This window comes from Notamacropus eugenii, chromosome 5 (genome assembly GCF_028372415.1).
Source record: "Notamacropus eugenii isolate mMacEug1 chromosome 5, mMacEug1.pri_v2, whole genome shotgun sequence".
NCBI classification, from domain to species: domain Eukaryota; kingdom Metazoa; phylum Chordata; class Mammalia; order Diprotodontia; family Macropodidae; genus Notamacropus; species Notamacropus eugenii.
In genome coordinates this window covers 353,271,032-353,343,120 of record NC_092876.1, presented here as the reverse complement: position 1 = coordinate 353,343,120, position 72,089 = coordinate 353,271,032, and the positions used below count along the sequence as shown (strand labels likewise).

At 39.3% G+C, this 72,089-nt stretch overlaps 1 protein-coding gene across 1 annotated transcript; it reads left to right on the top strand.

Annotated features, from left to right (window-relative positions):
* Positions 1 to 29,907: 29,907 nt before the first annotated feature.
* On the top strand, positions 29,908 to 61,861 carry TIGIT (T cell immunoreceptor with Ig and ITIM domains). Its single transcript, XM_072613948.1, has 4 exons — positions 29,908 to 30,091; positions 51,741 to 52,085; positions 57,225 to 57,334; positions 61,562 to 61,861. Exons 1-4 carry the CDS (start codon positions 30,043 to 30,045, stop codon positions 61,787 to 61,789), a joined length of 732 nt encoding a protein of 243 aa, XP_072470049.1. The 5' UTR covers positions 29,908 to 30,042; the 3' UTR covers positions 61,790 to 61,861.
* Positions 61,862 to 72,089: the final 10,228 nt, after the last annotated feature.

Genomic DNA, 72,089 nt, shown 5'->3' with positions numbered 1-72,089 from the left:
GAGAGCTAAAAACAAAGGTCAACAAAAAGAAAAGATTCCTTGACTTTTGATGGCTTGAAAAAGATTGTTTGAATGATACTTTTGTGTCTCTGTCAGGTATGGTATTCTCCTTCTAACAAAAGAGATGATAATGTGTTGATTAGTCCCCAGGCATGTTGGTCCAGAAGACCAAGTTTCACTAAAAAGCAGTCACATTTCCCTGGAGGAAGAAGAAGCCCCAATAGCAGATGATAGCTCTAGCAGAGGACAGCAGCATCTTGTCAGAGAAGTTGGGATTAATAACTTCCTAGGAAGAAAGCAAGGGACAGCTAGGTGGTACAGTGCATAGAGCTCCAGGCCTAGAGTCAGGAAGACCTGAGTTCAAATCCAACCTCAGGCAACTTGCTAGCACTGTGAAAGCAAAGGGAGAGAATAGACTTTCAGTGGAAGATGGTTCTGGAGCTGGAATGAAGTGTGTGTCTTGGGGTACTTCAAGACCATGCCAATCAAACTTGGAGAGGAAGGGCTGAAAAGCATTGAGGGGCTAAGGATAGGACTGAGGGATTCTACTCACTATACAATCACTTTGGAGTGTGAGTTGTGTAGAGAATGTTCAAATAAATAGTCCTTGAAAGATCCTACCCCTTTACGTACTAGAATTGTTGCTGCTCAGTCCTTCACTTGCGTCTAAATCTTCATGACCCCATGGACCAAAGCTGTCCACGAGGTCTTCTTGGCAAAAATACTGGAGTGGTTTGCCATTTCCTTCCTTTGTCAGACAATCAGAAATGACTTGCCCAGGTTCTCACAGCTAGGAAGTGTTTGAAACTGGATTTGAACTCAGGTCTTTCTGACTCTGGACCCAGTGCTCTATTCACTGAACTACCTCATATTGGGACTGAGAATGATTCTATTGTTTGATACATTCTTTTTTGTTGTTGTTTTTTAACTTGGCAATTCTGTCCTAATTAAATGCTTTGCTATTTGATTGTGGTTCTCTCTGTCAGTAGAATGCACCAGATAAAGGTTTGAACCCCATTTACACACCTTTGATGCTCCATATCTTCTCCTCCTCTCCTCTCCTTTCTCTCCCCAAACTGAACCTGAGACCCTGAGTCATGTTTTGTATTTCTCTCTGGGCCTTTTTTCTTCTCATTTCTCCCTAAAGTTGATTCTAGGGTTTCAGTGCTGCAGAGGGCTGAACATTGCGGTGCTAGAGCCGTAACGGCAGAGCACACGCCTATGGCTTTGCCTATTAGGAGATTATTTCCTGACCTGAACACACTTATTTTTTACAATGTTAAGTCCCACATTCTTGCCAGGATACAATTTTCTAAGCCATGAGGGGAGACTGACTATAATTGATTATGTGTTATCTGGCGTTGTTCTCTAATAGGGTTGATTTCATTTGTTTTTTGTCTGTTATTCTCTTGCCTTTCAAGCAAGATTGAAAGATCCTTGAGGTCAGGAACCATGTCTTACATTTCTTGTAACTTCACCCTCTACCCTTAATCCCAACCCTCATCCCTCTCCCCCAGCATAATTTAGTGCTCAGAACAGCAATTCCATAAATCAGGAGTTCTCAACCTTTTTTGTGTCATGGACCCTCTTGACAATCTGGTGAAACCTATGAATTCCTTCTCAGAATACTATTCTAAATGACTTCTAGAAACCCCAAGTTAAGAACTTGCATCATATAAACTTGTTCATTGATTGATTTATATTTGACTTTCAGTGAAGACCAGGACTTATGGATTGATTATAGGATTGTCATGGTCATAGCTAAAAAGATATCCACAGGGCTGATTAGTATGATGCCAGGGACATAGCAGGTCATTGTATTTCCCTCTCCTGTTCTATAAATGTTTTAAAAAGTACAGGTCACTAGATTTCTAGAAAAATCCTTGTAGATAATTCACTGACTAGGAATGACTAGATTTCAAACAACCAATCAATCCAACTAACATTTTTTGTTTGTGTTAGATACTGGGGGCATAAAGATAAAATAAATCAATCTCTGCCCTGAAGGAACTCATCCGCTATCAGAGGAAACTATCATCCTCACATGAGTAGATCCAAAATATATTTGAAGTAAATACATGAAATATACAATCTTGACCTCATATTAAGCCTAAAACTATGCCATTATGTTGTCACCAAGAGTACTGGTGCCATATGCATATTTGTACTGACCGGTCCAGAAACTTAGACTTTAAAGAAATTCCTGCCTTTCTGTCTTGGGATAAAATTGAGCCATCTTGCTAATGAGGCAGCCGGACTGACTTTCAGAAAGTTGTGACTACCACCAGAGGGAAAGCTTGAAGATCCCAAGAAGAGAAGTACAAAGGGATTTAAAGAAGGGATCAGGGAAGGAGAATCAGAAAGTAAAAAATAAAATGTGATTCAACTGGGAAAAATGCAAGTTAATTAGAAAATGCTTAATTAGAAAATCAGCCCCCACAAAAGGGAAGGAAGAACCTAGGAGGCAAAGATGAGTCAAGAGACTTTGGATAGTGGGGGGCAAAAAGATGTGATTTGGCCCTGAGATTTACCAGCCCAAAAGCCTGATTGTGTCCTGGAGGGCTGGCAGTGAGGGAGTTGAGTTTTGCCAGGCAGGCGAGAAGGTTAGCAGCTTTAAAGTGGCTTGGCGGAAGGTGCTCCTGGGACACACCATTTTGAGTCCTTTCTAGGAATAGAAAGTGCAGGTGGGTCTGAGGAATACAGCTGCAATGATTCAAGGGCAGCTGGCCTTGATGGGAGAAGGTTATCAGGAAGAGCGCTTGCTAGTAAAGAATATTGTTGTAGTGACATACAGGAAAGGAATGAATCACTTTTAATGATCAAAAGTCCTAGTGCTCTGCTTCTACTCATCCACAGTTTAGGCAGAAAGGCTGTTTTCTTATTGCAATAACTATGGATTTGGGGACAGTTTTTGAACATTATGGCTGGTCCAGGCTCCCAGATAAGTTGGGAGATAAGGCTGCTTTCATCGTAGATGGAATGTAGAAAATGTAGAGGAGGACAGGAGAATAGATGATCTGTACAGCAATTATGCAGCAGTCATCTTTCAAAAGATGGCAGTTAATCAACGAATATTTATCAAGTGCCTACTATGAGCTGGGCACTGTGTTGGGGATACAAGTACAGAGAAGGGAACAATCCCTGTTCCCTGTTCTTAAAGCTCTTGCATTCTAATGAGGGAGACAAGTACATGCAAAATACATATACTAAAAAATACATACACTAAGGCAAAATAAATAAAAATTTACAAAATAATTAAATACAAGGAGTGGCATAGTCAAGGAGGGGCAGCTAGGTGGCAAAGTGGATAGAGCAGGCTTAGAGTCAGGAAGTTGTTATTGTCCAGTTGTGTCTAACTTTTTCTGATCTTATTTGGCAAAGATAATGGAAGGCTTTGTCATTTCCTTCTCCAGTTCCTTTTACAGATGGGGAAACTGAGGCAAACAGGGTTAAATGACTTGCCTAGAGTCACTCAGCTAGTAAGTGTCTGAGGTCGGATTTGAACTAAGGAAGAAGAGTCTTTCTGATTCTAGGGCCAGCACTCTATCTACTATACCATCAAACTGCCCATTAGAGTCAGGAAGACAAGTTCACATTTGACTTCAGACACTTTACTAGCTGTGTGACCCTGGGCAAATCACTTAACCCTGTTTACTTCAGTTTCCTCATATGTAAAATGAGCTGTAGAAGGAAATGGCAAAGCACCACAGTATCTTTGCCAAGTAAAGCCCGAATGGGGTCACAAAAAGTCAGATACAACTGAACAACAAGAACATAAAATGAGGGGGGAAGGATTATGTGGCCTCTGAGATCCCTTATAGCTCTAAAGTCATGATCCTCTTAAGTGTCCTATTTGTAAAATGGGAAGAATCATCCTGATGTATCTATCTCACAGGACTGTTGTGAGTTTCATGAGATGGAAGGTATATAATGAACTTTGTAAGTATTGAATTGTTTACCTAGATATTAATACAGTACAGAAATCTAAGCTTAAGTCAAGGGGTGAGATACACATAAAAGGATTCATTTCAGGCTTATTTTTCCCCTGGTGAACGTTCCTTGAATATTTAAGAATGCAATTTAATTACTATAAGAGTTTGATTCCAGCATACCTTTTTGGGACCCTCAGCTTTGATTCATGGACACACTTGTGATAGGAGCAGTATGGAAGCTCGAGCCTGGGCTTCCTTCTTCCTCCCTCTGGGGCAGGTAATGACCTCAGAGGTATTTTTTAACTTTTTCTCCAGTCATGAGAACCTCGGCATGGTTGGGGCTGCCAACCATCAGGGAGGCTCCAGAGGAATCTTGGGAAGGTCTTGGGGGAATTACTTTCTCTCCTCATACTGTCACTGGTCCTCTCTTAGACTCTAAGAAGACCTGGCACTCATAGAATTATAGACCTTATACTTGGAAGAGATCATAAAGATAATTTAGTTTACCTCTCCTTCCCCATTTTACATAGGAGGAAACTGAGATCAAGGTCACACAGCTTGGACTTGAATCTACATCTTGTTACTTTAAATACAGTCTACCCTCTTCATTTCCATGCTTTCCCCTCCTGGAAGAATCTATTTCCTGAATCCTGCTGGGGCAAGGTGAATGGAAGGTAACAGTGGAGTTAGCTACTAGAGGCAACAACCCTCTGATCAGTGGCAGAAAGAGAGGCCTCTGAGATATTCATGGAGATTTTTTTCCCCCTGGCTTTTCAGCTGAGGGTGGGAGAAGAGAGGAGATTGAGGCAAGGACGATGCCCTTCTTTAGTTTCCATGGTGACACTGGTCCTCAGGGATGGGCTTGAGTTTCACAGAAGACAAACACAGTTTGTATTCAGTAATGAGTGATCTCAGCTTCTGTGCTCCACGTCTCTCCCTGCTCCAATCCATCTTCCATCCAGCTGTCAGAGTGATCTTCCTACAGCTGGAGTGTGACCACACAACTGTCCATTTCCCATCATCAGCATTGCTTGGTTTTGACTCCAAGGAACAGCCTGCCTCCCCGAGGATAAGCTGATCAGCTAATCTTTCATTTCCAAGCTGATCGATTCAGTTTTTGGTATTCAAACACTTTCTCATCTTCCTCAGGTGTCTCTGCCCTCTGTTTGGAGGGCTGGAGGGTGAAGCAATAAAGTCCTCCTTTTTGGGCTTCATTTATAGAGGGCTCAGATAAGAACTTTTCAGGTAACTCTCCATTTTCCACCAATAGATCAATCATGCCCTACTCCTGCACTGGTCACCCCTTGATATACTCCACCCATTTTAGCTTCATTTTGTGGGTTGTATTTTCCCCATTGGATAATTGAGAGCAGGGATTTTCTTTCTTTTCCCATTTTTTCCCTGGTGCTTGGGCAACTAGGTGGTACAGTGGATAGAGCACCAGTGCAGGAGTCATGAGGACCTGAGTTCAAATCTCATGTCAGACACTTGACGCTCACTATCTGTGTGATCTTGGGCAAGTCACTTAACCCTAATTGCCTCATCCTGGGTCATCTCCAGTCATCCTGATGAATGGATTCAGATGACTGGAGGAGAAGTGAGGCTAGTGACCTGCACAGCTCTCCCTCACTCAGAAAAAACAAAGTCAAGTGCAAGTCATGTCATCATTTCTCTGATGGCATGGTCTTCTTCAGCAAGGATGGATGAACACACACAAATCCCTGGTGTTTAACATAGCACCCAGCACATAGTAGGCTCTTAATGTTTATTGAATTGAATTGAACCAAAAATGTCCCTTCCCCAATTTCCCTGCCCCCTACAACATTTAAACTCCAGTGGTTCCTTATTACCTTCAAAATAAAATACAATATCCTTTATCATCCAAAGTTCTTTAAAACCTGTCCACTCCCCTACCATTCCAACCTTTCCAATTTTCTCACACATTATCCACCTCCTTCCTCCACCTCTACTGCACCAACGCATGGACTCAATGATCCATAAACATTGGCCTCCTTGCTGTTTCTAGCACAAGACATTCTATCTCCTCACTTCAGACATTTAGTTTTTAAAAGATATTTATTTTTAGTCTTCAACATTTTCTTTTGTAAGATTTTGAGTTCTAACCCCATCCCCCCAAGCTAGGCAGCGCAATGAGTGGAGCACCAGCCCTGGAGTTAGGACAACCTGAGTTCAAATACAATCTCAGACACCTGACACACTTACTAGCTGTGTGACCCTGGGCAAGTCACTTAACCCCAATTGCCTTGCCTTCCCCCCTTTCATAGATTTCTTCTTCTTCCCCCACAAGGCAACATACAATCTAATATAGGCTATACATATATGATCATATTAAACACATTTCAACATTAGACTTCAGACATTTTCACTGGCTGTCCTCATCTGTACTTCTGAGCTTCTGTGACTTCCTTCAAGTTCTAGCTAAAAATCTCACCTTCTTATAAGAAGCCTTTCCTGATCCACTCAATGCTAATTAGAACCTTCCCTTTGTTGATTATCTCCAACGTATCCTGTATATAGTTTCTACATCTTTGTTTGCATTTTGTCTCCCGCATTAGGTTGTGAGCTCCTTGAGAGTTGTAATCGACTTTGCCTTTTTTTTTGTATACCTAACACTTAATACAATACCTGGCACAATGTTGTTGAGCTGTTTTAGTTGTGTTCAATTATTTGTGACCACTTTTGAGGTTTTCTTGGCAAAGATACTGGAGCAGTTTGCCATTTCCATCTCCAGCTCATTTTACAGCTAGGGAAACTGAAGGAAATAGGGGTAAGTGACTTGCCCAGGGTCACTCAGCTAGTAAGAATCTGAGATTGGATTTGACTTATGAGAATGAGTCTTCCTGACTTCAGTTTTCTATCCGCTCTATCCACTGCACCATTTAAGTGCCTCACCTGGAAGATGCTTAACAAATGTTTATTGACTGACTAAGGGATAGTTTTGGAGTGATTTGGACATAAGAGCTGGACACAAGTGTCTAGCAAAGAGGATCTGATTTGACCAGAAGCTGGAGAGTGCCTTTGTTGTCTTCTATCTAGCTCTGTCCCGCTTAGTTAATTAAAGAATGTGGGGAAACTAACTTTCCTATCATTTCTGATGCCCTTTTTTGTATACTACTAAGGAGAACACAGACTACTAGGGTCTTTCATATGGAATCACTGCCCTCATCGGAATGAGTAGATGAGAACAATTTGTTCTAATGACCAGGGAGTCAGCTGAAGCAGGAGCTGTGGAACACTTTGAGCTTGGTCAGATATTGAAGTTGTCAAGGTTGACGACCACTGCATCCCAGGCCATCCCCAGTTGTCCTGACTTTTGACCTTCCACTGGACTCTGACGACTTTGGAAGAGACAGTGAAGCCGACAATTTTGTGCAGCTGTCTCACTTAAATCCAGCTTGTGTGCAAATCAAGACTTCATCCTAGGATCTTACTGGTCCTCTACCCAAACAAAGGAAGAACAACGGCAACTTTGACCTGGCTAGAAGAGTAATTGCTATAGGAAAGAGGATGTGATCCCACATTCACATTTTTGAAATAACTTATTGACACATATTGTTTGGATAACAGATACTTTCTAACATATACTGTATCAACTCTAGCCCCTACAAAGTATATTTGCCCCAAAGACTTAGGTTAAGAGAGTATTAGCAAACATGAGAGCTGTGGCGGCAGCTAGATGGTGTAGTAGATGGAGTACCAGCCCTGGAGTTCGGAGGACCTGATTTCAGATCTGCCTTGAGATACTTCCTAGCTGTGTCCCTAGGCAAATCACGTAACCCTAATTGCCTCCCCACCCCAAAAATGAGAGCTGCTTGCCTTAGCTTTGATAGTGTGATACTAACTAACACAGGCCGTTTTATTTGTTTAATTTTGTTGCCAAAATAAAGTTAACTTTATTTACATTCTTGTATATTGTTCATTAGACTCTGATTTCTTTTTTGTTCTTACTTTTGAAATTTTCAAATTATATTTTTAATTTAAAAAATTTATTTTACATTTTATTTATTTATTCTAAGTAATTAATTAATTTTGAACTTAAATGTCAAAGAAAATGAATATTTCCATATACAAAGTCAAACAGAAAAATGGGATTATACATGAAACTGTGAATTTCTATTACATACAGCTTGCCTTTTCCTTTACTTGAATGGAGTTCATCTGGGCCAGATGAACTGAATTCCTTCCAGGCAGGTAGGTGTTGTCTTATTATCTCCTTAATTAACTTAGGCATCAACTCACCGTTAGTCATTTTTGTTTGGTCACTACTAGTATAAAAAATCATTCTCTGCAGAGAAAAAAGATATGAAATGAATTGAACATCTTTGACTTCTCCTATCGTAAGATGTCATCATGATTTCCATCCCCAGCAAATGTTCTATCCCTTTTCTGATTGTCCATTTTCTCACAATATTGCTAAAAAAAACCTCTCAACCGAACCAAACCAACCTATTTTGTTGTTAGCTTTCCCTCATAACTATATCATTCTTAACCTTATTTTACAGGAAAGAAGTATTTATTAAACACCTACTATGTGCCAGACTCTTTACAAATATGATCTTATTTGATCATCATAGAAAACTTGGAAGGTGGGTGCTAATATCCTCATTTTACTTGAGGAAACTGAAGCAGACAAAAGTTAAGTGAATTGCCCAAGGTCATACAACTAGTAAGTGTCTGAAGCAGGATTCAAATTCAGGTCTTCCTGACTGCAGATCTAATCTTCTATCATTTTGCCACTATGCTAGGCTCTTATATTCATCAATACTATTTGACCTTCCTTCCATCTTCTGTATATTTCTTTAAAAAATAATTTTCTTGAGTTCCCTGTGTACCTGTATCGATCTTTTCAGATAAATCCCCTTTCTTTTCCTCATTGGAATTATTTCCCTTTGTCTTCAGAATTAAATACCTACTATGTACCAGATGCTTTGCTAAATAGCATATAAATATTATCTTGTTCGATCCTCATAACAAGCCTGACAGGTAGGTTCTATTATCCCCATTTTACAGGTGAGAAAACTGAGGCAGATAGAGTCCTTCCAGGGTCACACACTTAGTAAGTGTCTTAGGCCAAATGTTCTGGCTGTTCTTTATCCACCACACCACCTCGTCCTGCCTCTAGGTGGAGAAGGTCAAAGATTAAAAGTTTCATTTGAGTTGGGTTGGAACCAAGATTGCAAGGAATGACATGAGTGAGAAGCAAGGAAGTGGAGGCAATGAGTAGACGCCTCTTTCTAGGGGAGCAGTTTTGAAAGGGAGAAGAAAGAAAGTATAATAGTTTGAGGAAGTGACAGAGTCAAATGAAGGTTATTTATGGATGGAGGGGCTTGGGCATGTTTGTAGGCAGAGAGAAAGGTGTTATTGGATAAGGAGAGCTTGGGAGGAGTGAGTGAAGGGGGAAAAATGGAGGGGAGGAGCTCCCAAGACATGGAAGATGGGACCAAGAAAACAAATGAAAGGTCTAGCCTTGGTGAGGTGAAACCCTGACTCTGCCACCAAAATCCAAGCAAGGAAGAGGAGAACAGGGGGTGAGGAGGAGGGGCTGGAGGTACAGACTGGAATCAAAGAGGGAGCTGGTAACTGTTTCCATTTCCTGAATCAAATGCCCTTGCTGACTCTCTTATTTTTATGCGTTGTCATTTTTCCCTAGGCCTGAGTGATAGGAAGAAGAGTGAGAGAGGGAGGAATGGAGGGAGACAGAATCAGAGACAGACAGAACAGAAAGACAGAGAAGAGAGACAGAGACAGTCAGATACAGAGAGGAGAGAGATAGAGATAGAGAGGAGAAAAGACAGAGAAGAAAGAGAAAGACAGACAGGAAGAGACAGAAAAAAGAGAGAGAAGAGAGACACAGAGAGAAAGAGAGGCAAAGACAGGTTGCTGTGTTTGGCTTTGTGTTTGTCAAAGAGGACCATGGTCAGGGAGATGATGACATGACTTGCAGTTGACTTTGATTTGAGTGAGGGAGGGCTGTGCAGGTCACCAACCTCACTTTCTTCTCCAGAGCCATCTGGGTCCAGTGGCCAGACATTCGTCAGGATGACTGGAGATGGCCCAGGATGCAATGGGATACCCTGGTCCTTTTAGGCTAAAGCCTTTTCAGGTTCTCACTTTGAGTGAGGTAACTCTCATTCAGTGAATAGGCCTCTTTAAGAAGTGAGAAGACAGAGAGACGAGACAGAGACAGACACAGAGAGAAATTGGCAGAGTAGCTTCTGGTCAGGACCCACAGCAGGGTAATTGCCCTTCCCTTAGAGATTTTCAGGAGTTCTTGATTATAAGACAGAAAAAGTTCTAAAATCAGGACATGACTTATACTTTGCAGTGACATATTTGCTTCCTATGTTTCTTCCCTTCTTCTTGGGATTTGGACTTCTGAGCAGCCAAGACTGTGGCTATAGTGACTTTTGTTGCCAGGGATGTGAGTGGCCAGTAACAAGAAAGGCAGTAAAGTATTGTGGTGGATAGAGGACTGGGCCTGGAATCAGTGTGATCTGAGTTCAAGTCCTACCTCATATACTTAATAGCTGTGTGACCTAGGAAAAGTCACTTAGTTTCTGTTTGCTTCAGTTTCCTCGATTATAAAATGAGGATAAAAATATCACCTGGCTCCCAAGGTTGTTGTGAGGATCAAATAAAAATATTTGTAAAGAATTTAGGATAGTGCCTGGAACTTGGTAAATATTATGGAAATGCTAGCTATTATTATTATAAAATGTAGGAACCGTGACTAGTACTAACCTGTAATCGTAGTCTCCTTCCCCAACTGGAAGAAAACTTTACAGAAGAATTTGTAATCCTGGGGCAAAGACCAAGACCAGCATTAGAAAGGAGAGAAAGCCCAGATAAACTGAGAAAGCCTTCTCTTGGGAATTAGGTTGGGTGGGTGAACTGAGGGAAACTAATCTCCCCCTTTGTCTTCCTTTTCTCCTTTTTTTCTAATCAGAAATCCTGAGGAGTGTAAGCAAACCCTCCTTTTCCTTGTTTCTTTTCTTCTTATGTGAGGTAGCAAGATGGTTATAACCCCAAGAGTGATGAGACTGAAATCAGGAAGACCTGACTTCAAATCTAGCCTGAGACACTTATCAGCTGTGTGACCCTGGGTAAGTCACTTAACCTCTGTCTGCTTCAGTTTCTCACCTGTAGAATCTCTCTCTCTCTCCCTCTCTCTCTCTCCCTCCCTCTCTCTCTCTCTCTCTCTCTCTCTCTCTCTCTCTCTCTCTCTCTCTCTCTCTCTCTCTCTCTCTCTCTCTCTCTCTCTCTCTCTCTCTCTCTCTCTCTCTCTCTCTCTCTCTCTCTCTCTCTCTCCATCTCTGTCTTTTTCTATCTCTCTCTCTCTTTTCTCTCTGTCTCTCCTTTCTCTCCATAGAATGGCCATAAGAATAGCACTTACCTCCCAGAGTTGTGAGAATCAATTGAGATAATAGTTATAATGTACATCACAAAGTTCTATATACACACTCGCTATTATCACACAGGTCATCAAGACACATGATCTGCAAATTGTTAAGTCTCTGGAACTTTGGATTTGAGAAAAACTCTGTTGTCCTCATTAGACTCCCTCATTAGCTAGTTTTTTAATGATTTACTGGTTTGCTGTTAGACCTTTGTCCTACAAACTTCCAAATTCCTTGGTGGCCAAAGTTTGTCCCACCTCTGACACCCCTTTGGAGGAAGTTACTCCCTGGGAGTATGGCAGGCTACAATTAATGGGACAGCCCAGAGGCTTTCTTCCTACCAGTTTCAGTTCCCAACTCTCATTTTTACTCTGCCTCCCATTCTTTCTTTCCTCATATGTCCCTAATCTTAGCAGGGTTTAACACATTTGACAGCAAAACCTATGGCTCCGAGGTTATGCTTCCCATTTGTGGTCTATCAGTCTCTACCTCCATTTACTAATTACCCTTTTCTTTTCTCTTTAAAATTTATTTTATTCTTAATTTATGGAATAAAACAAGCCTTTCTATAACACAGTACCATAGAAAAGATGATTACATGTGAATTGTAAGTGTTATACACAACTTGCTATTCATTTCAAATATACAACAAAATTATGTAAATTTTTTTCTTTTCTTCGCCCTTCCCACACCTTAGAGAGGGCTACCATTAGACACAAATGGATATGTATATGCATTTATATAGATATATAGGTATAGATATATGTAAAGTTATTCTATGCATTCTTCTGATGGGGTGCTTGGGTACTTGTGCATGGACCCCATTTTCAAGATCACATTTTCCCCTAGCTTCAAAACATCATTCCTGACAGTTTTCTTCCCAGCCCAAGGACACTGTGTCTAGCAATAACTCATGAGTGGGCCCAGGAAGACAAATTACCTTTCCCCACAATTACTCATGAGTGGGTCCCAGTAAAAACAAACTATCTTTCTCCATCACAAGAACAAGCTGACCTCTGAAGAAATTCTTTTGTAAAAACAGGACTATTTTGTAACCACAGAATGATCATGTATTGATTCCCAAAGTTATCATATTCAATCCAGAGGTCAAGCTGTAGACATCAACCCTCAAAGCTATCTTTCTATAGACATAATAGACAAAAAATACATCCCTGAGAAATCCCTTCCCCTGGTTTTCTGTAGTGAATGAATGACTCCTGTGACCAAGGTTATAAGTAACTACCTAATTAGCATATCTGCCAGATAATCCAATACTTTTCCTATATTACCTTTAGCATTATTCCTGTTAAACTGCAAATTCCTTAAGGATCTCTGCCTGCCATATTGGTGTTACAATAAACCTTTGCCACCTTGATTTAAAGAACATGAGTCCGTGAATTCATTCCAGACAACCCTGTCCAGTACTTAGATCTTTGGGGGGGTCCCTGAACCTCTCAAACCATAGCACTTCTATTTATCAGTTCTTTCTCTGAATGCAGATGTCATCTTCCTTCATAGCTCCTTTATAGTTAATTTGAGTATTTGTAATAGTCAAAATAACTTACTTGTTCAAAGTCAGTCCTAAAACAATATTGCCATCACTGTATACGATGTTCTCCTGGTTCTGTTCATTTCACTCTTCATTATTTCATGCAAGTCTGTCCATGTTTTCCCCTTTCCCCTGTGCTGCTATTAGAGTCATAGGTTGTTCCTCTGCTCCCAAGGCAGTCTTCAAAAATAAAAAAACCATTCTTCTCTGCTTCAAATTTTCAAATAACCAAGGGTAATTGATTTTCATTTTTCCTTACTTTGGCAAATCAACTTTTAAAATATTGTTAATAAGAGCCAAGGGATGTTTAATTTTGCTATCCTTCTGCTTTCCTAGTCAAGCTCCTCAAGTAACCATTGTGCTAACCCTAGGAAGTCAGTGGAAACTCCTTCCTTATTGTGTTGAAAGGGATTCACATGTGCCCCCAGCAATGGTATGGCAATGCTAATAGAGGTCATAGGATGTAAGAGTCCTATCTCTTTCCAAACTCACTTGAGATTCCCTTTCATCCCCACCACTCTTCCCTCACTTCAAAAATTAATTTATTCATGAAGTTACTGGAAATCACCCTTGCTAACCATGCCAAATATGGATGGGCCTAATTTAGGCTAGTGCTGTGTTTAAAACTCAGGGTTAGAATTCAATGAAGTGTTTGTGGACCATAAAATGTAGTAGAAATTATTTCACTGATAACAAAGGATAAAATAAACACAATGCTCAATGTTGGAAAGTATTTTAACTCAAATAAAACACTACTTCCCCTTGTCTTCACTGTCACCATTGCAATTGGTAGACTGAGTCAGGAAGGCATCTACTAAAACATCATCAATAACAACTTCTATTTTGTTGATCAGCATGTCCAACTCATTGCAACCTCATTTGGGGTTTTGTTGGCAAAGATACTGGAATGATTTGTGGTTGCCTTCTCCAAATCATTTTACAGTTGAGGAAACTGAGGCAAACAGAGTTAAGTGACTTGCCCACAGTCACACTGACTCTAGGTCTATGCACTGCATCACCTAGCTGACCAACAACTTCCATAAGTTGGATTCTTTATGCCTCAGTGAAAAAGAAAGCCAAACCAAAAATTCAAGTCCTGGTCCCCTGGGCCATTCAAATTCTAGGATGGTCTGTCTATTCCTTTAAAGGGAAACCAATTCAGCCTTCATAAAATGTGCTACTCTTAACACAAGATTAGATAACTTAAATTTATCATTAATTGTCAAGACTGTATTACATTTTGGGGGGAGCATTCAATAATATGTGAATAGTAACGGAGAAAGAATTTATGGGGATAACTTAGGTTTGGATTTGTTTGTCAGAGTGTGACAGGAAATAGAAAGAGCCAAGGGATTTAATAATCAATTCTCGGAAGGAAAAGATGAGAGGACAGCACTGGGGGTTAGGCTGGAAGAACAGGGAGGTATAGAAGGTTTGGAGGTCTCAGAGACAACAAAGAACAGATTTAAGGAAGGTAAACCAGAAGGTAGATTTTGGTGCTTTTGCTTGGACCCCAATTCCAAGATTACATTTCTCCCTAGCCTCAAAACACTATCCCAGCCAGTTTTCTGCCCAGCCCAAAGACACTATGCTTAGCAATAACTCATGAGTGGACCCCAGTGAGACAAACTATATCTCTCTGTTACAAAAACAAGTTGCCTTGTATGGAACAGGACTATCTTTTATCAGCAGAATTATCATGTATTGATTCCCACAGTTATCATATACAATCCAAAGGTCAAGTTATAGACATCAACTCCTGAAACTATCTTGCTGCAGACATAACAGACCAAAAGTACACCTCTTAGGAAGCCCTCCTCCCTTGGTTTCCAATAGTGAATGACAGGGGCGGAGCCAAGATGGCGGAGTAGAAAGATGCACATACACATTGCTCCCAACCCACAACCCATAGAACATCTGTAAATAGCAACTCACTGTGAACTCTGCAGCACCAGAGGCCACAGAACATTGGAGCGAAGGAGATTTCTGTTCCAGAGGGACCTGCAAACCTCTAGCAAAAGGTCCTTTGCGCCGCGGACTGGGCGCCACGGACTGGGAGCCAAGCACAGCCCTGCCCCGGCTGCGGCACTGAGAGGAACAGATCTGAGCGGGCTTCAGGGATGGGATCTCCAGCGGCCACGCGGGTCCCTCCACCCACAGGTGATGGGGGTCAGTGAGAGGGTCTCTTTGGCGGTTCGAGAGGGGAGTGGGGTGCCCCCATAACTCAGGCCCCCTCGGGAGGCAGCAGCGGAGGTGGGAGCAGACCGGGGCTCCCCAAGCAGGCAGGAGCCTAGATCCATTGTTGAAGGTCTCTGCATAAACCCCCTGAGGGAACTGAGCCTGTGAGGTGGCCCTGCCCCAACCTGAGCACCTGAACTTAATCTCACAAGGAATAGCAGCCCTGCCCTCACCAAAAGCCCTGAGGCTGGGAAGCAGCATTTGAATCTCAGACCCCAAGTGCTGGCTGGGAGGATCCGGGGGCGAAGTAGGTGTGAAGAGAATATTCAGAAGTCACGTCACTGGCTGGGAAAATGCCCAGAAAAGGGAAAAGAAATAAGACTACAGAAGGTTACTTTCTTGGTGAACAGGCATTTCCTCCCTTCCTTTCTGATGAGGAAGAACAATGCTTACCATCAGGCAAAGACACAGAAGTCAAGGCTTCTATATCCCAGCCCACTCAATGGGCTCAGGCCATGGAAGAGCTCAAAAAGGATTTTGAAAATCAAGTTAGAAAGGTAGAGGAAAAGCTGGGAAGAGAAATGAGAGACATGCAGTCAAAGCATGAAGAGCAGGTCAGCACCCTGCTAAAGGAGACCCAAAAAAATGCTGAAGAAAATAACACCTTGAAAAATAGGCTAACTCAATTGGCAAAAGAGGTTCAAAAAGCCAATGAGGAGAAGAATGCTTTCAAAAGCAGAATTAGCCAAATGGAAAAGGAGATTCAAAAGCTCACTGAAGAAAATAGCTCTTTCAAAATTAGAATGGAACAGATGGAGGCTAATGACTTTAGGAGAAACCAAGAAATCACAAAACAAAACCAAAAGAATGAAAAAATGGAAGATAATGTGAAATATCTCATTGGAAAAACAACTGACCTGGAAAATAGATCCAGGAGAGACAATTTAAAAATTATGGGACTACCTAAAAGCCAGGATCAAAAAAAGAGCCTAGACATCATCTTTCATGAAATTCTCAAGGAAAACTGCCCTGAGATTCTAGAACCAGAGGGCAAAATAAATATTCAAGGAATCCACAGATCACCACCTGAAAGAGATCCAAAAAGAGAAACTCCTAGGAACATTGTGGCCAAATTCCAGAGTTCCCAAGTCAAGGAGAAAATATTGCAAGCAGCTAGAAAGAAACAATTCAAGTATTGTGGAAATACAATCAGGATAACACAAGACCTAGCAGCTTCTACATTAAGGGATTGAAGGGCATGGAACAGGATATTCCAGAAGTCAAAAGAACTAGGACTAAAACCAAGAATCACCTACCCAGCAAAACTGAGTATAATACTTCAGGGGAAAAATTGGTCTTTCAATGAAATAGAGGACTTTCAAGCATTCTTGATGAAAAGACCAGAGCTGAAAAGAAAATTTGACTTTCAAACACAAGAATGAAGAGAAGCATGAAAAAGTAAATAGCAAAGAGAAGTCATAAGGGACTTTACAAAAGGTGAACTGTTTACATTCCTACATGGAAAGACAATATTTGTAACTCTTGAAACTATTCAGTATCTGGGTACTGGGTGGGATTACACACACACACATGCACACACGCACATACACATAGAGACAGAGTGCACAGAGTAAATTGAAGAGGATGGGATCATATCTTAAAAAAATGAAATCAAGCAGTGAGAGAGAAATATATTGGGAGGAGAAAGGGAGAAATGGAATGGGGCAAATTATCTCTCATAAAAGAGGCAAGCAAAAGACTTATTAGTGGAGGGATAAAGAGAGGAGGTGAGAGAAAAACATGAAGTTTACTCTCATCACATTCCACTAAAGGAAGGAATAAAATGCACAGTCATTTTGGTATGAAAACCTATCTTACAATACAGGAAAGTGGGGGATAAGGGGATAAGCAGGGTGGGGGGGATGATGGAAGGGAGGACATGGGGAGGAGGGAGCAATTTGAGGGAGAGACAGGATCAAAAGAGAATAGAAGTAATGGGGGACAGGATAGGATGGAGGGAAATATAGCTAGTCTTATATAACGCAACCATTATGGAAGTCATTTGCAAAACTACACAGATATGGCCTATATTGAATTGCTTGCCCTCCAAAGGGAAGAGGTGGGGAGGGAGGGAGGTAAAGAAGTTGGAACTCAAAGTGTTAGGATCAACTGTCGAGTAATGTTCTTGCCACTAGGAAATAAGAAATACAGGTAAAGGGGTATAGAAAGTTATCTGGCCCTACAGGACAAAAGAGACGATGGAGACAAGGGCAGAGAGAGATGATAGAAGAGAGAGCAGATTGGTTATGGGGCAATTAGAATGCTTGGTGTTTGGGGGGGGGAGGGGAAAAAAGGGGAGAAAATGTGGAACCCAAAATTTTGTTAAAATGAATGTTAAAAGTTAAATAAATAAATAAAAAATAAAAAAAATAGTGAATGACACCTGTGGCCAAGGTTTTAGGTTTTCACCCAATTAGCGTTCTTGCCACATAATCCACTACTTTTCCTATATAAGTTTTAGCATCATTCCTGTTAGACTGAAAATTCCTTAAGGAACTCTGCTTGTCTTATTAGTGTTGCAATAAATTTTTGCCAATTTGACTTAAAGATTGCTTGAGTTCATGAATTCTTTCCAGATGACACTTTCCTGCATTTCAGTCCTTGAGGGATCCCTCTCAAACCACATTAATAAGGGAGAATTTTGGGTCATCAAGTTGGCATAATTATGGTTGATGATCAAGAGTATAGCCATCTCTGTATGTGGCTGATGTAGACCAAAGATGGAGTTTTTGTACGTGTTATGTTGAAGATGTATATTAAAGATCCCAAGAATTAAGGCAAGGTCTTTGGTGAAAAGAAGTATTGTAATAGAGACTGAATTTCAGAAAGTTTGAGCATGACTTAGAGGTTGGTAGATGACTGGGTGATAAAGATGGGTGGGGTGAACTTCAAAGGAAGGAAGTGACAGTGATAGTGACAAAAAGGGTAGTCTGGAGGTGGGAGTAAGGAGCAAGGAGTATGCCTTCTTCTCCTCCTGGACCAGGGTTTTGGAGAGCAAGAGAGGAGCAGCTAGTAAAGGAGGGGGGTGAACAGAAACCTTCTGGAAAGAGCCAGGTTTCTGTTATCACTCTAAGAAGAAAAAAAGATGAAAATATGGAGAAAGGTAAAAGGGGAAATGATTTTTGCTTCAGCAGACATTGATTCTGAGGAATAGAAATAAAATAAACAGGAAGTGAGAATTTTCCTAACATTTAGATGTGGGAACGTGCAGTTGACAAGGTGACACCCAATTCCTGATAATTGAGCTTAGAATCTATGCCTCTGATTACTAGAAAGTCAAGATCATTTATTTTCCCAATAGGATACAAATTCCTTGAAGTCAGAAACTTCTTGATTTTTATCTGTTCTCCTGGTGCTTAGTATAGTGCCTAGGTGATTATTAAATGCTTGGTGATTAACAGAATAGGTACTTTAATAAATGTTGAGTGAATGAAGAGTCCTGAGACCATGGTTGTAAAGGAAGGGCTGAGGCATCTCCCTACTCCAAGGCTTACAGCATGTCTTCCTTCCTTGAGCCATCCAGGCAGAAGAGATGCTCAGTCATTGAAAACTTTCATGTGCATACTCACATCCAGCTTCAAAGTCAGTCAAAAAGCCTGTTTCTTCACCATCTAGTTTATAGATCAGAAATAATCATAGCCGTACAGGTGTGGGAGCTCACCTGGAGATCACATCATCTGAGCACAGTATGCATGCTCACAAGGTCTGGATTTGACCAGTTCACCTTACATTAAGAAGGAAATAAATTGGTCATATGAGGAATACTTTAAATTTGAATCTGACCCTAAAACCAAAAACATTTGGTTGACTTAAGAGCACCAGGCAGGGGATACAACAGAGAAAGTGAGAGAACAAGGGAAAAAAAGAGAGAAAACAGGAACATAAACAGGGGTTGCATTAATTCCCAGGGACTGGCAGACTGAAGATGCACAGAAAGATGGTACATAGTGGGAGGAGTAGACACGAGCCCTATTCTTTCTGATTTTGCATTCTGATTTCCACTGGGATTCTGTTCCCTGTTTTCACAGCTGGTTAGACCAGAAAGCATTTCCCACAGTCCACTGAGACCCTTGGCAGCCTTTTCAAGTCACAATCCGAGTCGCTTGACCCAGGGGAACTTGGACAAATAAGAGTCAGGGGCTTCCTGTCCCAATCTTTCCCCCTTGCCTTGTCCTATAGCCTTGTTTCAGAGAACAGCTTCAGCTAAATGCCCTGTAGCCCTGCTGATTTATTAATAAGCCTTGCAACATAAACATTCCTTTCATGGTGAGCATTTTATTTCCTGAGGTTGCTTTCTCTGCAAGACGCTTCTGAGCAGTTATCTTATTACTCCACTGGCGGGCTGTACTCTTCCATTAAGGCATCTTGCAGTGGTTAAGGGAGCGAAGGGATCCCCCAACACTGATTGCAAAGAGAGTTTGGGCATCTCTTCCCAGAGCCAAGCCCTTATCCCCCACCATCCCTCAGTTCTGAAGCATCCAGCTCCCTGTTATGCTGGTATCTGCTTATTTCACTCCATAGTTCACCTTATACCCAATCCTGGTTCTACTCTGGGACGCTACAGTTCTAGGTCTTTCTTATAGACTTCAGGGAGGTTCCTGCTCTTCAGAAGCCTCAAAAATTTCGTGAGCTCTCCTTTTCCAAATTCTTAGTGGATCAGACATTTGTCTGCATTTTTTCTAGTGGCACCTTGCTTTCTCTTTTCTAATATTTTGTTTTTTATTAGGAACTTTATCATCAGTAAATACAAGCATTCCAATGTACAAAGGGCAAAAAAGAAAATTGTATATGAAACTGTGAATTATGGTTAATACATAGCTTTTAAAAGACTATACCTATGCTGAATCTAATCAAGTAACAATAGCAGTCCATCAACTGGTCATTCAGTATATTTTTTGAGCACCTGCCATGAGTCAGGCAGTGTGTGAAATGCTGAGGTTACAAAGAAAATAAAAAATATTGTCCCTGTCCTCAAGGACATTACATTCTAATGGAAAAGACAACATTAATTAAATAGATGCATATATGAGACATGCAGAGTTGATACAAGTAACTTTAGAGGGGAAAGCAGTAACACCTGGGGAGACTGGAAAAGGCTTCCTATAGAAGATGGCATTTGAGCTATGTCTTTATTTAAATCAGGAAAACATTATCCTGTTTGTGTTTCCTTCTTAACTTATTTTTTGCTTTTTTTACTATGTATTTTTAATGTTATATTGATTTCTTTCTCTTTCTTTCCCTCTTCCTTTCTTCCTTCTTCCTTCCTCTTTTTCTCCCTCCCTCTCTCTGTTCCTCCCTTCCTCCCTTCCCTCCTTCCTTCCTTCCTTCCTTCCTTCCTTCCTTCCTTCCTTCCTTCCTTCCTTCCTTCCTTCCTTCCTTCCTTCTTTTTTCCATCTTTCCTTCCTTCACCACTTCACATTAACCCATCCACTGCTCCCTAACAGAAGCCTTCCTTCCCTTGTAACAAACACGTATTAAGAAAACTGAATCCACACATGGGCCAAGTGTTATATTGCTTTACTTGAATCACAGATTTAGAGCTAGAAGAGGCCTCAGAGACCAAATCCAATCCTCTCATTTTACAGATAAGAAAACTGAAGCACAGAGAGATTAAGTGAGTCGCCCCAGGTCACACAGGTAGTGTCTGTGGCAGTGTTCAAGCCCCAAATTCAGTTCTTCCTGGATCCAAATCCACTATTCTCACCACCACACCTTCTCCAAAACTTATTGACCGTGCAGCAAAGGCAGATAGACTCCTGCTACTGCAGCTTGAGAGTTGGGGAAAACCCACATCTAAATCTTGTGGTTCTTTCTACGACTACAAGCGTTATAAAAAGGGGTGGCAAGGTTGCTGACTTGTCATGAAAGGTTCTGGGTTCCCCAGTGAGATTGGAGCCTGCCTTAAAAAAAAATGCAGATGTGCCACTCAGCTGGGGGCTGCTCCTGCTGCTGAGCCATAATCACATGACTTTCTGTAAAGTGTAGTTGGGGGGGAAGGAATGTCTCCAGATGGACTCACAGAAGGGGGCTTCCCAGATGGACTCACAGGAGGATGCTCTGTGGGGAGACTCTGTTCTGTCATTACCATCCTCTGGCTCCATAGCATCTTCAAGATTTGGCTGGCTCGTGGATCTTATTTTCTGAAAGAGCACAGATTATACCCTCAGGCACAAAATGCAGAAGGCAGAGAGATGAACTGAAGAGAAAGCTGGGCTTAGAGTCAGGATGTCCAAGTTCTAGTCTCAGGTCCATAAACTAGGACACTTGGATCCTTAAGTCACTTATTCTCTCTGGGCCTCTGTTTGAAAATCTGTAAAATTGCGGGGGTGGGGGGAAATGGAGAGGAGTTGGATTGAATGACTTCAAATAGAAATGCCCTTGCATGTTTGTTGAAATCACCAGTCGGGCTCCCCATAAGGAGTCAAGAGACCCTCAAAATCAGGACAAATACATTTCTTTGGCATACCTAGAGCCTACCTTTGCTTTGAGACCTAATTTAATTGCCACTCCCTTCATAAAGTCTTACCTTATCCCTTCCTCCCCATCCCCCAACTGAAAATTATTTTTTCTTCCTTGGAACTCAAATAGCATTTTGTTTGTACCTTTCTTATATATGTACCATATTCTATTTTGCACAATAATGATTTCTATATTTGCTGTAGCCTCTCCTTCCCCTCCCCTAAACTCTAAGCTCTTTGAGGGCAGAAAGGATATATTAATGAATCTTTACATCCCTCCACCAGAGTTCTTCTCTCCTCAGCCTAATGTGGAAGTGACCTTTACCTCTCAGGGACTATGTCAAAGGATAAGTGCTGACAGGCCCTCCTCAGCTGGGAATTTTAGTATATAGGACAGGCCCAGTGGTTTGCTATTATCTTCTGTTTGAAAGTGGTCTAGCTAACTTCATTGATGCTCAGTATTAAAAGGTTGGTCAGAAAGTTATTAATTTTTTAAACTACATCAAAAGGCAATAAATAGAGCACTGGCCTTGGAGTCAGCAGGATCCAGGTCCCATTTCTGACACTTAATAGACAGATATATGACTTTGGCCAAAGTCACATTCTCTGTGCCTCAGTTTCCCCATCTGCAAAATAAGGGGGTTAGATTTGATCCCATGAGCCTGTAAAACTGTGGTACAGGTTGCTAGAAGATTGTTGAAGAGATTGCAGTCCATATCTGTGGAGCATTCACACTGACGAAATCACAGCTTGGGAGAGGGCAAACTTAGTATGGTGACCATTTAACAAATACCTGCTAGACTTGGAATTGGATCTACATGCCTAGATCAAGCCATACAGATTAAATGATTTACGTAATTCTGAGTGTTTGGGATTCTTTTCTTTCTTTTTCTCTCTTTGGTTATCTTAAAGGCATAGTGCAGCAGATGGATTGAGTTACAGATTTGATTGGCTGGTAAGAAACAGCAAAAAGAAGGCATTTTGTCCATTTTTTTTTAATGAATCTAATTTTTTAAAAATCTCATGACTTGACATTTATCAAGTGCCAACAACATGAGGAGGTGGTATGCTTAGGAACAAAGAGTCTGTTTATGCAAACCTTGGCAGCAACAGACAACAGATTTGACCAGTCTTCTCTATGGCCTGGTTGTATGGCTTCCAGGGCAGCATGGACCGGCATTTTTATTTGCTTGGCTTTAATGGAATTGTGGGGATTAGCTCCCTGTATGTAAGGCACTAGGCTAATCACTGTGAGGAAAACAGAAGTATGGGACCCAGTTCCTGTCCTAAAGAAGTTGGCATTCAAGCTAGGGAAATTACATACATGGCTACAGCTCAAGGCAAGGTGATCCCATTGGTACAGATAAGTGCTAGAGAAATTCAGGGGAGTGAAAGAATTTCTCCCTGAGAATGGTTGTTCCATGAGAAAATGAGGTTTTCACTGGGATTTCAACAGATAATTTAGGCAAAGGCAGGACGGAATGTAAAGTGTGACAGACTAAAGAGGGAGTGGCTAAGTCACTGTTCAGTTTTTAGTTTCTATTCCAATTGTTTGTGCCTACGCTAGGTGAAAGGACTTTGGTCCAGGAAATGAGCCCCAAGTATCACCCAACTTGGAATCTGGGAGGAGGGATTCAGATCAGGTTTTGTAGCCAGAACTACTTTGATGTCTGAAGGAGCAAGCTGGAGGAAGACTTGCAGATGCTAACTGTTGTAATTACTATCGAGGCTATAAAGGATCAGTCAGAGCCTTCTCTGGGCTCTTATAGTCAGTGAGCGACTGTGGTGGAGTTTGCCCAACCTGAGGAAGTGTCTGTGTCTGTATTGGGGCTTGTGGAGGAGGGAATTATGGAGCTAGAGCTGGGAAGTACCTCAGAGGTGGTCCCCATGGTTGGGGAACTTGTGGCCTCCAGACTACATGTGTCCCTCTAGGTCCTCAAGTGTGGCCCTTTGAATTCAAACCTCAAAGAACAAAGAGATTTAGATCCAGTCAGAGGCCTCATTTGAGAACCTAGCCTTGAGGCCACAGGTTCCCCACCCCTGGTCTAGTCCAATTTCCTCATTTAGCAGATGAGAAAATTGAAACTCAGCAAAATTAAGTGGCTTGCCCATGGTGACCCAGCTAGCAAAGCATCAGAGAAAAGATTTTATTTATTTTTTCTTTGTGTAAATTTTATTTAATATTTTATTTTTCCCTACTTACATGCAAAAACAATTTTTAACATTTGTTCTTAAAACTTTGAGCTCCAAATTCTCTTGCTTCCTCCCTCCCCAGACCTTCTCCCCATTGAGAAGGCAAGCAATTTGATATAGGTCACACATGTGTAGTGATGCAAAACATTTCCATAACAGTCATGTTGTGAGAGAAAACACAGACCAGAAAAAACCCCTCAAGAAAAATAAAGTAAAAAAAGCAGGTTTCATTCTGTGTTCAGACACAATTAGTTCTCTCTCTGGGGATGGATAATATTTTTCATCATAAGTCCTTCAGAGTTGTTATGGATAGCTGCATTGCTGAGAATAGTTAAGTTATTCACAGCTGATCATCTTACAGTATTGCTGTTAACTTGCACACAGTACATTTCACTTTGCATCAGCTCATGTAAGTCTTTTCAGGTTTTTCTGAGAGCATCCTGTTCATCACTTCTTACAGCACACCCCAAGATATGAGATTTTAATATACACCTCCTGACTCCAGCAACAGAGATGCTCTTTCTGCTATCCTGATCTGTCTGCAAAGTTAATTCTTTTGATAATTTGAACATTTGTCAGGTAATATCTTCACAAGTTTGGTTGCTGTTTCCAGATACTTTAGACTTGTCCTCTTAGGCAGCACAAGGGGAATAAGGATTCGGGTGGTACATGGAAGCAGGCACATTCCCAGGTGGTGTATCTAACTGGTGAAATTGAATGTGTGATGCTCTTAGAGACTTTCACATGGAGTCATCTTAGCATTTAGGAACAGTGATGACAGATATCTGATGGACTCCATATTTGAATGGCACAATTCTGAGTCTCTACTAGTCTCTGTATGGGAAGACACTGACCCCAGACATTCAAGGATATTTGGAGCTTGGAGAGCATTGGATTAGTGTGAGTAGATCCACCAAAGTCGTTTGGTCCAATCCCTTCATTTTAGAGATGAGGAAAAAGAGGCTCTATTAAGCTGTTAGTGAGTTGCAGACCCTTGACATCATTCTTGAGCTTTCACTCTCACTCAGCTCACCTATCAAGTCAATGGCCAGATCTTGCCATCTTTGCCTCTACATTTCTTGAATCTGATTCCTTCTCTCCACTCATAGGGCTCCATTTCAGGGCCTTGTGACCTCTCTCCTGGATTATTAAAATAGCCTTCTAATCAGTCTCTCAGCCTCAAGTCTCTTCGCATTTCAATCCAGACTCAATCCAGCTGCCAAAGTGATTTTCCCAAATAAAAAAAAATCTCATCATGTCATTCTCCACCTGTATCAGTAAGCACTGCAACATACACAGAGGGGCTGCTATCACAGGTTCTCTGATCTTCTCTAAAAGGAAAGGCAACTTTTGAGGGGTTAACAACAACTTTAATCAAGCACAGATATAAGAGAAAAATCAAAATAAAAATTTCAGAGAAATCAAAAATCAACAGACAGCACTTTCAAACTATCTGACCATTAACATACATACATCTTACTAGAGAGGAAACCCCCAACATCTGGGTTTTCGAAGCTTCAGGGCTGCTTAGCAGCTTCTCAGAGCCTCCTCTGGCACACAAAGCTTCTTCCAAAAACTAAACCCTAAAGTAAAACCTCACCCACGGAGTATTTATACACTTTTTAGAGCCAGAGGGCATGACCCTACAACCCAGCGTCTCAATAGAAAAAACAAAAGGTATTTGGGACCCTCCTATAAAACAGCTCCCCTAATCAAGCTTCCCTCAATGGGCAGGCCCATCAATGGGTGGGGAAGATCTTTTTTAATCACATTCAAATATTATACTTCTTGATTACACTAAAACAAAAGCAGTCTAAGATCCTACTTTGCTTGGCCTCACACCATCCCAGTAATTACAGTGACTCACTATTAGCTCTAGGATTATACACAAACTCTTTTGTCTGACATGTAAACCCTTTACAACCTGCCCCCAAACTACCTTTTCAGTGTTATTGCATATTATTCCCCTTATGCCGTAATAGTGGTCTGACAGATGGGCAGATCTCTTCAGTTTGCTTACCTGATGCAACCTCTCCAGCAGGATGGAGCATCCAGGAGGATGGTAAAGAGTTTGCTTCTAGAAGAATCGTGATTACTATGGGGAAAGTAAGTACCTTGGAGAGACTGATTCTGGTTGACTTAACCACATGGTTGGAAGGAGCTTTTTCTGACTAACTAGTAACCAAAACTATGGGCACCTTCAAAAAGGCTTCTCTTTTGTTTCTGCTTCCGTTGTCTCTGCTTTATTCCATTTTTCCTTCACTAAAGGTATCTGGTGAGAGACTTGTAAGAGAAGAGATCTCATGGACTTTTCTCCTTCAGAGGTGATAAAGCCCTGAGGATCAAACCCAAGTCTTTGGTCTTTTCATTGGTTCATTTCTATTCTAGGTGAAAGGAACCAGTGGGGAGAGTGGGTCACATGCATCAGGAAGTCAGAATGCAGACCAAGTTTTGTAGCCAAGTCAGCTTTACTATCACAAGGAGCATGGAACTATCCTCAAGAGTGAACTTTGGGATCTCTGCCCACCTGAAGGACTCACCAGGAGGCATGCCACACTTAGACATGAGTTTGGTAGGACTCATACTATTTAGGGAATGAGCCAAGTGTTGAACTTACTCTTCCAGAGACTGGTATGTAAGGAAGAGTATCACCCAGTACTGGGAGAAATTCTTGTATGTTTGTTCTTGACCTCTATATCTGCAGTAAACATCTCTTTGTAAAAGCTAATTTGTGTTAAGGGGTTAAATCAAACTAGAATGCCATCTCTCTGCTGATAATTCTCACACCTACCTATCCTGCCCCAAACTCTCTGCTGATCTCCAATTTTGCATCTGCAGCTGCCTTTCAGATATCCCAAACTGGATATCCAGTACACATCTGAAACTCACTATGTATAACATGGAAATCATTATCTTTCCTCCTAAAACCTCCCCCCTCCCACCTTCCTTGTTACTATAGATGTACTGCTTCTGAGCATTAGCTTCTTTATTTTAAAAAGGAGGGTTTGAACTAGATTGTTTTTAAACTACCCTCTAAGCTCTAAAAGTCAAGGATTTGATCATTCTACTCCGTTCCATGCAAATGGAACCAATTTTCTCCTCCCTTTTACCAAATCATATAGCTGCCTTCCAATATAGCTTAACAACAGCCCTTTTCTCCCAATAACCCAGTGAAGTGGATAGTCTAAGCATTATTTTCCTTATCTTTACAAATGAGGAAACTGAGTTTTGGTGAGCCTAAGTAAATTGCCTACAGTCACGACTCACAAGTGTATAAAACTGTTGTTTTCTTGAATCTTGCCAATGGTGAGGGCACTGAGGCAGGTGGTTAGGAATCAACCATTTGGTACCTTGTACTCCACTGCTATGCCCTGGGTACTTATTTTTCTTTTAAAAATTTTAAAATAAGCTTTTATTGATATTTTCTGTTTCTTAAGTCATTGTGGTTATCCTCAGAATCATTCTCTTCCCTTCCCAGAGAACCAGTGAAACATATAGTATTTTTTAAAAGAAGAAAATAGTAAACTAATGGATACATTAAAAAACCCCCAAAATATGTGCAGCGTGTAAGACTCATGGACCTCCCACCTTCATGAAGAGTTTGGGCTGGGGCAGTCTTCTCATAGCTCTTTTTTGGAGTCACACTTTATCTTGGTCATTTTGTTATGCTCATTTTTTACTTTTTGGTGTACGGTTACTCTTTTTCATTTGCATTGTTATGGTTACTGGGTATATTGCTTTCTTGGTTCTGCTTGCTTCACTCTGCATCAGCCATGTAAATTTTTTCATGCTTTTCTATTTATCTCACATATCATTATCCCTTTATCACAGTAGTATTCCATTGCATTCATTTATTTATCCATTCCCCAATCAATGGACATCTGCACCTTGGGTACTTGGAAGGGAGTATGTGTCAATCATGATGTCAGTCAATAAGCATCTGTTAAACTCCTACCATATGTCAGGCATTGTGCTAAGGTCTAGGGATACAAAGAAATGTAGAAAATAGTCTATTCTAATGGGAGAGACAACACTCAAAGAACCATGCACAAACAAAATATATACAGGATAAATAGGAGTAATTTAACTGGGGAAGCACTAAGATTAAGGAGGATAGGGAAAGGCTTCTTGAAAGTCAAGTTTTAGGTTAACACTTGAAAGAAGCCAGAAAATCTAGGCTATCACCCCATCTGCTGGTCATGCCCCTTGCAAGCCCTACTCAGCCTTTTCCTCACAGTAATAAACTCCCAGGCTAGGCTATGAAGCTATTTAATTAGATAAGATAATAGGATAACAAACTTTAAAACCTCCAAATTCCTCCCACTCCTTTTTCCACACTTCAGGTCAGAAAGAAAAAAAAAACTCCCTCTCAGGTTGGAGTCCATTTCCTCTGTCTTTAGCTTTCTAGGTGTAGCACAGGAATAGGAGGAGAAACAACCCAGAAATTCAATGTTTTATAACAGACCTTCTGTCAATCAGTAAATCAGGCAGCTAGGTGGCATAGGGAATAGAGTGCTGGGCCTTGAGTCATGAATACTCCTCCATGAAGACTCCTCTTCCTTAGTTCAAATCTAACCTCAGACGCTTACTAAGTGTGTGTGTCAAATTTAACCATTTGCCTCAAATTTCCTCATCTATAAAATGAGCTGAAGAAGGAAATGGCAAACCACTCTAGTATGTTTGCCAAGTAACCCTCCAAAGGGATCTTGAAGAGTTAGACATATTTGAAAAGTCACCACAATAACAATGACAAAATCGGGTGTGGGACATAGAATTCTCATTATAGGTTGTCTCAAATAGAAAAGCCATAGCAGCTTTTGGTGATTCTCATGTTCACAGTTAAGTATTTAAAAAGGTCAGCAGGATGATGGTTCCTGGCTGTAGGACATGGAGCCCTATCCTGTCTCTACTACCTTTTAGCCACTGAAATTCCCCTCCACTGAAGAGAGGAGATCACTAAAAGCCTCCTAGAGCAAATGAAGCTCAGAGTCCAGGAGCAGGTGCTATGCTTTAGCAACGCATCACCATTGTCCCTCAGTCTTTAACGTTCATCTTCACCATCTCCATGCAGCTAGAGGTCTGAGAGACCCTCTTTTCAAGTTAGACTGCATGGTGGCTGAAAGGACAGAATATGTCCCCTCTCCAAAGTGGCTAAGCTCATACTCTAGTATATTTTCTCATTCTTAAGTTTCATGCTCTTTCCACTATACCATGTTAGAAACACTGTCCCTTTTTTCCTCTCCCCTTTCCTTGATTTCCCTCCCCATAGGAACTGCATAGAGGTCTATAAAAAGGTTAGAAAATCAGTTACCTTTAATGAAGGGGAAAAAATATATCCAAGTTATTCATCCAAGATTCATACCACCCTGGTTGAAGGCATCAATGTACAGTGTACAATGTACAATGGATGTACAATCAAGGTACAATGGATAGAGCACTGAGTCTGGAGTCAGGAAGACCTGAGTTCAAATATAACCTCAGATACCAGCTATGTGACTTTGGGCAAGTCACTCAACCTCTGCTTGCCTGAGTTTTCTCCACTGTAAAATGGCAGTAATAGTAGCACTTATCTTGCAGGGCTGTTGTGAGGATAGAAGGAAATAACACGTGGAAAAGGTGCTTAGGACAGTGCCTGACTCATAGTAGGCTCTCTATAAATACTTATTCCCTTCCCTTTTCCCCTCTAAGTCTCCCCGTCATACGTGTTTCTTATTTATTTGCCTACCAGCATTCCACAGAGCCTTTCCCATGAACTGTTCAAAGCTTAGTTTTCCTTAAACCTGGAAATTTTTTTTAGCTGGATGAGATGGGGGAAAATATATGGAAAATTTCCCAAGGCTGTTGAATTCCCCATCTTGGATGATAGAGAGACATTGCATGTCAAACACCTTTGATTGTTTAGATGAGAACTGATAGACAAATGTAGCCTGAAGTAGCGGGGAATTGAGTAACAGCGATTCAAGGCCATCTGGCTTAAACCACATAGTTAGATGTTTGCCTTTGTGGTCTTTTTTGTTGACGTGTCATGGTCTTTGCTGAGGCTTGTCTTACCTTATCTGTACTTGCTAAGGGAACCTGTTTCCCCCACTCCCCTGCCACCTACAATGTTTTTGCTTAATTTGACATTTACATTTTTTCTTTTGCCCCACAACAGACATCTCCTGGTATGTTTGGTTTTGCTTATTTATCTGAAAGCTGGTCAGCTCTTTGGACTGACCCAACTCTGCTTCCTCTGGTCTTCCTCCAGCAACTGAATGAATTGGTGGCTCCTTCTCCTCTGGCAAGCCCTTCTCCCCAACTCAGGTAAGACTAGACAAGGAGGCAGCTTCATGCAGTGGAAGTATCTCTGGATTTAAAGTCCTGGGTTTTGAATACCAGCTCTGTCATTGTGCAATCTGTATGATGTCGGGAGAGTTGCTTATTGTTCTTAGACCTCAGTTTCCTTATCTGTAGAATAAGGGGGCTGGATTGCATGACAGTTGGAATCCCTTTTAGTTCTAGCTCTATGATCCTTTGATCTCTTTAGGTCTTTCCTCATTTGTAAAATCAGAGGGGTTAGGCTAGCTGAATTTTATGTCTATGATCCTGTGACTTTTCTAGGGCTCTGTTTCCTCATCTATAAAATCAGAGGATTGGGTCACATGATCTCAAAGGTCTTTTCCTTTATCTTCTTGGGGATCCCTTGGGGATCCCTAAAAGCAGCCAGGTGGGGAGCTTTGCTGAAAAATAATTAGAGACTAAAGAGCCCCCCAGATGAGGAACTATGGAATGCAACAACTCTGTGAAAGAAGACATTTGCTAGTTATTTTTGAGGAGGTTTCTGGGTTCTGGGTCAGAGCGGACACTGAGTAAAATTGTGAAGGATGCCAAGGTCTGCTTACTTTGAGTCAAGATCCTAAGGAGTTGAGCACAGCACATAAACCATTAAGACTAGGGATGCTGAGCTAAGAAGGAAGAAGCTGGGGGTAGGGGAGGGCCTATGGAGACCAAATTTCTCTTGTTCTTGCAAAATTATTTCTTTTCTCTCTTCTACTCCTCAACATTTCTGAGAAAGATAATCTATGAAGACTGATTACCTTAGTGTGAAATTTTTTTCTTCCTGTCCAGACACATATAGGCACAGGGGTGAAAGAGAGAGGCAGAGGATCGTTGGAACCTAAATCTACTTCACAGTTTTCTATAAACAACCTTGCTTAGGGAAAAAAGGAGTTGCCTTTTATTGATTTAATTGTAGGAGAAGATAGGGAATAATGCCACTCAATTGACCAATCAGCTATGAACCTATCTGTCTGTCTGTCTGTCTGTCTGTCTCTCTCTCTCTCTCTCTCTCTCTCTCATCTATCTATGTCTTAGGGTTCCTTGAATTATGAGGAATTACTGAGTTAGAGCAAGAAGATAGCATAGTGTGTAGAATGCCAGACTCGGAGTCAGGAAGACCTGTGTTCAGATTTGAGACTTAGACACTTACTAGCTGCGTGACCCTGGGCAAGTCACTTAATCCTGTTTGCCTCAGTTTTCTCAGTTGTAAAATGAGCTGGAGCAGGACATGGCAAAGCATTCTAGTATCTTTGCCAAGAAAACCCCAAAAGATGACATGAAGACTCGGATATGACTGAAATTAATGAAGAACAACAACCAAATAAAAAGAATCAGAGATAGCAAGATGTAAAGAACGATGAATTTGAAATTGGAGGATCTGGGCTTGAAATTTGACCCTTCTATTGTGTGACTGTAGGCAAGTCATTTTAACTCTTTAGTAAAACCTCAGTTTCCTCATCTGCAAAATGAGGGGGCTGGACTTGAGGTTTAACTTTAGATCCATGAATTTTAAAAAAAATGTGGACAAATTTCAATATAACAAGTTTTATTTGTAATTCTATGTTTTTAATCTTATACATTTAAAAACATCCTGAGCACAGAATATTTATCATGACAGACAGACAGACAGACAGACAGACACACACACACACAGACATACACACACACAAAAGCTAAGATATCTTGGGGCCAGTAGAGCTCTCAGATTCCACCTAATACCAAATCTTATGTTCCTAACACCCTCAGGAACTTTTTGCTTTAATTGGGGAAAGAAGTCATACAACAATTAGTATTGCACATAAAACGATTAGTGATTAGGAAATTATTATTCATAAGAATATTGGACCCATGATTAATCAGGAAGAGGGAGGGCTGAGTAGCCTTCAGGAAATTGCAAAACTCCTTTGATTGTCCCAAACTTATCTTAGAACAAAGGTGCATCTTTTTAGTACCAATATTCCACCAGTGGTGTTGTATGGTTGTGAGATATGAAACACAATGGGCTCTGAAATAATCAGAAATGAAATTTACATGATGGGCAATGGAGAGGGGGATGGTAGGTGGGACTCAGGCTGCTTCCCCAGGATTTTGATCTGATTCTGAAATGAAACACTCAGAGGCCATTGAACAGTTAACAAAACATGTATTTAGCCTAGTAAGGAAGGATAGTGCACAGGGATATAACACTTACCTTAGAGACATGAAGCTTTCCCAAACCTACCCTCATCTTCATTTACAGAAAGGGATGTGGTCAGCAGGGTAGGGCAGGGTAGGAGGTGGCAACTCCCTATGCTCCATCAAGTCTAAAAGACCCTGAATCTGTGTGAGCAGGCCATTTTGTGACCGTAGGTGAATTGGAAGCAACTGCCACTAGGAAGCTAGGGTCAACTAAAGAAATAGCAATTTGGCTTCAGCTTTAGCCCCCAGGCCAATGAAGTCTAGATTACCTAAGGGATGGAGAAGGCAAAGAGGTCAGATGGAGACTGATCCTATTAAACCTTTGATGGCAGGGTCTTAAAAGTCTTTGGAAAGTTCCTCTAGTATATAAATGGCTTTAGGGAGGTTACTGGACAGCTCTAATCTCAGATGTGAGGAGCCTGGCATAGGCAATACTGGAGGAAAAATAAGAGAATAAAGTCCAAACTAAAAAATAGAAAAAGCAAAATAAACAACTAAAAGTACATTTTTTAATGACCTGTTAAAAACAATCTGTTAAAATAAATTTGACAGTCTCTGAAATAGTAACTAAATGTAGAAAAGAATGAAGACCAGAAATTTTAGCTTTACTTTTCCCTTTGGAAGAACTAAATCTCAATGACTGGTTCTTGTGGTAGGTGACACCAAATTTTTGCAGTTCACAGTGATAAAAGATTGTGACAATGAGTAGGAGCTGCAGCAGTCAGTCAGTCATTTAGCATTTATTAAGCACCTACTAAATACCAGGCACTGGCTAAATGCTGTTGATACAAAGAAAGGTAAAAAAAAAAAAAAAAAAGACAAACCCCAATTAAAAGGTCTCTTTTCTTAACAGTTCATAGTCTTACTTGGGGAGATAACATGCAAACACCTACATATGCAAACAAGATATATACAGGATACATTTGGAATAAATTCAGGGGGAAAGCATTATGGTTAAGGAGGATGGGGAGAAGGTTCTTGTATAACGTGTGACTTAAACTGAAATCTGAAGGAAGTCAGAGAAGCCAGGAGGTGGAGGTGAGGAGGGACAGAACTGGCATGGGGGGCAGTTAGGGTTTTCAACTCAGAGTCCAGAGACGGAGTGAGGATCGACAAGGAGGCCAGTGTTATTGGATCACAGAGCATGTGGATGGGGATAAGGTGCAGGAAAATTAGAAGATAGAAAGGGGACAATGTATGAAAGGCTCTGAAAGCCAAACAGAAGATTTTACATTTGCTACTGGAGGTAAAAGGAAGCCACTGGAGATTATTGAATAGGGGTAGAGATGATACGGTCAGAAGATCAGTTTAGGAAGATCAGTCTTTTAGGAAGATCAGTTTGACAGCTAGTGTAGGATGCACCAGGAAAATCAAAGACACAGCAAAAAGGAGGATATTTCTGGAATCCACTAATTTTTCATAATGGTATAGCATCATATCATAACATGGCTAAGAGGTCAGAATGCAACTTGTCGAGAATCTGAGGAGATATAGAAGCTCTCACTGTGCCACTCAGTGCTCCGTGGACCACCAGTTAAAATCTCCTCCTCAAGAACGCCTTGGCAGCGGCAGCAAAAATACCAAATTTCTCCCCCTTCAATGTCTCTGCCAAGGAGCTACCTCACCTCTTCTCAGGAATGACTTTCTCTTGCCTTCATCCAAGGATTTAGGATTGCTACCAAGTTAACTAAGGGATCCTGCCTTTTTCCAGGTCAGTTCATAATCATCAACAAGAGAGTTTTATCTCTTTGTAATTAGAAAATTAAAACAAGGCACTTCCCAACAATTCCACCCTCTTTGTTCAGTTCCCCCCAAGGCCTCTGAGGGAAAGAGGAAGGGTCTTTAAGTCTCCTACACTAGAGGATCTTTTCTCATCTAAATAGCTTTTTCCTGGGGGAAAGGAGACCTGCCAGCTAAGGGGGACTTAAGTAATGATAGTATATAGACAAAAGGAGCAAAAATTAGAGAAGGAAGAGACTGCTCAGACCTAATGTTATCAGAAAAGGAGAGGGGCCATGAGGGAAAGGTACAATGTCTATGAGCAAAGAGAAGAGGGGGTGAGGTGGAAGAGGAGCATGTCAGGCTGGACATAACAGCATGGCCATGGCAATCCTAATACGGTGAGGCAAGCAAGGAGCAAAGCTAGAACTTACCTTAAAAGGTAGCTCTTGGGCAACCAGTCAGTCAACAAGCATTTGAAGTGCCTTCTTTGTGTGCCAGGCACTGTGGTAGGTGCTGAGGAATTAAAATACAAAGCAAAAACCAATCCTTACTCTCAAAGAACTTAGATTCTAATGGAAAGGTGGGACAAGAGGGAGAGATAACAAGTGTATATATGCATATGCACACATATATGTATATTTTGCTGGTGTTTAGTCATTTTCTTTTTAAATTATCTTTTTTTTTTTTTATTTTTTTTATTTTTATTTTTTTTTTATTAATTTTTTTATTTTTTTTAATGTTTAACAATCACTGCCATACAATTGCGATTTTATCCCTCCCCACCCACCCCCCACTACCTCCCTCCCTCCCCACGACTGCATACAATTCTGTATAGATTCTACATATACTTTCCTATTGAGTATATTTTCACTATCGTCATGCTATGTAGTCAGACTAAGATAAATGAAAGAATCCGTATAACAAATCAGAACATGATACACAAACAGATACACATACACAAACATGATCTGCTACATTATGTGAGTGACTTCCATATTTCTCTCTCTGAGTGTGGAAGGCTTTTTGCCTTGAGGTCCACCATTGGGATTTTTTTTTTTTTTTCAGAAGTTCTTGTGTTATTACAAAAATCTAAGTCTACCAGAAAAAACTCTCACACACTGTGGTTGTTGCTGTGCATAAAGTTCTCCTGGTTCTGCTCCTTTCACTCAGCATCAGGTCATATAAGTCCTTCCAGGCCTCTCTGAAGTCTTCTTGTTCATCATTTCTTATGGCACAATCTGACTCTTCATGACCCTTTTTGAGATTCCTTTGGCATAGATACTACAGTGGTTTGCCACTTCCTTCATTTTATAGAGGAGGAAACTGAGGCAAACAGGATTAAGTGACTTACCCAGAGTCATACAACTAGTAAGTGTCTGAAGTCAGATTTGAACTCAGGAAGAGTTTTCCTGACTCCAGGTCCAGCAGTCAATCCACTGTACCACCTAGCTGCCCACATACATACATACATACATATATACATATACACACAGCATAAATACGTAGTGAATAAATGCACATATATACAAAATAGGTGAACTAAAGATAGTTTCAGAGGAGTATATTAGCAGTTAGGGGATCTGAGTTGCATGTTAAAAGATGAGAAGGACTCTAAGGGATAGAGATAAGCAGAGATCACATTCTAGACCAGTGCAAAGATTGGGAGACATGAGATGGGTTGAAATATAGCCTGCTTGAGTCCATGTTGGCTTTGGATCAATGAATCAATAAGCATTTATTAAGCATTGACTAATATGCTAAACATTATTCTAAATGGCAAGGATATGAAGACAGAAATAAAAGAGTTCCTTTCTGTACGTGCTTGTGTAAGCATGTGCAGAATGCTGGTTTACCAAATGACTGGTTCACAATCTCAGAGAACCAGGAAGTGGAGTGCAAAGAGAAGGCATATTATAGACTGTGTATTAGCTATTTATCTAGGGGTGTCTCTGCATCTTGTTACTTTTTAAAGTAAAAAGCATTTATTAAATAATTATTTCTTTATTTAAGAAATAATTGTTATATGCCAAGCATGGTGCTAAGTGTTGGGGACACAAATACCAAAACAGTGACAGTCCTTGAAATTAAAAACATACATTCTTTAGAAAATTTTATATTTTTTCAAATAAGTTCATTTTCTCTTCTTTCTACCTATTCCTCCCAACACTGAAAAACAAAACAAAATTCTTGTAACAAATGTACATAGTCATGCAAAAAACAACTTTTCCTTGGCTATGTCCAAAAATATATTTCATTCTGTTTCTCGAATTAATTACCAATTTGTCATCAGGTCAGTAATAGCATGATTATCAGCAACTTGGACGTGTGGTTGGTCATATTTAAGTCTTTCAGAATTGTTCATTTTTACAATGTTGCTGTTATTGTATCAATTGTTCTCTTGGTTCTGCTTATTTCACTGTATCACTTCAAACAGATCTTCTCATGTTTCTCTGAACCTGTCCCTTTCATCATTTCTTACAATACATTTGTATTCCCCTACAATCACATTCCATAACTTGCTCAGCCATTCCCCAATCAATGTCACCCTCTTAGTTTCCAGCTCTCTGTAATTTGCAGTTCGATAGAGCTTGATGGTTGGGGCTGAGAGTCTCATGTTGAAAATGAAAGACTTCATGGGTCAGGCTGGAGGAAACAGGATATGTCACTCCATAAAAAGAGTGAAGAGGGTTTCTTTTTTCCCCAGGGCTATTGTTGATTCATGGATAGGTTGACTACTTTTTTAAAAGAGTCATTAACAAAAAAAGGCTCTGGCTTTTGAAGTGAAAAAGGATGACAGTGTCCATCTTTCTAGTTAAAGAGATAGCTAAGGACATCAGATAAACCCAAAATTTGGAAGCAGAGAAATGTTCCACAGTCGCATGTCCAGGAGAGCAGTGTCTGGCAGAGACAATATTCCAGGCAGAAGCTACATGTCTAGTGTAACAATATCCAGCAGTATTTCATTTACCAGAGACTAGGAAGGGGCAGGTCTGGTAGGAGTGAAGATAATGATATTAAAAGACTTCAGGGGCCTCACAACCTCAGAGGTATGAGCTGCGTCTTCACACATTTCCCTGGCTTCCATGTGTTTCTTACATGTATGCCCTTCTACATTTGTTCTTTGCCAACAACATATTGCCTGTATGCATACCCTTCAAAGCATTTTTCTGATGGGTATTCAGTTTTACCACTAATGGTGTAATATTTGTGCAGCTAGGTGGCACAGTAGATGGAGTGCCAGGCCTGGAGTCAGGAAGACTCATCTTCATCAGTTCAAATCTGGCCTCAGAAACTTATGAGCTATATGACCCTAGGCAATCACTTAACCCTGTTTGCCTCAGTTTCCTCATCTGTAAAATGACCTGGAGAAAGAAATGGCAAATCAGTCCAGTATCTTTGCCAAGAAAACCCCACAAGGGGTCACAAAAAGTCAGACCCAACTTAAATGACTGAACAACAACAAAACGTCTCCCACAAGTTTGTGGGGAAATGTTGAATTGAAGTTTTATGAAAATGCCTTTCATTTAAGTCCCTTTGCTTTGAATTGTGTCCTCTGACTATTAAAGGTAAATACATCAGCAGAGGCCCATGAGATAGACTTTAAGTATTTGTAACTCCAGCAAGAACCCTGAACCTTGGGGGAGTCACCACTGGATCACCTGCCTTATAAATCAAGGAGGTGAAGTAGGGAGTCAGTCACTCTGTGCTTCAGTGGTTGTAGTAGTCTGAGGCTGTAAGATCAGAGTTCAGGACAGAAACTTAGGCTTCAGCCACCTGAATGCACCAAACTGGTTCTAATTGGGATGATTCTAATTATAATCTATAATCCTAGGGAAGCTGTGGTCTTCAGTAGGGCCCTGAAGTCCATCCTCTTGGATAAATCAGATGAGATTGGATCAGAGGAGTACCTCAAATAGTAGAGGGTTTTAGATAATGGGTATAAAACATAATGACTTTGAGCAGGAGGAATGATATTTTGAAAATGGTGAAGGTCTTTCATCCTGGCAGCCAGTTTAGATACTATAATACCTTCCAGTCCATGCCCAAATACCACTTCTTTCTTCAATGTAGTCTTCTCTGCTCCCCCCAAAGGGAAATAATCCTTCCTACCTTCTTTGTGAGCTCAAATATGATGATTTTTATCTTGCATGCACTTTTAGACTGTACTTAATATTATGTTTATGCATGGACATGCTTAGAGAGGCAATGTGGGGTGATGGAAAATGTATTGAGACCCATGATGCCTCAGTTCTGACACTAATTGGGTGAACATGGGCCTGTAACCACAGATCTCACAGCCCCAGTTTTTCCATTTATCTTCTCTGTAAAATGTAGGTAATACTTGAGACATTTACATCTTGTAGCTATTGCGAGGAACACACTTTATAAACCACAAAGTACTTGGGGTTTATGGCAAGATTGCTTTTTAAAAAGATTTCACAATTTTCATCTCACCAGCATAAGATGAGAGTCCTTGTTCCTCTAAAGCCCTGGCAACCTGGAGTTCACATTCAATTTTATACTATTTTTTGCCACATCAATGGATATGAAATGGCTTCTTAAAGTTGTTTTAATGTGGATTTCTTTAATTATTAGTCAGTGTGCCCTTCCACAGTTGTTCTTTGCCAACAACATATTGTCTATGTGCATACCCTTGAATATTTGAGCTGAATACTTATTTGTGATTTGTGTCTCCTCTTTTGTAAATTGTTCATATAAAATTTTAAATATTGTTTTTATAGCCAATATTAGACATACATATCTTTCTAGTAGCATGTTTTTCTTTTTCTTTTCATTATTTACTTTTTTCCTTGTAAAAAAAGAAAAGGAATAATCATTTCTATTGAGCCTACTGTGTGTCAGGAACTATGCTAAGTGATTTTACAAATATTATTTCTTTTGATGCTTAAAAACAGCCTGCAAAGTAGATGCTATTACTACCCTCCTTTTATAGTTGAAGAAAGAGAGGCAAAGAGAAGTTAAGTGACTTGTTCGGAGTTATACAGCTAGTATTAGAAGAAAATTAGAGAAATTTATTTTATTTATTTAGTAGACAAAAAGCTTTCTTCCCCCATAGTTGAGATACATGCTATTTTATTTTCTGCTACCTTATCTATACTTGTTTTTACTTGATATTTTATGTTTATTTGTATATAATCCAGCGGGAATTTCATGTGATATATGAAGCAAAGTTCAGATCTACGTTTATTTTTACCCTGTTGATAAATCATTTTAAAGTATATTAACACCAAAAGGTCCCCAAATATTATAATTTTACTTTGAACATTTCATCCTGTTATTCCTATTTTCTTTGCCTTGTAGATTAAATAAAAGTACACCAATGGATCCTTGCTCCTTCAAGGTATTCTTAATTTCCAGTGCTTCTAATGTTAAATGATATATCCTTTCCCTGAATTTTGTTTTCTATCAGCATATCATAACTGAGAAGTGCTATGGAATAGAGAAAACAGAGCCAGTCTCCAAGTGAAGAAAACTTGAGCTTAGGTCCCCCCATAAAGGACAACCTGTGGGGCACCTAGGTGACACTGTGGGTAGAACTCCAGGTCTGGAGTCTCAAAGAACTGAATTTAAATTAAGCCTCAGAAACTTCCTAGTTGTATGACCCAGGAAGTCACTTAATCTTTGCCTCAATTTCCTCAGTTATAAAATGGGGATAATAATCTATGTCCCAGTCTCCAATGAGATAAATTCTTTCCTTCCTTCCTTCGTCCCTTCCTTCCAACTTGTGATTGGTTCTTGACTTAGTGGGGAAACCTGATTGGCATAACCTACTGCAGCTCAGAAATCCTAAACTCAAGCAATCCGTTAGTCTCAGCCTCTCCAGTAGCAGGGATTACAGGTGTGTATTATCACATCCAGGGCAGCAAGGTGGCACAGTGGATAGTGTACCAAGTCTACAGTCAGGAAGACTCATCTTCTGAGTTCAAATCTGGCCTCAGATATTAGTTGTGTGACCCTGGAGCAAGTCATTTAACCCCATTTGTCTCAGTTTCCTCATCTATAAAATGAACTGGAGAAGGAAATGGCAAACCACTGCAGTAGTTCTGCCAAGAAAACCCCAGATGGGATCATGAAGAGTCAGATCTGACTGAAAATGATTGAATAGCAACCACCAAACAAAACTACCTCTTTATCTTTAACAAATCCTTTGACATCTACATATTGATGAAAATATGATACCACTGATTTGCTTGAGAAGACTATACCTTTATAGCCAGACATTTGATTGAAAGGTACAGAGATTATGAGATCCCACTGTGTTTATTTGGCTCACTGGAGCAGAATTCAACCTTAACAGATATTCTCCAAGGAGTTTCTCATCCATATGTAAGTATCATACAAGATTCCTTGATTAAATACAACTTGAGGCAAATCTGACCAGACTGTGTGATTATTTTAATTTAAGCCATAAAACAAGGAGATTCATGCTTCTCAAAGGTGTTCATCGTCATAAAACTTATCTACGATCCAGAGAAGATCCCAGTACCCTATATATAGCAGGGTCCTCTAAATGCTTCTGTTTGTAGATGATGTTGAACTTGTTGCATCAAGCCCTAGAATGTACATGACCTTCTCAGCACATATTTACTCAAATGAGTTCAACCTAACAATCAATTTGGCAAAAATTAAATGGATAAAAAAATGCTTATTATCCCAGACTATGACACACAACTGACACAGTGGATTCAGGAGGTCCTGATTTCAAATCAAGCCTCAGACACTTATTAGCTGTGTAACTGTGGAAAAGTCATTTAACTGCAATTGTTTCTCCTATATCTATCTATCTATCTATCTATCTATCTATCTATCTATCTATCTATCTATCTATCTATCTATCTATCTGTATTTATCTATAAGTATACATATATACACATACACACACATGCACACATATGTGTATGTATGTGTGTATATATGTATATATGCATGCATGTGTATATATATCATATCCACTGTGCCACTTAGCTGCCCAAATGTCATCCATTCCACTATAAAATTCCATCTATGTGTAACTCATTGTCTACCTAACAAATCAAAGCAGATCCTAGAAATAAAGAAAGACTGTTTTCATAGCAACCCAGCAGTGAGGCCCTGCCCCTGGGAGAGGCCAGCAGAGAAATCCCACATCTTGGGAAGGTTAACAGGGAGCCCCACCTCCAGTACAAGCCAGAAAGTAAGTAAACCCTCTAGTGCAAGCAAGCAGCTAGTTCCTGAAGCCCAGTGAAAGCTTGAAACAAGACCCTGAGCCCCAGTACAAAAAGCATGGGACCAGAGCTCAGTTTTTCACATAAAAACACCAAGTCACCAAATACACAGAAAAAATGAGCAAAAAACAAAGAAAAAGAACTTGACCATAGAAAGTTACTATGGTAACAGGGAGGATCAAGGCATAAACTTAGAAGAGGACAATAGTGTCAAAATGATTACATGTGAAGCCTCAAAGAAAAATGTAATTTGATCTTAGGCCAAAAAAAAAAGAACTCCTAGGAGAGCTTAAAAAGGATTTTAAAAAGCAAATTAGAAAAGTAGAAATTGGGAAAAGAAATAAGAGCACTACAAGAGAATCATGAAAAAAGAGTCAACAACATGCAAAAAGAGATACAAAAATTCAAATTTAAAAAATAGAATTGACCAAATGGAAAAGGAAGTACAAAAGTTCATTGAAGAAAATTATTCCTTAAAAATTAGAATTGAGTAAGTGGAAGCTAGTGACTCCATGAGACATAAAGATATAATAAACAAAATCCAAAAGGTAAAAGTATAGAAGAAAACATGAAATTTCTTATTATAAAAACGAATGAGTTAGAAAATAGGTCCAGGAGAGATAATCTAAGAATTATTGGACTACCTTGAAAGCCATGATAAAAAAAAAAAAAAAAAGCCTGGACAACATATTTCAAGAAATTATCAAGGAAAACTGCCCTGATACACGAAAGGGCAAAATAGAAACTGATAGAATTCATCCATCACCACCTGAAAGAGATTCCAAAATGAACATTTCTAGTAACATCACAGTCAAATTCTAGAGCTCACAGATCAAGGAGAAAGTATTGCAAGCAGCCAAAAAGAAACCATTCAAACATCATAGAGCTACAATCAGGATTACACAGGATTTGGCAGCTTCTACATTAAAGAACCACAAGACTTGGAATGTATGATATACCAGAAGACAAAGAAGTTGGGCTTACAACCAAGAATCATCCACCCAGCAAAATGGAATATAATCTTTCAGGGAAACAATGGATATTTAATGAAACAGAGGACTTTTAGGCATTCTTAAAGAAAATACCAGAGTTGAATAAAAAATTTGACCACCAAATACAAGACTCAAAGGAAATATAAAAAAGTAAAAAAGAAACAAGGAAAACACAAGAAATTCAATAAGGTTAAACTTTATATTTCTATATGGCAAAATAATATTTGTAACTCTTCAGAAATTTATTACTGTGAGACCAATTAGAAGGAGTAGACAGAGACAAAGTTTGTGGGTATAAGATGGTTGTGATACCTTAAAAAGTGAAGTAAAAGGGTGGGAAAGAAGATTGTACTGGAAGAAGGAGAAGGGGGAAATAATGAGGTAAATTATCCTACATAAAAGAGGGATGAAAGAGCTATTATAATAGAGGGGAAAATGGTGAGGTGGTGGGGGGCAAAGCTTAAACCTTACCCTCATCAGAATTGGCTCAAAGAGGGAGTAACATACACATTCAGTTGAATACAGAAATCTCTCTTACCATATAAGAAAGTATCAAAGGACTGAGATAATAGAAGTGGAGGGGGCAGGGAATTGATAAAAGGGAGGGCAGGTTGGGAAGGTAGTAATCAGAAGTAAAATACTTTGAGGAGGGAAAGGGTAGGTGTAAGGGAAAGAGGGATAAACAAAGGAAAATTAGCATGGAGAGAAATACACAGTTAGTAATCATAACTATAAATATGAATGAGATGAACTCACCTATAAAATAGAAGCTGGTAGCAGAATGGATTAAAAACCATAATCCTACAATGTGCTGTTTATAAGAAACACATTAGAAACAAGGAGACATACACAGAGTAAAGGTAAGGGGTTGGAGCAGAATCTCTTATGCTTCAACTGAAGCATACAAAGTATCAGCAGCAATCATGATCCCAGACAAAACAAAAGCAAAAATAGATCTAATTAAAAACAAGGAAGGAAATTGTATTTTGCTAAAAGGTACCATAGACAATGAAGTATTATCAATACTAAGCAGTATAATATCTAAATTTCTCAAGAAGTTGAATGAGAATGATTATCTCAACAGATGCAGAAAAAACCTTTGACAAAATACACCACCTAGTCCTATTAAAAAAAACACTAGAGAGCATAGGAATAAATGGAGCTTACCTTAAAATGATAAGCAATGTCTATCTAAAATCATCAACAAGCATTATATGTAAAGGGGATAAGCTAGAAGCCTCCGCAATACTATCAGGAGTGAAGCAGGAATGCCTATTATCACCTCTATTATTCAATATAGTACTAGAAATGTTGGCTATAGCAATAAGAGAAGAAAAAGAAATTGGAGGAATTAGAATACACAATGAGGAAACAAAACTATCACTCTATGCAGAAGATGATATCATACTTAGCGAATCCTAGAAAATCAACTTTAAAACTACTTGAAATTATTAACTTTAGCAAAATTGCATGCTATAAGAAAAACCCACATAAATCATCAGCATTTCTTTATATGACTAACAAAGTCCAGCAGCAAGAGATAGAGAAATTCCTTTTAAAATAACTGTAAACAATGTAAAATACTTGGGAGTCTACCTGCCAAGACAAACCCAGGAACTGTACGAACACAACTACATAACAGTTTTCACACACAAAAAAGTAAGTTCTAAACAATTGTAAAAGTATTAATTGCTCATGGGTAGGCTGAGTCAATATAATAAAAATGACAGTTCTACCTAAATTAATCTACCTATTCAGTGTCATACCAATCAAACTATCAAAATTTATTTTATAGAGCTAGAAAAACTATCAAATTCATTTCAAGGGAATCAATGAAAAAATGTGAAGGAAGGTAGTCTAGCCATACCAAATCTCCAACTGTATTATAAATTAGTAATTATCAAAACAATCTGGTACTGGCTAAGAAATAGAGTGATGGATCAGTGGAATAGATTAGGTACAAATTACATTATAGTTAATGACCATAGTAATCTGCATATAAGATTTGAATTTGACTCAAAGAGTCAAACTTTTGGAACAAAAACTCATTTCACAAGAACTGATGGGAAAACTGGAAAATAGTATGGCAGAAACTAGGCATAGACCAACATCTCACACCATGTATCAAGATAAGGTCAAAATATGTATATAATTTACACATAAAACCATAAGCAAATTAGGAAAGCATGGAATAGTTTATCTGTCAGATTTATGGATAAAGGAAGAATTTATGACCAAACAAGAGATAGCATTACAAAATGTAAAATAAATTATTTTGATTGTATAAAATTTAAAAGTTTTTGCACAAACAAAACCAATGCAACTAAAATAATAAGTAAAGCAGAAAATTGGGGGAAATTTTTTTGCAATGAGCATGTCTGAACAAGGCTTCATTTTTCAAATATATAGAGAAATGAGTATAATTTGTAAAAGTACAAGTTATTCACCAATTGATAAGTGGTCAAAGGATATGAACAAACAGTTTTCAGAGAAATCAAAGCTATCTGTAGTCATATGAAAAAAATGCTCTAAATTATTATTGATTAGAGAAATGCAAACTAAAACAGTTCTGAGGTACTATCTCATACCTATCTAATATGAAAAAAAAAGAAAATGATAAATGTTACAGGGGATGTGAGAAAACCAGGACACCAATTTACTGTTGGTGGAGTTGTGAACTGATCCAGTTGTTCTGGAACTATGTCCCAAAGGCTATAAAACTGTGCATACCCTTTGATCCAGCAATGCTACAGGTAGGTCCATATCCCAAATATATTTTAAAAAGGGGGAAAGGACTTGTCTGTACAAAAATATTTATAGTAGCCCTTTTGATGGTGGCTAAGAATAGGAAATCAAAGGGATGCCCATCAACTGGGGAATGGCTAAACAAGCTGTAGTATATGATTGTAATGGAATGTTGTTGTTCTATAAGAAATAATAAACAGGAATGTTTCAGAAAAACCTGGAAAGACTTACATAAACTGATACAAAGTGAAGTGAACAGAACTGGGAAAATGTTGTACTCAGTAATAGCAATATTGTTCAGAAAAAACTGTGAATGACCTAGCTATTCTCGGCATTACAATAACCCAAGAAAATCCTGATGAAGCATACCATCTACCTCCAGAGAAAGAACTGATATTATTGAAAACAGATGGAAGCATGACATTTTTACTTTGTCTGTTTCATTATTTTTCTTTTATTCTAGTTATCTTGTACAAAATGACTAATGTGGAAATGTTTTATATGATTGCACATGTATAACCTATATCTGATTGCTCACCATCTCAGGGAATGGGGGAAGGAAGGGAGGGAGGGAGGGAGGGAGCGATAGAATTTGGAACTCAAAATTTTTTAAAAGGTTATAAAAGTTTTAACATGTGATTGGAGGGAAAATAAAATATGTTAAAAAAAAAAAAAAGAATGACATTGAATGAGATGGCATGGTTGGCCTTGTACCAATGGAGGCAACCAACATCAATGACATCACAAAGCTATTGGAGTATTAGTTTTATATTTTCTATTAGAAACAAATGTTTCTGTTCTTAACATTTTCTCTCTTTTCACGACTTCTTTGGGCCTAATTGATTTATTCTTCTAGGGTTTTAAAATTCAGATAGTTCATTTAATTTTTCTTTTTCTCTTTTATTAATGTTAGCATTTGATGATACAAACTTACTTCTAAGAACATTCAGCTTTGGTACATCCCATAGGTCTTGATATGTGGTTTTATTGTTATTGTTAAATACTCATTTATCTTTTTCCTGGTTTTTTATAATCCAACTAATATTTAATAGATTTTTAAAATTCCCATGCAACTTCATATCTATTACTCAAGTTGTTTATTTTTAAATTTTATTGCATTATGGTATAAAATACAGCATGTATAATTTTTGCCTTATTCAGTTTATCAAAGATGTAGGTCATAAGAGGTGGTGGCTTGGTGGCACAGTGGATAGCATGTTGGACCTTAAGTCAGGAACACCTGAGTTCAAATCTGGTTTCTGACACTTAATAGCTGTATGACTCTGGGCAAATCACTTAACCCTGTTTGCCTTAGTTTCCTTATCTGTAAAACGAGCCAGAGAAAGAAATGGAAAACTACTCCAGTATCTTTGCCAAGAAACCACAAATGAGGTCACAAAGAGGCACAACTGAAATGACTGAACAACAAGAACTAGGTCATAACGTAAGGGGTCATACATCATGGGATTCTAAATTTAGAAGGAAACTTAGAAACTTTATAATCTAATCCCATTATTTTATAAATGAGGAAACTGAAACACAGGTAGACTAAGTGACTTTCTGAAGGTTACTCACAAAATAAGGAGCAGAGCCAGAATTCAAACCCAGTCTTTTGACTCCAGATATACTGCTCTTGCAACTATACTTATGAACATAAGTACATTAATCAAATTCTGTTAGACTTCAACATATACTCAATAAGCGTGTGTATTCCCTGCTTCTACCATTTAATTATCTCCATATGCCTGTTATTTCTAGCTTTCTTAACACTTAATAAGCCTGTCAGATCTTCCATTTCCTAAGTGTCAATCTTTTTACTATATTGTCATTCTGACAATTGACTGTTGAAGTCCCCTACTATTATTATATCTTTGTATAGTTCTTCTTCTATTACTGTTAACCTTTCTTTTATGAATTTAACTGTTGAATTGTTTGGAGCATATAAGTTAAAAATTGTTATATATTCATTATTTATTCTTCCTTTCACTATTGTATAATACCCTTGTCTCTCTCTCTTTTGATGTCTGGGTAGAATTCAACCTTAGGTGTTATCATTACTGTCACTCCTGCTTTCTTTAAAATTGCTGCAAATCATGCAATACCATAGTCTCTGAAGAATTAAAGTTGAGGGTTACCTAGAGGGCAATGGAGAGATGCATGATGGGAATGAGCAAGCTGCAATGTAATGCTAATAAAGAATTAAACAGGAGAAGTGATGTGAAGGATGTTGTCAAACAAAGATGTATGGCTGGTAGAGGTTAGCCAGTCATGTGGTAAGTAAGATCTATAGACAGCTGATGCATAGGCCAAGGGCTCCATTGTTAAGCACACTACATCAAGAATTCTAGAGGAAGGGCCCAGCATGTGAAACCCCAGTGGAAGGATACAGATAAGAGTTGCACTGGATGAGAAGCTGCAGATGAATTGCAAGAGTGGGGGACCTGTGAGCTTGAGGCCACAAGTGGCCCTCTAGGTCCTCAAGTGTGATTTTTTGACTGAACAAATCCCTTTAATAAAAGGATTTGCTCTGTAAAGCTTGGACTCAGTCAGTTGGCCAAGAAAACCCCATATGATGTCTCAGTCAGACATGACTGAAACGACTGAACAAGAATGACATAAATGAAACATACTGTTCCCTTCCAGAGGGAGAGGTTGTGGACTCAGTGCATCCTGAGGTGCACGTGCGCACACACATACACACACACACACACACACACACATTTTATTGATAAGGTGGGAATTTGTTTTACTTGAATATACATGTTTTTAATGGGTTTTGCTTTTCTTCTTTTCTCAAGTGGGAGAGGACATGAGAGGCTGGGAGAGAATATGAACCTTAACATAAAATAAGATTGAATTTATAAAACCTAAAGAGGTCATAAAATCATTGCTCAAGGGCTGGGAGGGACTTTACAGGTTATCTACTCTAACCACCCATTTTAGAGAATAGTAGATTGAAGCCTTGAGACATGAATGATTTGTCCAGGGTGAGGTATCAAGTGGAAGCACTGGGGCTTGAACTAAGGTCCTTTGATTCCAAATCTAGTAGTCTTTCCACTGCATCATGCATTTATTGTTATAAATGTTCATTTTTATTTCTCTCCTGGAATTTCCCTCTTCTATTTTTGTTTTTAATATTGTTTCAATGAAAATTCCATTCATTTTCTGTGAGAATTTCTAGTAAAGCCATTTAACAAACCAAATAAACATCCAATTTAAGGTCTACTGATTCTTGATTTCCTGATGCTTATTCCCTTTTTATTATAGTGATAGGAGTTTTGCTTTTGAGTTTGTCAGATGTTTTTCTTCCCCACTTTCTTTGAAAAATCTTCATTTAAAAATGATTAAGTTATTTAAAATGGTTATATTTTACCTCCTTTCCCTTTTGCATTAATCAGAATGTACAGTTTAAACTAAAACCATGGTTTATTTTCTTTCTATTACATTTACAATAGCTTATCTTGTGTTGGAACCTTAGGTCAGGTCATCTTACATGAAGTCCTTATCACATAGCAGTATAAAAATTTAATTATTAAGAGAAAACAAAAATTGTGTTTCTTTCTGTCTCTTTCCACATCTCTTTGAGATTCTATTACAAGTGTGGGGAACCTGCAGCCTGGAGGCCACATGTGGCCCTTTGACGGCCCTTTGACAGTCAAAGAGGCACTTGAGGACCTAGAGGGCTACACATGGCTTCAAGGCTATAGGTGTCCCATCTTTGCATTACCTTTGGCTTGAATTTCTTCTTTATGTATAATTTTTATAATTTTTTTCCAGTTTTCTTTCTGCTAACTTTGCTTTCCATCATTTCCTATAGATTTTTCCGTGTTTCCCTGTACTTACATTTCTTATTTTTTATTGATGAGCAAAATGCATCTTTCATTTTTAATAAATTATTTTTTATAATTTACAATCCTTTTTTTCTACTACTCATAAGGATACCTTTAATTGAATAGTTCTATTGATGTCATTTAAGGTCTTGATTTTTAAAAATACATTATTTTTCATCAAAGTGATATGCTTGTTTGTCAAATATGTAATTTGCCATCTTTATTATTATTCTTATTTAAAAAGATGCAAAACCAGTGAGAAGCTTGGGTCATTGAATGTAAGTATGCTTTCCCAAGCATAATCTATCTTTCTCCCTTCATTCAATTCAATTTTGGTTCCAGATCATTGTCAATCTACAGTGTCAATACAAGACCCATGTGGTGTCGGAGTATTTGAGTTTAGCCTCAATTACACAAAAAAAAGTTCATTCAACTACATATCATAGTCTGTAATTAGAAGGTCTTACTTACTCATCTATTCCTGTGAAGATAGGCTGAAGTCTTTCAAAAAATTGTGAATTTCGTTTAGGAAGTTCTGCAGTGCTTCAGGATTTGATGCAACTAGCACAAGGTTGTCCACAAACATGAGCATGTAGAGGACCTCACCATCTAGAGGGAAGCTTTCTTTTATTTGGTCCTCTATCATATCATCAAACACTTTGGGTGGACATACAATTTGTTTTCATTCATCACTTGATATGAAAAGGGTCATCAATCAAAGTAATCCCTTTTTTACGTGTTTCATGAAGTATGATTTTCATATCCTCATTGGAGACACACTTTTGGAAGAAAGTCTTTGTGTCTACATTTTGCTCTACTATGCCAAAAAAAAAAAAAAAGACAAATGTGAATATAAGGAAACACGAAAGATCTATAGGAAGTGATGAAAAGTATAGTTAGTAAAATCGGAATTGTAAACACATTGACAACAGCTAAAGAAAGAAAGAAAGCTACTGCAAATGTTACTGAACCCCAGGTAGACTTGGAAAGAGAAGGAAAATACAATTTTAATTTTCTCTTAATATGTTGGATTCTATGATGTAAAATAAAGCTTCGTGTAAGATTTTTATCATTTAAAAATTTTGACTTGATCATTTCTGCATATCAGATAGAGAGCAGGTCATTAAGTAAAAAAGACTTTTTTGGGTTCAAGTCCTGCCACTGATACTATGTGACCCTGGGTAAGTCAATTAACCTCTTAGTTCATTAGGCAACTCTTGAAGATTCTAGGTTTCAAAGTTGTACCTTGTTACATTTTTCATTGGTAGAGGGAGCTTCCTCACTGGGAACTCCCCCCACCAATGAAAGCACAAGTCTGATCCAAAAATAATTTTGGTTATTTGATTTAAGAAAGCAGGGCATGGATAGAAAATAAGGAAAAGAATAAGCATTTATTTAGAATCTATTATATACCAGACACTGATGTTAAGCACTTTACAAATATTATCTCACTTCATCCCCTATGAGGTAAATGCTGTTATAATCCCCATTTTACAGTTGAGGAAACTGAAGCAAACAGAGTTTAAATGATTTACTTGCCCAGGGCTATATGTATCTGAGGTTAAATTTGAACACAGATCTTCTTGATTCCAGACCCACTGTCCCTCCTTGATGTCTCCAGCTCAAAATAATTTTAAGCTCAACACCATCAGAAGATTACCTCCACAAATTTCCACTCAAATAATAAGGCTAACATTGCGTACCATGTATTTTTGAAATTCCTATATATTCTTAAATCTTTTTTCTTCAGAATTATGTTTAGCTTGGTTTGGTTACTGTTTTTGAGATGAAGCACTATTATCCTTCATTTTCAGTATATGATATTCTTTATTCTGTTATTGTTTATCTTGAGCAAAGAAATCTTGCATAATTTAAAAGGATATTTTGTGATATGTACTAATATTCTTCTTTTCTATGTGAAAAAATCCTTTCTTTCTCATTGTAATTGTGAAGTTTGATTATAATATGTCTGAGTGAGTTCAGTCTGTAGGTCATCCTTATGGGGAGTCAGTGAATTCTGTCAATATGAAAATGGCCCAATTTTCCCAATATTTCTGGAAATACTTATTTAGTTTTCTAAAATACGCTGATCAGATTATGTATTTCTTCACATTTAGAGGTAATCCTGATATCTTTCCTAGCTCTGTGCTATTGGTCTGTCACCTCTGTTTGTGAAGTTTCTAAGTATTTTTCCATCTGGATTTTTTTTTTCTGTTTCCTCACTCTCCTCCCCACTTTTTAAACCATTCTTCCCCAAGCAAATTATTTGTCACAGTGAATCCACTTTTTTCTTTCATATTCTCCATCGATATTTCCAAGCTGTTAAAATTCATCATCATCTTGTCTTGATTTTTATTTCATCTTGTGTTAATTTTACTATTTTCATTTCTTCCTCTGTTTCCTTCTGTGTTTTTATTTTCCACACTAACATGTCTTGCAGTCATTCCAGCTTTGTTTCTGGGGTGTTAATTCATTATTTTTTTCCTTCTGGCATTTTGGTTTCAGTTTCTTTTAATCTATGATATTTATTCCTTATGCTGGAATTTTCTTTTGTTTGCTCATTTCTTCGATTATCCCTTTTATGAAAACCAATTTTACCTTGGGGGTTGTGAGCCCAAATCTTTTTCCTTTGCATTTCACTTGTTGTTTTGAAAGGATATTAAGGAAGTAGATTCTCTTATGACCACCAACTCCTCTATCTTCCCAGAAATCTTCCATTTCTTTTACAGTCTCAGGTTTGTTAGCATGTAGCTGTACATAATACTAATTGTGTCTCTTTATTTTCTTTTTTTAATTCTACAATTGAGATTTTACCCTCCTTCTCAATTCTTTTCTTCCAGTTAAATTTCTACAGAAAAGGCAACAGAGTGCCTATTACATAAGGCAAATATTTACCCTTCAAGCTCTCACAGGAACTATTGTCCTTCCTTTACACCTTCAGGGGCTGTGATTGGGAGAATTTTTGCTGTTGAGAAAATGTCTGCAGTTGAAGGCACCTCAGCTACTTTTCAGTGCAACCTCTTATATACTACAGCTATGGTCACACAGGTCACCTGGAGCAGGAACGATCAAATGCTAGCTATTCTTGACTCTGTTCATGGTTCTTTTATCAACCCAGTCTACCAAAAGAAGGTAAACTTGGCCCGGGGATATGGCATAACTCTCCTGTCCTTAACTGCCAATGACACTGGCGAGTACCACTGTGACTTTCACACCTTTCCTGATGGGATTTACAAAGGAAACATTTTTCTGGAAGTCACAGAACTAAACCTTCCAGGAGATTCAGGTAAGGCAATGAACTATACTTATTATGATTAAGTCGAAAAACATCCTAATGATCCTTCTTCCATGTAGATAAAGCACCCTCTCCACTTGCCCTTTCACATACCTCTCACCAAAGGGCACTGTAAAACAAAAGGAATGAATAAATCTGATAGCCAAAAGGACTAGAAAGAAACCTGGAGACCATCAAGTCCAATCCCTTTATTTTACAGGCAAGAAAATCATGACCAAGAGAGATAAAGTAATTTTTCCTCGGGGGGTACAGCTAATTTGTGGTAAAGGATGGGGAGGGAGGGAAGGAATAAGCATTTACATAGTGCCTACTCTGTGCCAGGCACTTTGCTAAGCACTTGTACAAATAGTGTCACATTTGATGAAGATAAAAGTTGAACATACATCTCCTAAATCCCAGTTCAGTGCTATTTCTATGGCATTTTAAGGTTTACAAAAACTCACAAACATACGTTATCTCAAGAGAGATCTGGTAGGTTCAGGCTGGCTATAGCACATTACTAGTGATGGTGTGTTTAGGAAATGCTCAAATCATCAAGTACATGCCCAACAAGCAAAGGTAGTAGGATTGGTTGTGCATCATAGATGAGCGCCAGTGGATCTAATAATTTAAATTTAATCACACACCTAAAAAACAAATTAGATTTATGGATGCCTAAAGTGTGTCTAAAAGAAATCAGGCTAAAGGCAATGTCAAAATGATAATATGCTTCAATATTATTGTTATCAACTTTTCTTTGTACCCCCAGTGACTAGTACATGGTTGGTTGTAGTCCTTCATGCTCAAAGAGGACCAAAATGATATTACTTTGTTGGGGTCAAGATAAGGTGTGTCTAACTGTGACAGATCAGATTAATGTGAGGTCAGAATGCTCTACACAGGTCAGGCACAAATGGTCCATATGAATATTTGGGGTGGAGTTGTCTCTGAATTTGTGCATCTCATGTTTCTTTTGAGTATGTAGTGGTGCTTAATAAATGGGGTTTTTTTGGCTAATGTGAGTATTCTTTCCACTAAGACAGATAGCAACCTTTTTATACCTTAATCCAGGGGATCTTAGCCTTTCTTTGTGTCATGGACCTCTTTGGCAATCTGGTGAAGCCTATGGATCCTTTCTCAGAATAATGTTTTTAAACGCATAAAGTAAAATATAGAGGTTTGCAAAGGAAACCAAAAGTTAGTGAAATTAAAGATGGATTTTTTTTCTCATCCAAGTTTTCTCCTCCCCTGAAGTCTATCTGTAAACCCTTTGGTTGCAGGCAAAGAACCCTGTTTTAATAGAGCTGAAGAAGTTTCCCTGATAAAAGGAATGGAGAGACAGCCAAGAACGTGGTGCAGAATGTGGTAGGGCATCTGCTGAAGGTCCAGTTACTCTCTAACAAATGCTTTTATGGACTCAAGTTCTTCACACTTTTCTCACGTGGGACAAGACTATGCTGTACTCTCAGAATCACTTCTTGCCCCCCACTTCAGTGGGGTGTTGTCTCAGAACCATTTCTAGGGCCAGCTTGTCTTCTGGAAATAAGACAACTTGAATCTCTTGCTTCCCAGGGATTTCTCCAACTCTTGCCACCTAACTGGGCTCCCATATCTCTCACGCTTCCATGCTTGTTGTGAGGTAGGCTTCCCAGGGTCTCATAGGACACAAAACCTACCAGGAAGCTGAAATTCAAGGAAGGATTTCAATCTTATTTTGTTTCTCTCAATAGATCTCTCTCTAACTGGTATGCTGCCTGGACTCACATATCAATGATTAGCATAGTTTCATCCCCTCATAGTTGACTCATTCCAGTGATTCCAAACCCTCAGTTGATGATGTTCAAACCTTGTTCTCTGTTGTTAATTTATTATTCCTTCACACCCATCTACCTGAACCATGACATCACCTCCCTCCTCAGTTTCTCACCCTAAAGTTACATGCCTCTGCACCCTTTGGAATGTTTGCCCCATGATTAACAAACTCCCTTTCATCTTAAACCTCTTTCTTTTTAACTCCTTCATGTTCTAGCCTTCACTGAGATATGGTTCCCTCCTTATGGCATGACATCTCTGACTACCTTTCCCACCACTAGCTACATTTTTTCGCATACCTTTTGACCCACTGGTTGTTGACTTTGGATATGCCTTGTTTGCTGTTGCTAAGTTCAGATTCCTTCTATCACCTTCACTTAGAAATCCTTTTGAAGTTCATTTGTGATGAATGAAAAGTCTGACAGACATAATAGTTTGTGCTATAGTCTGAACTTGCTTGGGTCCTACCATATCTGTTCTCACAAGCTGACTACTGGAGAAAGTACCTTCATGAGATAAAAAAAGGAGCTATGTAATCAAAATTGCATTTGAGACATGACAGCATCATTTTCAGGAAGTGATACATTGTCTATGCAAGCCTAGGAACTTGGAACACCTTTAGACTATGTGGTACTTTAACCAATATCAGATTTTCTAGGTAAGGTCTTTTATTAAATTTGACTTCCCCATGAAGCAGATTGTTGCAGAAAAAAAAGTTATTTTTTTTGGTGGATCATATCCTGCAGAAAGATAGACCCTTTATTTATTATTTACTTTGTAAGAACTAGGGATACAAATACATAAAAAAAAGACTCCCTGTGCAAGGAGCTTACATGCTAATGGAGAAAGACAACACACAAGGAGGAGTTGGGAATTAGAATAGTAGGGAGCATAATGAAGCATGGTATGGACAGCTCATGAGATGGTAGTGTGGATTAGATGCTTACCAATGAAAAAATAAGAGCTTCACGGAAGAGGCATCTTCAAGGTGAGAAGGCTGCTTGTCAAGGAGTGGAGAAGTCTGGAGAATGTGGAGTAGAGCTAAGAGTGAAGTGAGTATGGCCTAGACACCTCATGAAATGGGGATCAGACCAGGGACTCAACAATCAGGAAAGAAGATTCAGTGTTAGATATTTTTTGTTGTTTGGCCATTTTTCAGTCATGTCCAACTCATCGTGAGACCTTGTGGGGTTTTCTTGGCAGAGATACTGGAGTAGCTTGTCATTTACTTCTCCATATCATTTAACAGATGAGGCAAATGGGGTTAAGTGACTTGCCCAGGGCCACACAGCTAGTAAATGTCTGAGGCCAGATTTGAACTCAGGAAGATGAGTCTCCCAGACTTTAGGCCCAGCACTCTATCCATTGCTCCACCTATTTGCCCTTTACAGATGTTACCCTCAAGCAACTCTACTACATATGATCCACCAGCAGCAGACACTCTTTGCCAATACCTATGCTAGATGGTAGCCCTCTAAACTAGTGTGAGTACTGCATCTGAAGGAAAGTCAATTTTCAGCATCTCTTCTACATCTTCTTGTGTCTCTATGCTGGGCCCTGGCATGACTTGATAAGGAGTGCTTCATGTTCACTGAATATGTGTGTATTTTTTTAAAAAAGTCAACCAGCAAGCATTTAAAAAGTGTCAGACATTGTTTTAGGCACTAAGGATACAAAGAATGAAATAATCCATACTCACAGTGGCTTTCATTCATTTTTTAAAAAAAGATGTGAGTATTTAAAGAGTCATATATATGATTGCCTTTGATGACTTACAGTTACAAAAAAGCTGCCCTTTGGGATAACTCATCTTATAAGTTATTCCATCAGCCAAGTCCAAGGAGTCCATGGAGAAGTCAATAGGATTATTGCTCCCCCTACCAACCCTATTCTATTCCTGGGGGTAGTTACACTGGACTTCATTGTAGACATGCCCCAGTCCCAAAGGTATAATGCAATACTGGTGATAGAAGATGTCTTGATCAACATGGATCACTCACTCCTCTGTGACATTCCTCCCGTCAAAGCTGGACATCTCATCCTGAAAGAACCTACCTGGGTCCATATTTTCTCCTCTAATGCCATGTTCCCAGTTCATCTTCCATGTCTGGGAGAACTGTACTATTCATGGCCCTCCAGGTGAAGATCCATCATCTCAGCATGTTATTTTCAGTCTGATGATCAGGAACTAACAGATGTTTGGATAACATCTTGGGTAGTATATTTTCTACCTTCAAGAAGACTTAGTTACCCTACTGAGTTACCAACTGTCAGTTGCAGAATTCTGAAACTCATCTTTAACGTGAACCATGTTTTGCATCCCTGGTATTTCTCTACACTCAACTTGTATACCACAGTGTCCATAGATATTGAGGTAATATGGAATTATAACATGAATCTATCTCCTCCAAATTCAATAAAGATCACTATAGTTCAATCCAGCATGTGCAAAGGATTTTCAAATTAAGTGATCATGGAAAGGGCATCTTTAAAAGTTACTCTTTTCTCCTCTCTAACTCTTATTTTTTTTTTTTGGCATGAATTCTTCTTTGGTTTTTTGAATATTGTTTATGATTGTCAAATTCACAATAAAAATAATTTTTAAAATGAATAAAGAATAAGAAAAGAAATTTATTAAGTACTTAATGTGCGAGGAACCATGCAAAACACTGGAGATGCTAAGAAAAGTAAAGAACAGTCCCTGTTCTCAAGCAGTTTGCATTTTAATGAGGGAGACAATGTGTATATAAATGAACCTAAAAGATACATGAGAATAGAAAGTAATCTTAGAGGGTATCTTCCCTCTAAACAGCTGGGGGCAAGGAGCGGAAAGCCTTCCTGAAGAAGGTGATATTTGAATTGAGTATTGAAGGAATCCAAGGATAAATCCAATAAATATTGAATATTTATTATTCCAGAATATTCCAAGTATAGGAAACATCCAATACAATAGAACAGAGATGGGAGATGTCGTTTCATGTGAAGAACAGTAAATAGGCCAGTATGACTGGATCATAGAATAAGTATAAAGTGCAAGAAGATTGGAAAGATAAGAAGACAGATAAGAAGGGACAAGGTTTTGAAGAGCTTTAAATACCAAACAAAGGATCTTGTATTTAATCCTAATGGTAATAGGGAATCACTGGAGTTTAGTTAAATCCCACACAATTATAGGCCATGTTGTCTTCCTAAACTGACTTCAAGATTCTGGCTCCTGTTGGTGCAGAGAGGTTTCTTTGGTGTTAATTTCTAAGACTGTTCTATAAGCTTGTAGGGTGGTGGTGCAGAGGACTCTGTTTCTCTATGACTGCCAACTCATGCCTTTTTGCCTCTTTTCAGCACCTGAGACATTGGACAGCTCCCATTCCAGGATCTCTTTAGGAGTCATAGTCTCAGTGACAATAATCATTGCTGCAACAGTCATCATGTTGGTGATCTTTAGTGCCAAGGTAAATGTGCCTGATTCATGGACCATAATTCTGGGAGTGATAACCTTAACTCTACATCTTTGAGATGTTTCCATTTCAATGAGGGAAGTCATGCTGACCCTTCACACACTTCATGGATTGTTCTGAAATGTATGGAAAGGGCAGTCTAGGCTCAAAGGGCTAAAAGGTGAAATTCAACAAGGTCCATGGAAGTCATGGGACCTTCATGGCCTTACTTTAAATTAATCCCTTTTGAGAATATAAAAAGAGAAAATTTTTCAGAGAAGTGAGGAGGGGAGAGGAAAATGATAGCTATCTTAAGTGTTTTGAATGACTTTTATATAGAACAAACAAATCCTGTCATACTTAAGAGGTCAGAACTAGGAGCAGAACTTTAAGGTGACTAATTAAAGATAAACCTTGAAGAAAGGCAGATTTTAAACAATATAAGGATGAACTTCCTAACATTCAGAGCTATCCAAAAGTGTAATTGAAAAATAGTAAATCAACTATGCTTGGAGGTTTTCAGTAAGTGATTGAATGGGACTACCGTTAGGGACATTTAGACTAGGAAAACCTATTCCCATATAGGCTCAACTTGATTTTTTGAGATCCTTTCCAACTCTGGGGTTCAGAGATTCTATGAAAGCATTGCTAAACCAATCAAAGGTTAGCTAGGAGCCAAGTTTATCTTTGCTGTCTCTCTTTCCTCTCCCTGAGTATTCCCTAGAAAGAACTATATTGTACATCTCTCATCTTTCCAGTCTTGCTCAGTTCTGACTGGCTGCTCCTCCTTACACATGCTGTCTCTGAACCTTGTGAAGCTTTTCTGCTTTTCTGTACTTCCCTGATGTAACCAGGAGTTGTATGGAAGCTAGAGAGAAATGCTTATTCGTAAAAGTGCCTTTGTAAAAACTGAGTGTGTACCTTCCAATATTTAACAAGCACTTTTGGTTATAAAGATTACTTTTTTTAAGCTGGAGTCCATTCTGCATAGTGTTACTGCCCGGGTAATTACTTATGACATCACCTCCTTTCTGCATATCCATTTGCATTTTGAGCCTTTGTACTTGACTTCCTACCCTGAAGATTCTCAATCTGAAATTCTCTTAGTATTCAGTGCACTTAAACCCATCCTTTGAATTATTATCTCTAAAATGGGAATTGGCTGAATAATGGTGGACACTCTGTTTCAAATATATAGGGTGGCCCAAAAGTCTTAGTGTAGTTTTAGAGCTACAACCATATAGCATTTGAAAGTTCGTAAATCAGTTTTCTTCTAACAGCCCTATGTGGTGGATACTATGATTCCATTATTCCATTTTATGAATGAGAAAGTTGAGACTCAGAAAGGTTGAGTGACTTAGTGTCAGTATTCAAATCCAGTTTTGTGATTCAATACTGCACAACATTGCTAGGCAAGGTGCCTGAACAAAGGTAGCCAAAATTAACAAGTGCCATCAGGAAAGTCCTAGAAATAGTGTTTTTCAAAATACTAATACCTGATTAAATTGGTACTAATAAATGAAATGTCAAAGAACATATTACACTGAGTTACAGCATCAGCAAAATTCACAAGGGCATTTCTTACCATGTTTATGTCAAAGACAGCTCTGGAAATCCTTAACATTGCTGACCACCTACAACTCTTCCAAAGAATTCATTTATAATGGTGGAAAGGAAGACAATCAGTTGCTATTTATCATATAGATGGTCACCTACACTGATTATGTCAAACTCAAACAGAAAAAGGTCTATATATTGACTTGTTCATTCAGTTATTCAGTTGTGTCTGACTCTTCATGACCCTGTGGATCGTATCATGTCATTCCTGTCCTTAGGATTTTCTTGGCAAAGATACTGAAGTGGCTTGCCATTTTCTTTTCCAGTAGATTAAAATAAACAGAACTTAAGTGACTTGCCCAGGATCACACAGCTATAAGTGTCTTGAGGCCAATTTTGAACTCAGGACTTCATGAGTCCAGGCCCAGTTCTATCTATCCACTCTATCCACCAAGCCACCTAGCCGCTTCTGCATACTGACTTAAAAAACTACAAATGAACATTATCTATGTCATGTTGTTAATTCTTTTGTCAAACATTTCTCAATTACATTTTAATCTAGTTCTGGTTGCCCTTAAGAGTTTTGTAAGCAGCCAAGATTTGACCTGTTGGATCTACACTCTGATGTATTAGAAGACAATGTAACAGACAATGATAATTATCTAAGTGTATGAGGATGGCTGTAAAGGGTAGATCATAATAACAGTGCCGATTCAAAGGAACTTGAATTTATTGTTAGTTGTAGTAGATTGTTTCAAAATCTGTTGCTGTTTCCAACTCTGCTCCTGAGATTTGTAGTCAGCCCCAAACCTGTGAACCAAATGAGTGCTCCACCCCTACGGGAAGACTCATCAACTCATTGATTTAGAGCTTAAAGGAGCCTAAGAAGTTATCTAGTGTAGCTCTTTCATTTGACAGACAGGAACCCAAGTCTCAGGGGAGCAAGTTATTACATTGAAGTGTTATTTCCTTGATGGAGGGACTATTTTTTTTAAGGGAGGAAAACAAAGCAATTGGGGTTAAGTGACTTGCCCAAGGTCACACAGCTATTAAGTATCAAGTATCTGAGGGCAGATTTGAACTCAGGTCCTCCTGACTCGAGGACTGGTGCTCTACTCACTGTGCCACCTAGGTTCCCCAGGGAGGGACTATTTTGTATCTGGTTTTGTATTCCCAGTGCTTAGCACTGTACCTGGCACACAGTATTTAATAATGCTTGTAGAATTGAATTGAATTACCCAAGGCCATATAATAAGTAAGTGGCAGAGTTAGAAGTTGAAGCCAAACCCTGTCTCCAAATCCAGAGCCATGTCCACTGCACCAAATGGCTGCACAACAGGCTGTTCCATTTGCTGCTCATACCACAGGTGGGTCACAATGTTGGAAGATATGGTTCAGGAGGCCCTTCCAGTGTGTTTTTCCTGACATCCTTGTTTGTGATAATCCCCCTTCAATAGTTCCTTAAATATGAATCACTTCTGGACAGTGTGTATGTGTGTGTGTGTGTGTGTATGTGTGTGTGTGTGTGTGATATGTATAGCAAAAAAAGAGAGAAGACAGTGAAAAAGAGAGATAAGAGGGAACAGATAAATAGAGAGAGAAGAGAAAGGAGGGAGAGAGATGGAGAAAGAAAGAAGAAATAGAGAAAAGACAGGGAAGATAGAGATAAAGAAGAAAAAGCAAGGAGAATGAGAGATGAGAGATACAGAGAAAAAAGAGAATGAGAGAGAGGAGAAAAAAGAAGAGATAAGAAGAAGAAATGACGAGGGAAGAAAAAGAGAAATAGGAAAAAATTCTTAAAAACAGGGATAAAAAGCAGGGGGTGTAAAGGCAACCACACTGGCATACCTAGGATGGCTGCTAGCACAGCACAGATTCTTAGATCTGTTTTACTAAGAAAGATAGCTGTTTGAAGGGTCAACAGTGTTTTTAAATTACATTCACTAGTTCAAAGGAAAAATCAGCACCTGAATTTAAGAGAAAATACAAACAGAGAAAATATAAGCAGAGAAATAAAGACCAACAGATTGGGTTCTACTGCCTGAATCAAAGCAAAATTGGTATATACTTGATATACATCCTTGAATGGAGAGAGCCTTTACATCTGAGCAATTGGGGGGTCTGAACATGTGGTCACTCAGAATCTCGACCTGGGAATCACAAGATCCTTCTCATAAGCGAGCCCTCAAAGCATAATACTGACTCAGAGTATAAATACACTTCTCAGAGTCAGAAAACAATCACAACCCTCCTGACTCAGTGCCTAATCAACTTGGTACCAAAGGGTATGAAAATCTTTCTAGAAGCAAGCCTCCCTCTAAACAAGTTTCCCTTAATAAGGCTCCACATGAGACCTATTAATGGGCAGGGGAAGATCTTATATCCCATTAACATTACACGGGAAAGGAAGGAGGGAGTTCAGAGAAAAGAGGAATACAGGAGGAAGAAGACACAGGAGAGAGATGAAGCGAGACAAAAGAGGAAGAAATAGAAAATTTCCTCTCTTTCCCCTGAAATACAGGAAAGAGAGAAGAGAGACAGAGAAGGAGGAAAGAGAAATGAAAAAATGACTAAGAAAAAACCAGAAAATTTGAACATCTTCAACTGTGTAAACTGAAGAATAATGAAAAAATCTAGGTCCAAATCTTCCACATACTCAATTTGGGGTTTTGATTTCTTTTGCAGAGAAAAATCTTCAGGATCCATTCAGCAAACTATGGCCTCAGGAGTCCCTCTGAACAAAATGAATTGAGCCCCAGTTCTCATGGTAGGTGTCTCCAACTAGAAGCCACACCGATGACCATCAGTCAAGATTATCAGCAAGGAAATGACTTAGGACAATCTCATGAATATTTTAATATCCTTAGTTATAGAAGTCTGAGTAGCTTTAACATACCAGTGGAGACAAGGTAATCTCTTAAAAGTGCTTGCAAAACAGCCTTTGTATTTTGTATATATATGCTTTTATAAATACCTTCACTTGAATCAATGTTTTGTCTGTGTAGTTTTGGGGGGAAGTTGATGGGTGGGAAGGTGGTCATTTGATTGAGTGGTGAAAATTGAGAAGTCAGTATCATTATGACAAATGGCTTTGGGTTTGACCATGGACAAAATTGATGATTGGTGATCTCCCAGTCCATTGTGAAGCTATTTTATTAGCCTTAGTAGACATTGGGGTCCAAAGGCCAAGACGAATTCTGTCTAATGTTACTGGACCATTATTTCAGAAATAGGGGTTGTTACTTGAAATCATCAAGTAGGGACCATCATCACCAACAAACATTGAGTGGTGTAGCGGACGGCCTGCGTCCCTACACAGCTTGGTGATGTGGTGAAGAAGAAAGACACAGGAGGCAGGAGAAGAAAGACCAACTCCACTTTATTAATCTGAGGATCCGGGTATTTATAGACAGAAACTGCAAGCCTACGTGACATTCTGTTTGTCTCCACCCTAGTGATTAAATCAGTCTTATAAGACTGATTTAATCACACTGTGAGCCTAGAGGGCATCTAGTTTACATATCCCTTGTTTTCTGTAATTCTCTTGTTTGTCTCAAGGAGATAGCAACATCTGGGGGGCATGGAGAGCCATTCCAGATGATAATGAGCACAGTCTCAAAGAACAATTTCCTTGGAGGTCTATCCTGATCTTGTCAACCACACTCCACCCTGGCCCTCAACAGAGTGGATGCATGAATGAAAAACATTTATTGAGCCTTAACACATGTTAGCTTTTGTGCTGAGTGCTGAAGACACAAACACAAAGGTGAGATGACCCTTGCCTTTAAAGGAATATATATTTTAACACCAGGGATGGTGGTGAAGGTGTTTGGTTTGGGTAGTCCCAGAGATAGTGAGTGGAAACATATGGTGGGTGATTGACATGCCCTTTCCATATGCAATTATAGTCCTGATTTTTTTTTTCCAAAAGGTGTTTTACTGGGAAAATAAGCAAAAACAACACAGCAAAACATACAACAATTGCAGAAATGGATGAATCTGCTGAGTAGTTGTTTCTGATTCAAGCTTAAGTCAAGAAACAGTTTATGGGGCAATCAATCCCTTGCTTCCTGTTTCTCACTTTCACTTCCTTCCAGAAACTCTCTTCAGAGAGAGACTTAGGCAGGAGCAATGTTCACATTCTCTAGCCAAGTCAGACTTAAAAAAAAATTTATTGGTATCATTTGTTTTTCTATCACCTAGACAGCTCCTGATCAGGTCACACTCTTAACTGTTTAATGAGGTGTCCTGTTATATATACCCTTTAACTGCTACACATGATCTTTTTTTTTATTATTATTAATTTATTTAACTTTTAACATTCATTTTCACAAAATTTGGGGTTCCACATTTTCTCCCCTTTTGTCCCCTCCCCCCACCCCAAAACACAGAGTGTTCTAATTGCCCCTGTCTGCCAATCTGCCCTCCCTCCCTCCCCACCCCTTCCCTTTGGAAGGCAAGCAATTCAATATAGGCCAGATCTGTGTAGTTTTGCAAATGACTTCCATAATAGTAGTGTTGTGTAAGAACTAATTATATTTCCCTCCATCCTATCCTGTCCCCCATTACTTCTGTTCTCTCTTTTGATCCTGTCCCTCCCCAGGAGTGTTGACCTCAAATTGCTCCCTCCTCCCCGTGCCCTCCCTTCCATCATCCCCCCCAACCTGCTTATCCCCTTATGCCCCACTTTCCTGTATTGTAAGATAGGTTTTCATACCAAAATGACTGTGCATTTTATTCCTTCCTTTAGTGGAATGTGATGAGAGTAAACTTCATGTTTTTCTCTCACCTCCCCTCTTTTTCCCTTCACTAAAAAGTCTTTTGCTTGCCTCTTTTATGAGAGATAATTTGCCCCATTCCATTTCTCCCTTTCTCCTCCCAATATATTTCTCTCTCACTGCTTGATTTCATTTTTTTTTTTAAGATATGATCTCCTCTTCTTCAGTTCACTCTGTGCACTCTGTCTCTATGTGTGTGTGCATGTGCGTGTGCATGTGTATGTGTGTTATCCCACCCTGTACCCAGATGCTGAATAGTTTCAAGAGTTACAAATATTGTCTTTCCATGTAGGAATGTAAACAGTTCAACTTTTGTAAAGTCCCTTATGACTTCTCTTTGCTATTTACTTTTTCATGCTTCTCTTCATTCTTGTGTTTGAAAGTCAAATTTTCTTTTCAGCTCTGGTCTTTTCATCAAGAATGCTTGAAAGTCCTCTATTTCATTGAAAGACCAATTTTTCCCCTGAAGTATTATACTCAGTTTTGCTGGGTAGGTGATTCTTGGTTTTAGTCCTAGTTCCTTTGACTTCTGGAATATCCTATTCCACGCCCTTCAATCCCTTAATGTGGAAGCTGCTAGATCTTGTGTTATCCTGATTGTATTTCCACAATACTTGAATTGTTTCTTTCTAGCTGCTTGCAATATTTTCTCCTTGACCTGGGAACTCTGGAATTTGGCCACAATGTTCCTAGGAGTTTCTCTTTTTGGATCTCTTTCAGGTGGTGACCTGTGGATTCCTTGAATACTTATTTTGCCCTCTGGTTCTAGAATCTCAGGGCAGTTTTCCTTGATAATTTCATGAAAGATGATGTCTAGGCTCTTTTTTTGATCATGGCTTTCAGGTAGTCCCATAATTTTTAAATTGTCTCTCCTGGATGTATTCTCCAGGTCAGTTGTTTTTCCAATGAGATATTTCACATTATCTTCCATTTTTTCATTCTTTTGGTTTTGTTTTGTGATTTCTTGGTTTCTCATAAAGTCATTAGCCTCCATCTGTTCCATTCTAATTTTGAAAGAATTATTTTCTTCAGTGAGGTTTTGAATCTCCTTTTCCGTTTGGCTAATTCTGCTTTTGAAAGCATTCTTCTCCTCCTTGGCTTCTTGAACCTCCTTTGCCAATTGAGTTAGCCTGTTTTTCAGGGTGTTATTTTCTTCCTCATTTTTTTGGGTCTCCTTTAGCAGGGTGCTGATTTGTTGTTCATACTTTGCTTGCAAGTCTTTTATTACTCTTCCCAGTTTTTCCTCCACCTCTCTATCATGATTTTGAAAATTGTTTGGTCTCTTTAAGACCTTTTCCCAGAACTGATCCCATTGAGTGGGCTGGGATGTAGAAGAACTAACTTCTGTGTCTTCCCCTGATGGTGAGCACCGCTCTTCCTCATTAGAAGGGAGGGGAGGAGAAACCTGCTCACCAAGAAAGTAACCCTCAATAGTCTTGGTTTTTTTCCCTTTTCTGGGCATTTTCCCAGCCAGTGACTTGAGCTCTGAATATTCTCCTCACACCCACCTCACCTCCGGATCCTCCCAGCCAGCGCTTGGGGTCTGAGAATCAAATGCTGCTTCCCAGCCTCAGTGCTTTTGGCGGGGGCAGGGCTGCTATTCAGTGTGAGATTAAGTTCAGGTGCTCAGATTGGGGCAGGGCCACCTCACAGGCTCAGTTCCCTCAGGGGGTTTATGCAGAGACCTTCAACAATGGATCCAGGCTCCTGCCTGTTTGGGGATCCCCGGTCTGCTCCCGCCTCTGCTGTTGCCTCCTGAGGGGGCCTGAGTTATGGGGGCACCCCACTCCCCTCTCGACCCGCCAAAGAGACCCTCTCACCGACCCCTGTCACCTGTGGGTGGAGGGACCCGCGTGGCCGCTGGAGATCCCGTCCCTGAAGCCCGCTCAGATCTTTTCCTCTCGGTGCCACGGCCGCGGCAGGGCTGTACTCAGCTCCCAGTCCCGGCGCCCAGTCCGCGGCGCGAAGGACCTTTTGCGAGAGGTTTGCAGGTCTCTCTGGAACAGAAATCTCCCTCACTCCAACGTTCTGTGGCCTCTGGGTGCAGAATTCGCCGTGAGTTACTTCTTTGTAGATGTTCTATGGGTTGTGGGTTCGGAGCTATGTGTATGTGCGTCTTTCTACTCCGCCATCTTGGCTCCGCCCCCCTATAGTCCTGATTTAATGGCAATTCCCATAGCAAAAGGGAGAAAGGATATGGTAACAAGATGAATGGTAAGAAGATGATGAATCAATGAATGAACAAAGTACTTATAAGGGCTTACTATGTACAAAGCACCATGCTAAGTGCTGGGGATACAAATAGAAAGGAAGACAGCCCTTGTTCTCAAAGAGATCCCCTTCTTGTAGGGGAGACAACACATAGGGAAGGTTTCAGCTTCTATTTTCCCTCTTGGAGAGCCAGTTGTTAAATGTCTTGAGCCCATTCCAATTTTGAACAGCTTTAATTGTTAGGAAAATTTTTCTTCACATCACACCTAAATCCTCCTCTTTGCCACTGCCACTCATTGCTCCTGGTCCTGCCTTCTGGGACCAAACAGAACAAATCAAATCCCCTTCTACACAAGAGCCCTTCAAATGCTTGAAGACTTCCCTTGTTCCTTCAGTGGATCTTCATATGGCATGGACTCAAGGCCCTTAATTCTCTTGATAGCCCCTTCTGAATATCCTCCAATGAATCTAAGCCCCTAGACTTTAGTACCCGGCACTGAATCAGCAGACTTGGGTTGGTGCCACTTGTCATCTACTTATGTGACTTTGATCAAGTCTTACCTCACTTGGACTCAGGCTCCTTATTTGTGAAATGAGGGGCTGTCCTAGCTGATTTCTAAGGTTTCATTAACTTCTACATCCATGAACCTTGGATCCCTTTGGGGCACATGTAATTTCAAGTGTTTCAAGACCATGGTGTTCTGCAGTCCACAGTCACATAGATGCAGAGTGAAACATGTGACCAAGGAAATGTAAAGAAAATGGAGCAGTCTGGTTATGTAACGAGCTAGGCATATCACATGGACAACCCAAGTGCTGTATTGGACTCACAAAGTCTATAAAGACCTAGACAAAGACCTCACCATGTTGGATAGATCTGTGGAGTATTTATAGAACATGAACAAACATTGGAGCAGCCAGGTGATGTGGTGGATAGTGCTGGGCCTGGACTCAGAAAGACTCATCTTCCTGAGTTCAAATCTGGCCTCAGGCACTTACTATCTGTGTGACCCTAGGTAAGTCATTTAACCCTGTTTGCCTCAGTTTTGTCATCTATAAAATGAGCTGGAGAAGGGAATGGTAAACCAGTCTAGTATCTCCACCAGGAAAACCCCAAATGAGGTCATGAAGAGTAGGAAAGAACTGAAAAATGACTTAAAAACAACATGGACAAGAATCATACAATATAAGTGCTGTTAATTTTGAGTGTATACACACATCCACAGTTCATTATTTCATAGATTTCACACATCTTTCCCTGTTAGCCTAACCTGTTCTGAAGACCATAAGTGACCCTCAAAATGGAATTTTCTAAACTCCTTCCTGCAGTATGTGCTCAGGAAAGGTCATCTGTATAATTTAGACAGCTCCTTCTTTGACAATGAACATGGATAACTCCCTTTTTCCAAAAGTCTCTAAACAAAACCCATGTGTTCTAATTAAAAGAAAAATCTGCATTTAAAAATATGGACTTTATCTTGGTCCAAAAAAAGAAGTATCTTATTTCTCTTCAATCCTCATCTCCATTTGTGCTGGTATTTTGATGTCACCCGAGTAGCTCAGATCTGTTTGACTGCCATTCAATCTGAACCTGAAAAGGGCTATTATCCTTTTTCTTTCCATCTCTCAGAGGAGATTGCCAGTGAGATTTGGTTTATGTGTGAGTGATATTTTTCTTATGAACAGAGGAATTGAAGAAAAAAAATGTGATGTGAGGCTTCATGTTGCAAGTAAGTGATTATAATATGGTACTGATGTGTCACTAGTATTTCAGCAGGATTAAGCAGGCATTCAACTTAACTTTTGCTTCTTTTATACTTTCTTGTCAGATCACGAGCAATCATCATCTGTACCTCAGTTTCCTTATCTGTACAACAAGGACCTCACTACTTGATGGGCAGCTAGGTAGCACAGTGAAGACCTGAGTTTAAATATGATCTCAGACACTAGTATGTGACCTTGGACAAATCATTTAGCTTTCCTAAGACTCAGCTTGCTCAACTGGAAAATGGGGATAATAATAGCGCCTATCTTCTAGAACTGTTGTGAGAATAAAATTAGATGACATTTGTAAAACATATTTGCAAACTCTAACATACAATAGAAATGCCAGCTATCATTATTGCCTACTGATGGTGAAGAGTGGTTGGGTGAATGACCTAATGTCTGTTAAGAAGTCCACAGTCCCTGGAAGAAAGGCTGGCTAAATGTGAAGCTCTATTTTTCGCTGTGGCTACTTCATGATATTTTACTTGCAGAGTTTGTTCAAATTGGTATAGCTGAGAACAGTTACAGAAATTGGAAACTGATAAAAAAGACATTAACACAAAGAGGGTGATAAGTAAACGTGGTTGGGTTTAGCTGAGGTGGATTGGTTGCCCCCTTTCATTTCCTGTTTTTTTCTTCAAAGTCTGGAAGGAGTAAAGAGGAAAGAGTGCCATGATGAGAAATAGTGGAGACATCTAAATTGGGAAGTATTAAAAATACTTCAGGGATAATAATGAAATAATAATAATGAATATGGACCTCCAGAAGTTGGAAACAATGGTCAGAGGATGATATGTTGCTATTTGGATGGGGAACCCCCTCCAGCAACAGGTGTACCTGTCTACCAGTCAGACACACATTCTTCTCCTTGAAGGTGGATGGAGCCTCTCTCTGACTGCCTAAAATTTTGACTAAAATTATATCTATTCATGACAAAGGGAAAGAATAATTTTATCTGGAAGGTTATGTGCTGCTTAATTCTTTCTTTCATTTCTCTGAATGAGGTACAGGAAAAAGACACAGGGCCAAGAAACATAAATGCTGGAATATTTTGGTGGCCACATCAGTATACTAGTACTCTTTTCTACTCTACAGAGAGATTAGACAACATACCTGAGACTGATAATTCAGGGAAAAAGGCTCAGTCTTTTCCTGTTGGAACAATGGTATCCCCAGAAATACTTGGAAGTAGAGCCAAGAGCCCACTGGAAAAATGTTGAAAGGGCTTTCTGGGAGCAAGGATTATGATATAATCTATGACCTAAGATTACATGCATATGGCACTTTGAAGCTTTCAAGGTGCTTTACACACTTGGGACTATACATTTAGAGTTAGAAGGGTCCTCAGAGGTAATCTAGTCAGTCAATAGGTATTTATTAAATACCTGTTATGTGTCAGATACTATGCTAAACGATGGAGATACAATGAAATGCAAAAGATAGTCCCTGTCCTCAAAGAGCTCACTGACACAGAAGATAAAATGGAAATATAATATGCAAACAAGACATATACAGGATAAATTGGAAATAACCAAAACCAGGAGAGCCCTAGTCCTAGGAAAGGCTTCTTGTAAAAGGTGGGACTTTAGCTGAACCTTGAAGGAATCCAGAGAAGTCCAGCAGCTGAGATGAAGCAAGAGAGAGTTTCAGGTATGGGGGAAAACTAGCGGAGTGTTGTTTCCAAGGAAAATCAAAGAGACCAGTACCACTGATTGCAGAGTTTGAAGATGTGAGGTATAAGAAGAACAGAAAGATGTGAAGGGTTGACTCCTTTAATTTTATAGGTAGGGGAAATTGAGGTCCAGAGAAATTTAGTTATTTTCCAATGTCACTTATGTGTTAAGTGGTAAAACTGGGTTTCAAACACTGTTCAACTGACTAAATCTAGACCTCCACTGCCTTTGTATTTCATTTGATACTTGGAGAACCCTTGAAGTAGGTAGTAGAGTTATGATTATCCCAATTTTAGAGATGAGGAAATAGAAAATGAGAGAGATTAAGTGACCAGCCTGTAGTCACATAGCTGGTAAATGTTGGAGGTGGAATTTTAAGCTAGGACTTCCAGATTCCAAGTCTACTCCCTTGCTATATTGCCCCTGGGAGGTGAAGGGAGAACATCTGCAAACTGTTTTCCATATAGGGAAATTGGTGGAAAAGTTTAATTTTAGGAATGTGAGGTATTATAAACATGTTATAGGGGCAATGGGAGATGAGTAAGAATGATGGAAGTAAGAATCTTGTCCCTCTGAACTTTATTTGCCTTTAATCCTCCTTTAAATAAAAGTCAATGAATGGGTGTTGCCTCAGAGAAACTGAAACCTGGGAAAAGCCTTAGTTGAAAAAGACCAATGTCTCCCATGGCATGTGGGGCCATTGCCAGTTGTCCTGATCTTTGTCGACACTAGACTCTGATGACTCTGGAGGAGAGAGTGGGACTGATGACTACACAGCTCTGTCCCACTTAAAGTCAATTCACTTGCAAGTCAAGACATCACCTTCCTGATGTCATGGGTGCTCTTTGAGAATGAAGGTTGAACATCAATGTTTGGAGGTAAAAATTAGTTCTTAGAAAATTTTCTAGAGATACATAGATGTAACAGAAATTTAGAGGTTTCACATAGGGGTAAATGTTACACCATAAGGTTTTCTTTGTTCCTTGGCAATTTCTGAGAGTTCATCCAGCTCATGAAGAATTTATTTTTGAAGGGGGAAGGAAAAATTAATGATTTCATAGGAATCTACCTGAGACAAGTCCAATATTATGAGTTTCCCTTCATTATATGGGGGGAAACTACAAAAAGGGGCCTTCTGTTACTCTGAAGGGGAGATGTCAGTAAGTTCATTTAAAGTTTAGGTTGTCAGAGTTCTCTGTGGGGCCTACAAGGTCACATGCCATTTCAGTATCCAGAGGAATGTATGATCCATGAGGGCAAAGACTGATTTTTGGTCTTTGGATCTACAGAGCTGATTGTAGAACCTGATGAATAGGGTAGTAAGTGTTTAATAAATTTTGTTGAATAAAGGAATGAATTATCCCACAGCAGAAATTTCTAAAGGACCATTAAGGATCATTTTGTTGCTACTAGTGAAGAAAACCAGGAAGTAAAAAGTTTATTGGCATTATTAGTAAATCACGTAAGTTCCTAGGGACAAATAGGGACAAATTTAGTCATTCAAAAAAAGTCCCTCATTCTACCATTTACTTTGAAGAATCAGGTGAGTCTGTGGAAGATCAGGAATGATGTCATGAAGAAATTAATAAATTCACTCAGAGTCACCAAGAGATCATTGGAACTTCTTTGCTGCTTCAAGTCAAGTTAGTTTTCATAGTGTCCTTTAAAAAAATACTCACTTACCTCTGTACATTTGCTCAAATTCTTCCTTTTCCTGTCTTTCATGCTCTCATTCCCCACTTATAAAATGCCCTATTGATTAATCTCCATCTTCTCCAGGCCCAATACTAGACCACCTCTTGGATGATGTTTTCCTGGATTAATCCTATCCAACAAAGCTGCTTCCCTTACTCTGAACTCTTAAAACACATAGACTGCACCACAAATCAAACACTTGATTAAACATCAACTTGCATTTATTTCCTCTTGTTGTTCCTTGTATCCCCAACAAGATGAAGGGTGAGAAGTAAGGGCTGTTTTCTAGTCTTTGCAAGGGAGGGGTGTTTCCCATCCATCATTTCTTTCATGTTGGGGGTGGGTGGAAGGAGGAAATGAGTGGTGGATAAGTACATGATTAGCTTCCTGCTTCAAGATACAGGAGGTAGAGAAAGGGTAGATGGGACCCAAGCTGCTTTGCTATTTTCTTTTGGTTACCTTGATCTGATGATCAGCTTTTTGGATTGTCTCTGGTCAGCCATTCCTTTTGGCTCAAATAGTCATGGAGGACACACTGCCTTACCCTGTTGATCTCTCAGGGTCTCTGATTCTTCCATAGCTGTTCCCTGAATTCTTTATGGAAGTGAATTTAAGGACAAGATCAATACCGATGGATCCTGGGAACCTCTCAATTGTTTTCCCTTTTCTTTCTCCACACAGTACCTAGTACTTCTGAGCATAAAGTAGATACTTCAGAATGATGACTGAATTCAACAGAGGATTTTATTGGTGACAGGTACATTTCCCTTAGATCACATACAATTCATCAATTGTGTAGAGGGCTATTAAATGGCCTTTGAAGGGTCACAAGTCTATATTCTGCCATGAATTTTTTGATTACTTATAAGTTAAAATGGAGTCAATTGCAAAGAACTCATAGAATCTGAATGTAGCAAGACGAGAGAGACAGAGATAAGGAGACAAAGATAGAGAGACAGATGAAAGGACAGGTTTCAGAACTGTGCTAAAGAAAGTCAGATCCATAATAGTTTCAAAAAATTCATGATAAAAAATACTGTTCACCTCTAGATAGAGAACTGATGGACAGTGAGTAAAAAATGAAGAATT

Excerpts from the sequence above, each read along its gene's own strand:
- TIGIT (XM_072613948.1), top strand. The coding sequence starts at position 30,043 with ATGAATTGGTGGCTCCTTCTCCTCTGGCAAGCCCTTCTCCCCAACTCA. Across the intron at positions 30,092-51,740 it reads AGCCCTTCTCCCCAACTCAG|GGGCTGTGATTGGGAGAATT; the intron begins GTAAGACTAGAC and ends TTACACCTTCAG. Across the intron at positions 57,335-61,561 it reads TGGTGATCTTTAGTGCCAAG|AGAAAAATCTTCAGGATCCA; the intron begins GTAAATGTGCCT and ends TTTCTTTTGCAG.